Below are 72,089 nucleotides of genomic sequence, written 5' to 3'. Positions count from 1 at the left end.
TGTTTAAGGTGGCTACCTTATGCAAACCACACCCTTCAAATATTAATGTAATATACAACCTTTTATAAAATACTTTAGTGATTGTCTGTTCTTTTTAAAATGTTTTTGACACTATCTTAAAAGATCTATTAAATCTATACCGTCCATACACGAAAAATTCTGAATGCAAATAAGCATAAACGTTCCATAAAATTTTTTATGGGATTTAGTTATAGCCTCAACTTTTATGGGGTTCAAAATTGCAACACTACTTCATGGGTTCTAATCCTATATTCCTACCATTAAGATGACAAAAAAAGAAACATTAGAAATTGTAATGATACGATATGAGGGTTTCTTTTGTTTCCAGGGGTGGCAATGGACCGGGACCCAACAACCGAACCTGAGTTAGTCCGGGAATGGGTCCAAAAATTGGACCCAGCATATTGGGTCCGGGTTCAGGTATATGTGGACCCATTCGGTACTCGACCCGAATGGTGTTATTATTTAAATAATATTTAATTAAATATAATTATATATTTTTAATTATAATATTTAAATAAGGGTGTAGTTTCTAGAAGGTTGCAACTTTAAACAACCCAATTAAGGCGCACCTCCAAATTTTATCATAATGTGTAATTTTGGTGTAAAACATTTTTAGAATTATCTAAAAATATACTTTCATATCTAATTATAAAATTTTAAACTCCAAAAATGGTTAAAATAAAGTAGATCTATAAATATATGAAAATCTTGAAAATGGACGGTCTAGATAATGTGTTGCAAGATATACTATGTTTTAGACTCAAAATCTTTTTAATTTTTTTTGAACATATCAATATTGAGATGATTAATTAGGGGGGCTTTCAACATTAAAACAATATTTTTCGATGGATTTTTGAGGTGCATATGTAATTCTACATTTTTGAGGTATTACTATTTAAATAATATTTAATTAAATATAATTATATATTTTAATTATAATATTTAAATAATACACATATATAATTAACATAATATTTTAATATTTTTTATTTTTTATTTTTTTATTTTTGGGTCGGGTCCAATAGCTCTGGGTATGATAATTTTGGGTCTGGTCTTGGACTCGGACCCGACTTGATCCGTTGCCACCCCACATAATAAGCCTTATATGTAGGCACCATTTATTTTCCCCAAGGCCAAGGTAATAAGAAAGAGAAATTGAGAGGGGCAAAATTTTCCATCCTCTCTCTCTTTTCTTGTATCTTGTTTGGATCGTATTTTTTTTTGTCTCTGTTGCACTCAATCTTCTTGTCGCTCTCTTCTTTTGCTTCCCATGCACCTTCCAAATTTGTCTCGCTTTTTCTACTGTCTCTCTCTCTATTTTCTATATAGAAGTAGTGAAAAAAGATATGGAGATTTATGACTTCACTAAAGGTATGACCCTTGATAAAGTAGAATGGCAGACAAGGATCCGTGTGGTCAATCTCAAATACTTGGAAAAAAATTCTGATAATGACGAACTCTCTTATCTCTCATCTCTTTGCACTCCGTCTCAATCATTAACCATCATTTGCTCTTGGCGTTTGTGCTCCATCTCTTTTGTCTATCTCCTCTTGTGCCTCTCCTTTCTCTCTTGCACTTAATTTCTTTTCTCTTCTCTCTTCTCCCTGTACTCAATTTTCAACATTGTCTCTCCTCTCTCTTTCTCTCCTCTTGTGCTCAACTAGGAGGAATCAGTAGAGGTTTTATAAAGCTTGTCTACGTTCACTAAAACTTATACTTTCGAGATCAATAAATAAGAAGGAAACTTGAAGAAAATGACCTGATAGACTTACATATAATATTTGCATAATTACAATAAAACAATGAGTCGTTGAGGAAAAGGAGCCAATATTGCGCAAGAGATCATTCCTTTAGGCTATCAATAAAGTTGATGAATAAGTAGGTGGTGAGAAGCAAGAAAGAGGAAGCAATTTATCGACATATTCAAATTTGTTGGAGATGTCGATGGTGTTGCACCTATTAAAAGAGAGTGGGAAAGGGGTATGAGGGAAAATGAGAGAGATGATGATTATAAGGCCACTATATCCCAAAGTTTTTCACAGACTGTATCCCAACAACAAGAGGGTGGAGGCGAGCATAACAATGAAGGTGATCATGAGGGATGGACAAGCTTCGGGGATTTTGGACTAAGAGAGCAATACATCATTAACATTCAGGGATTTGGATGTAGTCAGCCAACCATTAATATGGATGATTTGTTCCTAGATCAAATCAATGAGTTGTCTCCCCAATTCAATGAGTAGAGGCAATGTGACTAAGATGAAGAATAATAACGTCTTTCATTTTAGTTTTAGATCGTATTTTTCGAATTGTATGTTTTATTGTAGTCCATGTATGATTATATATTTCATCCATTATGATTTTCTATTCTTTTTCTATAACACAAATTTAATAGTTAACAATGGTTCATATAGGAAAAGAACATCTCAATATTCAGTGTATATAAGTCGGCTATCTCCTCATCTATCATTTGCTTGGTGACTTTTTTACCCTTGAGAATTATTGTAACATGCTTTCTTACATTGCTAGAGACATTAGAGTACACAATGACCTCTCCCATAATCCCTGTCAAATAATGCTTGAACATATATACCTTATTTCTTATCACATTTTGGCAGTAATTACAAACAATTTTATTTTTTTGTTGAGATCATATATGACCTCATGTAGCCATGCATGGACTTCTTTAGATTGTGAGATGGTTCAATTATTTTAAGATACAAATAGTAAAAAATGAATCTGGCAATTCAACATGAAATTTCATAACTATGTATCTTGAGAATGTTTAGGAGGTAGTTCATGAAATTATCTTTGTTGTTTATGCAAAATGCTTCTTATTGGAAAATAGATCGGATAAGCATGAGTTAGTTCCTACTAGTAAAACTTATTTATTTAAGCAACATTATAGCTAAAAAGGGTTTGCATCAACCAAACCTAGAATCAAGAAAAAAAATGTATTTCACAACATTGAGCTTAGAATAACATAAGCATTGAGTTTACATATCAAAAGAATCCAAGAACTTTGAATTATTGGTTCATTGGAGATAAAAATTCACAAAAACTATAATTTGTGGCATTTACAATCTTCAAAATGCATTGAGTACCATGGTATTACAATCAACAAAAATCTAATATCTGCTATAATGAAACAAAACATGCAACCAAATGCATGGATAATTAAAAAGAAAGTATAGAATTGGGCCATTTACCTTTGGTACAAGGTGGTCACATTAATCTTGACCATTGGATGTGAAATTCTATTGACCAAGCTCAAACTTCAAAAAAAAAATTCTCGAACTTTGTAACATATCCAAGTTATCAAATTTCACATAAGAAGGTTGTAAGTAATTGTGACCACCTTGTATCAAATGTAAATGATCTCATTGTATACAATCCCACTAAAATAATATTAGAATGGTTAATGATAATCAAGAACTCAAGATTAAACAATTTTTACATATTTAAATCACAAAATATAGAATTTACTTCAAAAATTTCTGCCGAAAGACTTAGAAATAGATTTCATGAGCTAGTTCAGTTTCTAATTTCAAAAGTATATATCATTTAAGCCCCACATGAAAATCAAATAACAATAGATAAACTTAAAACTTAAGGAATTAACTATAAATATTTATCTAACATAAATCGACATTGTAGTAAACGACAAATCAATGGTCAAACGAATTGCTATGATAAAAATAAATTTTAAAAATGATAAATAACTAAAAATAAATTTTAAAATAAATAGTAAACAGCTAAAAATAAATTTTAAAAAATTAAATAAAATTTAAAAAATCTAAATTTTATTTATTTAACAAATTTATCTGATAATCCGTTATTTAATTACTCGTGAAAAAGTTTTTTTTTTTAGAAACTCCAAAAGCTCTAAAACTGAGCATAATTTTGGACTCAATCTGTGGGGTAATTTTTTATGTGAAATTAGAATAGTAGGAAATTAGAAATCACATTGATCGTAGATAGGTTGTCTACGATTGCTTAGAAATGAATTTGAAGAAGTTTGATGCAAAATAGTAGGAGAAATGATACAAATAGCAAATTTTACAACAAAAAAACTGTCAAATAAAAATACAAAACAAAAATTCACATTACTAGGTTTTGATGAAAGGTAAGCCCTCGAAGATCTTGAAACACCCATTGAAATTCGAAGAATCAATCCCCATCGAGATCAATTCATGCTTGAAACACCCATTGAAATTCGAAAAATCACTCCCCATCGAGATCAATTGAAGCTTTTCATGAACTACCAGCGAAACATAACATAAAATTTTCATCCAAGATCGGTGAATCCGTCTTGCAAATTTCCAGAAATTTAAGAATTTATATTGACCCTTCATCTAAAAAAGAAATTATATTGACTGGGCGATTTTTTTTGCGCTACTTTACTCCCATGAAATCTTTTCGAAAGCAGCTGCCCCTGCCCACAGTGTCGAATTACCAGATGGGGCGGCTGAGCCTATCTTGCAAATTTCAAAATCCGTGGGCGTTTCCGCCATTTTCATCGTATTTCGTGTAGAGGGGAAACCTTCAGAGCTCTAGTGTTACAGTCATGGCTTCCTTTCTGCGCCAAAGGGTGGCCTCTCGTCTCCACCCATCCTCTTTCTCTTTTAACCCTAATTGCATCTCAACCTCTTCTTTTTCTCACTCTAAAGGCTTTTCTGTCTCATCACCATCTGTAAAACCCTTGAACCCTAGCCCTGAGTTTTTCACAAACATATGCGCTTCTCTCTCTTCACCAGAGAAAATTTCAAACCGTTGTTCTCTTTCTAGCTTCGTCAAATCCTGTTCTATTCCTTCAGTTATTAGCCCTAACCAGAATGGAAGTTCTCTGGGTTCTTCAACTGATCCCCATTCTCTTGTCCTATCACTGAAAAGGAGCTCAAACCCTAATTTCTATTCTGGTTCCAGTAATGGAGCTTCTTTGGTTTCAGCAACCTATTCCATTTCACTGACCCGATTTCTGGAATTGCCTGAAAACCGTGTTCTCTATACCAGCTCCACTAGATCTTACTCCCATTCTGCTAATTCTTCCCCTAATCCTAATCAGGTCGGCAACCTTTCATCTCCTTGTTCTAATCCTAACGATTCACAGAGCGACTCAACTGAGAAACCTCAATTTGAAAAGTCTTATTCCGCTGAAACTTTAAAACACCAGGAAATCGAGGGCCCAACTGTCCAGCGGGACCTCTCTGCTCTTGCAAATGAAACCAGAGAAGTTTTAGGGAGAATGAGAAAGAGTATGTATGATCTCAGTAGGGCCATGGCTCTTCTAGGTCTTATGCAATTAACTTGTGGGGCTTGGATAGCATGGATCACCAAGGCTTCTCCTGTTACAGAGGTCTCAATCCAGAGCATAGCAGCTTTTGCTTTCCCTTTCTCGTTTGCTTTTTTACTAAGAAGAACCCTAAAGCCCGTGGTTTTCTTTAACAAGATGGAGGAACAAGGTCGGTTACAAATCCTCACCCTAGCCCTTCAGGTTGCCAAAAGCTTGGATCTTTTGTTTAGGAGGACCCATGCCACTGCAATTCTTTGTGTTGCTGGTGTCTCAATTGCATTACTGGTCACTGCTTGGTCACATTAATGGTCAATCATGTTCTTATGACCGTAGAATTGAAAGCGTGTTCCTACACTGAAATTGCACCGGAATTAGGTTTCTTTGTTTTGGTCTCTGTTTTCTTTTCTTTTCTTTTTTTTCTTTTTTCTTGTCTTTTTTTCCTTTGGAGAGTGGGAGAGGCAAGAGATTGGTATAATAGGATTTTGCATGATTTTTGGGTTGGGGTTTAGATTTTAGAGATGTGGGTTTTGCAGTGGTTTTTTGTTATGAAAACTTATGGCTTTTGGTACTGAGCAGGTTGGGTTTTAGATTTTGGGATAGGAGTTTTACAAGGGTTTTAGTTAGGACAAAAGTTGTGGTTTTTATTAGAGATTTAGGTCATTTTTATTGGTTTTTCTCTTGTAGGGAAAAGAGGGACTCAATTACCAGTAGGATATATTGCTAGATTCCTGATTAGGCTGGGTTTTGGATTTTGGAAATGTAGGTTTTATGAGAGTTTTGATTATGAAATAATTTGGGTTTTTATAATTTCCCTCTTGATTTTCTGAGGGTGAGAATGAAGGAGCTCAATACCGGAAAGGAGATAGCACTTGATTCTTTACTGAAATAACTGGGTTTGAGAAAATGCCGAGTTCTGATGTGCCTCTTAATATGTTGTTGTGAAGCATTGTAAATGGAAATTTTGGACCAAAAATGAGGCTTGTATGCTGCATTTTTATTTTGAAGAGTTGAATTTTTCAGAAATGGAAGATGCCTTGCCTTTTGATTGTAACTTTGTGTTCCTTTTCTATGCCTCCATGTGGGAGAAGAGTGGAAAGACATACTTATATGCAAATTATGTTTCCATATGAACCTTACTGCATTATCACCCTCTTATCATGTGTCACAATAAACGCTGGTCTTGAATGGTGGAACTCATTGAATTGTGCAGGTAAAGTTTTCTAGGCTCGAATTCTGCCACTATCCCTAGAGTCTATTTTAATTATTCATGAAAAAACTTTGTTTACTTTTTTGCTTTTACACTCGAAGTGGTTTGTATTACAGCATTCATGAGATCTAATTGCAGATTTCTTTATAAGTTCATAATACTTCTTTTGAATGAAAAGCTATTTGATACCACTATATGTTGTTTCTAATTGTATGATCGAAAAATTTGGTTTATACATGTTGCATTGTTCAATTAGAATCTATTGATATATTATGTAGTTTTGTCTTTGACTACGGGAAATCTTGGACTTAGACCAAAGGGGACATTATTACTAATTAATAAAAAGAGACTCAGGGGAGTTCAAGAAAACTGGATTTTGGCCAGTCTATGAGTTCCAGTGGAATTTGATATTATAACTTTGTTTATTGGACAGTTACTTCGATCATATTATAAAACTTGGCAATATAATAGAAATGATCAAAACTTAGAATAATATAAAATGCCAAGGAAAACGCTAAACTGGTGTTTCAAAAAGTGGACCGCCCAGTGCCTGGGCGATCGTCGAGGCCTAGGCGCGAAGACAAGGCGGAAAACCCTGGGCGCCCAAGAAACCGCTTAGGCGGCGACCCAATGCCCAGACTTGGGACTGCGCCCTGCCCAGAGGCGGAAAAGCCACTCGGTAGGGGCATTTTGTGTCTTTTTGTTTTTATACTAAGGGGCCAAGAAAGTGGGTTTTAGGTTCATTTGAAATCTAAAACTCATTAGAGCCCATTTTAGAGAAAGAAACACCCAAAAAACTAGTTTTTGGTAATTTCTTTAGGATCGAAGGGTTTCTCAAAGTTATGAGAAATTGATCAAACATCACCAATTGATATTAGATTTAATTTGTGATGTTTCATAAATCTATTGGAGAGATTAGAATATTTTGAGTCTTTAGAAACATCTTTGAGTTGGAAGTTTGGAGATTGAGCAATCAAAGTAAGTGATTTTTTTTATTGCTTGTATAAATTGTATTATTTTGATATGTCTTCTTCGGAATCTAACAGAAGTGGTGATCTCGGTTGGAAATATGGCGACATTCTAGATCCTAATGACAAAAATTGCATAAGATGCAAGTTTTGTGAGAATGATACAAAAAGGGGTATAAACCGGTTCAACAAACATCTTGCCGGTATCCAAGGGGATGTTGCCCCATGTAAAAAGACTCCTGATGCTGTTAAAGATAAAATTACCAATTTTTTGAGTGTAGCAAAAATGGAAAAGATGAGAAACTTGCCTCCATAGCAGAGATTAGGTCTGGGGTTCGGGTCAATTATCATGATGATGATAGTGACGAGGATGGGGAGGGATGTCAAGAGGTAGAACAATCCATTATTAGGGGAAATAGAAAGGGAGTTGTAATTGCTTCTGGTTCTGGGAGTAAGAAGCCTCAGATTAGAGTCCTTATGGATAGTTTTTTGCCCACCTTGAGGTTTCAGGAGAGAAAATAAAGAAGCAAACCACTATTGAAAATAGAATGAAGAAGGAAGAGAGAGATAGAGCTGTTTTTTTTATTGCTATATGGTTTTATGAGGCGAGCATTCCTTTCAATACCGCTCGCCTAAGCAGCTTCTTTGCCTTGGTAGAGGCAATTAGCCAATTTGGGCCTGGGATGAAACCCCCCAACCCCATATGAGCTTTTAGAGCCTCTTTTGAAAAAAGCGGTGAGTGTCACGAAAGATGCTGTAGAAGTTAAGAAAGATGCATGAGCTCTGTATGGAGTTTCAATTATGAATTTGCTTGTGAATTGTCCTTTAGGGACTGTTTTTTGAGGTCTATTGATACATCTGATTATATCTATGATTTTACCCTATTCAAATGCCCATTACATATACCCAGTTATAGAGAAGGGAATCAAGGAGGTTGGGGAGCATCTTGTTGTACAGGTTGTCAAAGACAATACTACTCCTAATGTTGCTACTACTAATTTGTTGCGCATAGCTTATCTTGAAATCTTTTGGACACCATGTGCAACACATTGTATAGACCTCATGCTTGAGGCTCTTGGCGATTTAACTGAGATATCAGGTGTAGTGAAGAAGGCAAAGTTTGTTATGAATTTCATTTATAGCCACCCTCTCACCCTCAGCATGATGTGTATATTTACATAGAAGAAAGAGATTGTGAGGCCTGGGGTCACGAGATTTGCGATCTGGTACTTATGCCTCAATAACATACATCCGAGGAGAGTGCAGTTGAGGCAGATGTTTACCTCATATGACTGGAGAGCATGCAAGTGGTCCAAGGATTAGGTTGGAAAGAAGGTGAGAGATATTATTCTTTCTAAGGCTTTTTGGCGAGGGGTGAAGGGTGCACTTAAGGTATTTTTTCCACTTGTCAAAGTCCTTCGAATGGTTGATAGTGACTAAGGCTTCTATGTGCTACATATATGAGGCTATGGAGAAATGCAAGAGAGAGATAGCCTAAAATTTTGATGATGATGAGAACCGCTATAAACCTGTTTGGGAGATTATTGATGAAAAGTGGGATAGGCACCTACATCGGTCATTGCATGCAGCTGGTTATTATTTGAACCCAATTTTTTTATGATGACAAGGATACACACACAAATGACACAATTATGACTGGATTTAATAAGTATGTAGATGTGCTACTCCTTGATCTGGATATCCAGGATATTATATGTGCTGATGAGCTGATAAATTACACGTGCTCATTGATAGTCTTTTGGGAGTCCAATGGCGATGAGGCAAATGACCAAAATTGATCCAGGAAGTAATAATATTCTTAAGTTCAAGTCAAGTTTCATTTTTATAATTCTATTATTTATTTATGATTTTATTATATATCTTTGCAACCAATTGGTGGAGCCAACATGGGTGTAGTTCTCCAAATTTACAAAAGTTGGCTATTCGGATCTTAAACCTAACTACTTCCTTATCCGGTTGTGAGCGCGATTGGAGTACTTTTGAAGGGGTGAGGGTAATTTATATAATTGTATTAGTAATTTAGTAGTTAATTAGTTATTAGTTTTGATTGTTTTATAGTATTACTATTATATATTTAATAATTTTAATTATTTAATATTTATATTAATTAGTTTCATTTGATTTTGTTAGATTCATACAAAGAAAAATAACATGTTTGAATCAAAGAGGCTCAATGACAATGACCTAGTCTATGTTAAGCATAATCGATTCTTGAAGGACAAGTTTGCTAAGAGAGATAAGAGAGACCCCCTCAGATCAAAAAATACGGACAATACTTTGGAGTGGTTGGTTGATGATGATGAGGTCAAGGGACATGAAGGATTGACATGGGACATGGTCATAGATGCTTCAGGGACATAAGCCGACCCTCCTAGGGCCCCTAGATCTTCTACACAGAGGACAAGGGTAGAGGAAGAGAAGGAAGAAGAGGCAGATATAGAAGAGACAGAGGAGGACGACCAATATGTCGAGGAGGGTGACGACTCTGATGCAAATGCAGTTGGCCCTACTTTTTTTTATGATGAATGATGAATGATGATTAAACTTTGAATATTGATTGAAGATTCTTTAGAGTCTTTAAGTATTACTTTCATTTTTGTTTTCTTCATCTTGGTTGAGTATTATGGATAGTGGATTTGTAGCTCCACTGGTTTGGTATTTAGTAACTTTGGTTTGGTAATTTGGTTGCTAAATTTTAAGTTTTAATTGGATCTGGACCTACTTATGGTTATGCTTATGGAGTGTGTGCTAATGTGTAGTATACTTTTGAATTTTGATGTGCCCTAAATACTTAATTCTTATATTTTATGCAATATATATACTATTAAAGACTATAGAGTTTTTTTTGTTTCAACTGGGCCACCTAGGTGTTGGGTGGCTTGGGCCCCCTAGGCCGCCTAGCGCTTTTTGAAACACTACGCTAAACAAACAGTAAGTCATGCTAAACTTAATGCATATGATAATCTATACAATAAATTGAGAACAAGCAAAGATGAAAAAGATGTCTTCAAAATAGCAAAATGAGAGAGAAAAAGTGTAGGGATCTAGATTAGATTAAATGCATTAAGAGTGATGGTCAGAGGGTCTCGGTGAAGAATGAAGAGGTCAATGAAAGGTGGAGAGTCATGCTAAACTTAAGGCATATGATAATCTATACAATAAACTGAGAACACGTAAAGATGAAAAAGATGTCTTCAAAATAGCAAAATGAGAGAGAAAAAGTGTAGGGATCTAGATTAGAGTAAATGCATTAAGAGTGATGGTCAAAGGGTCTCGGTGAAGGATGAAGAGGTCAATGAAAGGTGGAGAGTTTATTTAAAAAAATGTTAAATGATGAACACAATGGGAACATAGCTGTAGAAGGAATCGCTGGCAGAAATCAGGGCGGAGGTCATAGATACATTTGTAGGATTAGGATATCAGAAGTGAAAGAAGCTTTGAAGAGGATGAAGATAAGAAAGGCTTTAGGAAAGATGGTTTTCCGATAAAGGTTTGGAAGTGCATGGGGGAGATTGGCATTGACTGGCTGACCAAGTTGTTCAACAAGGTGTTGAGAATATAGAAAATGCCAGGTAAATGGAGGAAAAGTGTTGTGATACCTATTTATAAGAACAAATGAGGCATTCAGAATTGTGCGAACTATCGAAGGATAAAACATGTAAGCCACACTATGAAGTTGTGGGAGAAAATGATTGAGCAACGATTAAGGCAGAAAACGAGTATATCAGGAAACCAATTCGGTTTTATGCCAGGGAGGTCAACAATTGAGGCTATATTCCTATTTAGGCAACTGATTGAGAAGTTTAGGGTAAAAGGTAAAGACATCCACATGGTCTTTATTGATCTAGCGAAAGTTTATGATAGAGTACCTCGACATTTGATTTGGTGGGTATTGAAAAAGAAATGAGTCTTCAGACACTAATCGATTTGGTGAGAGATGCATATGAGGGAGCTGTAATTAGTGTACAAATAACTAGCGGAGAGACGAGTATGTTTTCAGTGACAATAGGTGTACATCAGGGGTTAACATTGAGCTCATACCTTTTTGTCTTAGTTATAGACGACTTAATTAGGCACTTATAAGATGAGGTATACGACATACGACATAGTTTTGATCGATGAGACATGGAACAACGTCAGCACAAAGTTAGAACTTTGGAGGGATGCTCTAGAATCTAAAGGTTTTAAGCTTAGCCGAACTAAGACAGAGTACATAGAATGCAAGTTAAGTAATGATAAGAGTAGAGACGAGGAAGTAGTTACGATTGACGGCCAAAAAATACCAAAAAGATGGCACTTTCAATATGTTGGGTCGATAATCCAAGAAAATGGAGAGATTAAGAAAGATGTCACACATAGAGTTAGAGTTGGGTGGGTAAAGTGGAGATGTGCAACTTGAGTTTTATCGATCGCTACATACCAATGAAGCTGAAGGGCAATTTCTATAGGAGATTTGTGAGACCAGCTTTGCTTTATGGGACGGAATGTTGGGCGATCATGAAACAACATACATATAGAATGAGTGTAGTTGAGATGAAGATGTTGAGATGGATGAGTGACAAGACAAGAGGGGATAGAATTTAAATGAATACATCCGGGAGTATTTAGGTTTGGCACATCAAGGGAGGTTTTCTAGCCCTACCCTCAACCAACACACACGCACCGAGCTGGGGTCTTGATACCTCTAGCAACCATCGAGCAATTCAACATATCTCATGTGCTTTTTAACATTAAAAAAAAAAGAAGCATATCTCATGCCTTTAGGAATAGGCATGCTTTAATAACAAATAATGAGGAAAGAAATTCACAGACAAAAACAAATTTTTATTGAAAACAATGATAGAACCTTACAAGGCAAGCTTCTAAGCTCTCTCAAGAAACCATGCCCTAGACAATATAATTATCAAATTCTGACTCAAAACCCCCTATTTAAAAATTAACTTTGACTTAGACTCCACAAAAACCTAAACCTAACTTAAAAAATAAAATCAAACACACAATGACATTTTTATCTCTCTACAAATAAATAATTCTATAATGATCTAATTTCTTTGCCAAACTAGCCTTAAGAATGAAATTTAAAAATTCTAAAAATAGATCCCTAAAATTAAATAAAGAAAAACAAATAATACTAGTCGGCATGTTCTACATCAATCCACCTCTTTGCATCCTTAAACAAGTCATTTCTCAAAGTGTGATTTCTCACTTCCCACTCATAATCGAAGGGACTTCCCGACAAAATTTGTGATCCTCCAATGTCAGGCCAGTCAAACCATGTCCTGCTTGATGCATAAGCATATGGATCAATTCTTACACTTGCTTCTTAAGTTCTTGAAAGTAACTTAATTGGTCAGGTGTTAGCACCACACGGTTTGAGCACCATAAGCCCCTCATACAGCCATTGTGACCCTTCATAAATGATGGAGCACAATCCTTGCTTTGATACCACTTGATGCAATGGATCGTCCAAGACATTTCAACATGTTGCAGAACATTTCAGAAACTTCTTGAGCATTCTTAAACAAATTAAAATATTCTAAAATTGTGGTAGAATCTTCCAAAAATGTAATAGAATCTTTTAGAACATAACAGATTCTAGAATACAATAAATTATTTCAAAGTAGCGTAGAATATAAGAACACAACACAATAGGTTAGAGCAATCTAGAATATATTAAAGCATCCTAGGACTTCAAGGGCTATCTCATAGAAAGAACACTCCAAAGAGTGAATATTCTAGTGGGTAAGTTTTGAACTAGGGATTCATGTCTAGTTTCCCTCTAAATGAGGGTCTTGCTGAAGAGGGAAGACATTTTCATTTTTATTCCTACCCTCTTGTACTTGATTCACCATCATCATCAGAGCCTTTTCCCAACTATTTGGGGTCGGCTATACGAATCGAGACCCGTCTTTCTACTCTATCAACCCTCTTTTAATCGATTACTTCAAGAAAATCTTTTTTGTTTTCTTCTATGATTTTCTTTGGAGTCTTCCTTACTCGATGGGTGCATGAAGGGACTAGGCAGCAACATCAAGGGTGACTCAACCCCAGAGATTATTACAAATTTCACTGACAAAATGGGGCAATTATGGAATATTTTTTCTTATCATATACGCATGTTATATTTTTATTCTCAGGGCATAAAGCAAGAGACAAAGAAAGATGAGAGAGAGGAGAAAGAGATTAGAGTGTTTCTACATTATCAATGACAGATATGGTTTTTCCTAGTGCTTCACTCTCTTTATCCCTGTGATTTTTGCAACACCCTCTTCTTATTTGTGCGAGAGAAAAAAGAAGAGAGAGAGAGAGAGGAGTGGGTTTCATCAACGTTAATGCCACTTAGGGTTTTCTTCAGAAGACTCTCTTTCTTGGACCCTGCATTCTTCTTCTTCCTCAAGAAAAAAGAGTCGAGAGAGAGGATGAGGGGGGAAGGGAGGGAGAAGAGAGAGAGAGAGGGTTTCTTCAACATAAATGGTAGTTAGAATTTTTCTTCTCCAGTTGTTTCTCTCTCTTGAACCTTGTAGTCTCCTCCTCCTCCTCTTATTCTTCTTGAAGAAAAAAGAGGAGTGAGAGGGAAGGAGAAAGAGAGAGAGAGAGGGGAGAGGTTTCTTCAATGCTACTGTGCCAATTAGGATTTTTCTTCTCCAGATCGTTTCTCTCTCAAGAATTCCTCCTCATTAATGTGGCAGTTAGGATTTTCTTTTCCATATTGTTTCTCTCTTGATAACCCCCCCAGGGTGGGGGCACCCTCCTCGTTTATGTGGCAATTAAGATTTTTTTTTTCCAATTGTTTCGCTCTCTTGAAACTGGTCAAATCTTCTGAAGCTAACTCACCAATAGGCAATAAGATAAGAGAAAGTAGATTTAAGTAGGCTGGCCATGTATGACGCAGACCCAATACAGCTTGTTAGGAAGTGCGAGTTAGTTCAAAATGGAAGGCTCAAAAAGATCAAGAGGTAGGCCCAAAGGACATGATTGGAAGTAGTGAGAAAAGATATGGGGATTTATAGCCTCACTGAGGGTATAGCCCTTAATAGAGCAGAATGGTGGACCAAGATTGGTGTCTCTGACCTCAATTCGTTGGAAAAAGGCTTTGACGATATGATGATTATTATTGGATAGTTACTTATTTGTTAACCAAAAAAAAGAAAAAAAATCTTTGTAGACTAGTTTTATTGGAATATATTGTTTGGGTTCGTGAGTAAGACTTATGTGATTAGGTTTTTTTTTCAAGCTATGGTTTTCTGCAAATTCAAATTGTCAGTATGCTGTGGTACTTTCTCCATGTCCTAACATTAATCAAGGAATTACAATTTACAGTAATTGGATTTTGAGTAATGAGATTAGAGCATGGTGAAGTTTGGTACCTTTGGGAACATTACTAAGCTAGTAAAAGTGGGAAAAATGGAGGTATTATTCATGATCTTCTGTTATACTCTTTGGGAGAATTCTTTGACCTGTGGCTCTTTTTTATGTCCCCTTTAAGGGGTGTCTCCTGACCATAGTCACCATTCCAAAATTCATTGTGGTCTCACATCTTCCCTACTCTGCTTCCAGCTAAATCTCCTTTGCTATCAAAACTGTCGGATAAAGAAATCCCCTTACCTTTTTTTTGTGACTATTCTAATGCCAAGGAATCTCCATGAAACATGAGAATAATTAGTTGTCAAGCACAATTAGAGAGGTATGAAAAATGCATGATTTGTTCTGTTTATTTGTATCATCTCCCTTGGGCCTAAAGTATTTATGCATGTTCGTTACACTCTCCATCACTAAGGTTGCTGTTCATGATTCTAAACCTGCAGTGCACAAGTTTTTTCTATTTTCTCGGGTAATATGATCAGGAAAGTAATGTATGGAGATCCCTGGAAAATACAAGGCAAAATAAACCATATGCATCCTGTGTAATGTATATGGTGTTACTTTCTCTATATACAGAAATGCAAAAATAAACTTGTCTTTTCAGAACACAAATTCTTACACCCAAGTATTGGCTCCAAGTAATAGGTGAGGAAATGGTGTCTTCCACTTAGTTAATCCTTCAAGAGCACCAGAGGATGAGAAAATCAGCACCAGAATCACAAGGCCACCAACAATTTGGTTTTACCATCTTGCTCTTTTTCATATCTTGGATGGCTAAGCTAGATTCTGGCCACAACAGAACAAGCGCCTCCCAATTGAATTGTTATTAACTCAAAAGTCTTCGAACCTGGTTATCTGAACTAACAGATCTCAGGGTCTTCGTCAACCAAATTGCAGTCTCTCTCGGAGAAACCCCAACTTTCCCAAACGGTTTAAGTACACCAGCAAGCTCTTCCAACCTGTCTTTTTCAAGGAGTTCTGCACATAGCTCAAGAAGGCTTTCTAGTGCCTCAGCCCTTTGTCGAGAAGATTTGAGATCAGTTTGGTTCCCACTTTTTGGATCCACATCAATCTTTTGTTGAGGATAGTTAAGGTCGACACCTGGCCCTAGTTTTGTGTCCGCATCGGCTTCTACCACTTTGTCATAATAGTCAATTGCTCCTTTGTTTTCCTTCTCATCTGTATCGTTTATGATCAACCTTTTCTTTGGTGATACATCATCAGCTGGCCCACTAGTGGGACCCACATCATTGTCTTCCCCTTCGCGAGTGCAATCCAAGCTGATGCACTTGGTGTGAACTTCATTGCTAGGAACAGCTCGGGGCATACCTTTTGGGTCCACATCAGCTTCCAACACTTGCTCACAAGTGCCAATGGTAGCTCTCTCAGCTTCCAACCGATCCTTATGGTGTGTGACTGGTGCATCACATGTCAACGCATCATCAGGGGAGGACCAGGTGGGTTCTGCCTCATTGCCTACCTCTTCCTGAGAGGGGTACAAGCTTAACCAATTGTTGCTAACTGTGATGGTCTCTGTTTTGTCTACAATTGACCTATCACGTGGTGGCACATCATCAGGCAATTGTTCAGTGGGCCCCACCTCATCTTCTTCACTTTCTTGAGAGATGTCAAAGCTACCCCATTTAGTTCTTGGTTCATTGGTCTTTGTCTCATTTATTTGGCACCCATTATCAGAATTTCGCTCTTCTGAGATTGCCATGGCTTCTGTGAAAGTAATAAGGCCATTATGGTTAATATTTATGTCTTTGATTGATTTCATATTAGAAAAACGAAAGTGTTTTTATAATCCAAAGCAGTATTGTAGACACCCCATTTAATTAGTTTAAGGTGTTAAAATTTGAGAGATATTCATCGGAAGATCTGTCAGATTTTTATCGTAAACAAGTATGAAACCATAGGTCATTGGGACCATCGCTTTCCCCCAAAAAAAAAAATTCATGAATTTGGGGAGGACAGCTGAAATATAACTACAATTTAAATATTTATTTACTTAATTACTCAGTAAATTTTGTACCTACTTAGAAGTAGTGGTAAACTAACTAATACTTCAATAATAGTCATTATCAGTATATGAAAAAGGACGGATGGTGTGGAGTGGGCGTGCGACCAGAGTAAGTGACCATGCCCATTGCAGGCCCCACTTTCCCTCCACCACCCATCATATTCATTGGAGGGTGGTGACAATTATGGACAATGATTTTGCATAGTCCATAGAATTATTAGTATATTTTTCCCTCATAAAATCATGTTATAGCCTTACTTACCATGCTTGTCAATTGAGTGGCGGCATGTTGCTGCTCTATTGGGTGTATCTTTAGGAGTTGAGCTTGTGCTGTTTCTTTCACTGTTACTTGAGTGACTAAGGGAAGAATGAATTGTGGATGTAGAAGTTTCGGGTGGTGGTTTTCTTATGTCCTTAGTAGGAAGACTAAGGGGAGGAAATGGGGTACAGCACTGAGCAAGGTATGGTTGCAAATGGGGGTTCCTCAACAGCTCTGCAGCCTATGATCGTAACACCATCAATATACATGAGAGAGAGAGAGAAAGAGAGAGGAAAATGATCTGTGACTTTTTGGGCTTACTGTTGGCCTGTGTTCTGGACTCTTTCTCAGCATAGTTTTGATGATACACTTCCTGCAATTGAACATTTTCAGATCAAATTCATGCTAGATTATTCTAGATTATTTAGCAATGAGTAGTCTCAGTAATTGTCTTATATTTCTTGGTGAACCTGTTGGGACAGAAATTACTGAACAAGGAACAAGCAAGAGAAATCTCCTTTGGTCGTGTGAAAATGTATTTTGAGAACCATACTAGTATGTTTGAGTTAGATATGGAAATGAGGTTTTATGTGAGGGTTCAAATTAACTTAGTCAAGCATGGGCTTTCATTGGAATAGTGATAATCAATCACGTACTAGTAGATGTAACAACAATACGACGCATCCACATGGCCACATGGGTAGAGAGGTTTATTTTCATAAGTTATCAGTTATTTGAAACTCTATGACAAAGGGCCAATAAACTTACAGAGAAGAGGAGTACATGGTAGGAAGTGGGGAAAGCGATGATCTATTTATCTTGTTCACAAGTCCTGCCATATCCTGCTTGCCATCATAAAGCATTAGACCATCTGCATTTTTGGCTCGTGTGCTTATTATATAATTAATAGTTTATTTAGCATTGAAATATCATTCTGAGGGAGTACTCTGAATGACAGTAGGTTAAGCCTTAACCTATAAACTTACACTGGCTTTGAATGCTGGTCGATGTGCTGCCATTTCGAATATACAGCAACCTGGAAACAATGAAGAGTGAGAAATAAAGTCTATTAAGGTCCCTTGAATTGCACTCTATACATGCATAGAGAGATGCATGAATCAGAATTCTATTTACCTATTGACCAAATATCTGATTTAAAGCCATAAGGAATATCAGCAAGGAGTTCCGGGCACATGTAGTTGGGAGTGCCTACCACCTAAACAAGATACAAGGATCAGTACTCTTGGCCAATTTAAGTTTTCTATAATGAAAACTTGGAAAAGTTTCAGCGTGGCCCTGAAGTGAAAGTTCAGATTGCAGGACAACTTTTGCCAGACTTTGGATAGGGGAAAATTAAATAAAGAAAAATAATGGATATTTAGCATATCTTTGTAGGGCTTGACTGAATTTTGAATTATTCAGTAAAGGGAAAGGTCCATTATGAAAATTTATAAATAAAAGGGGTTAATTCATCAGTTCTATTTAGGACACGCATTCAAACCAAATTTTTACTGAAATTCACCAAAGAATAGCCAGTTTAGCACTCTCGATGCAGCCGAATAAGATTGACATGATCACTTATCATTTTTCTGTGTTTTACTTTCTTGTAGTTTGATTTTACATACCGTTGACGTGAGATCATTGGCATCAAGCAATTTTGCGAGTCCAAAATCACCTGCATTGTTGCGCGTGTTAGGTTTCTGTGTGTTTGTGTAAATGAGTGTGTGTGTGTGTTTGTGGTCCATAACCAGATCAGTGGTTTTGGAGATGATTTGCCAACTAAATATGAGCAGAGGGGATCACAGTGGTTTATGCCAAAGGTTAATTTCTTACCGAGCTGGATGTCATTGTTCCTTGTTAGGAATATATTAGAGCACTGCATTAGACATTTCATAAATCAAAATGACTAAGAGAGCATAAAGGTATAAAATCATTAATTACTTGAGAAAATTACATTATATTTGATTACCAGAGCTCATGAATTCGATGTGCCTCTGATATTCACCACCTTGTGTTAAAAAAGAAAGGGAAGAAAATAGGAACGAAATATGTGCGATTTAAAAAGTTGCTAAGGAGCATGTTAGATGTGCATTGGGATGAAGTACACGGTACTATCAAAACTAATACTTATATTGGGCGCCAAAAAACTGTAATAGCAATTAATCAATTATTTTAACTTACTAAAAAATAATCAATTAATTTAAATAATCCTAATTGAATTATATGTCATTATTTATTGGTCCCCATCAAAAACATGGAGCAAATAAGGGCCAATATTTTTTGGGTGTCGTTTATATGATGTGCCCACTATAAACAATCAAAGTAGATGCACCTTGTCGAAAAATGTTGTTACAATGTTGGAAACTCTTGTGATCTTTGAAAATCTATTTTGATCCCTAACTATGAAATTTTGTGCAGATCTACACTTGAAAACTCTAAAATGAATTGTTCAGATATTAAATTATGATATTCACTATTTTTAAGATCTTGAAATCCTCTTTTTCTTTTCGTATCCATTTATCTCAAAATCGAGATGATCAACTGAAGCGTTTTTCAGCATCGGAACAACGGCTTTTTTATTTGCGCCTCAATTTTATAGTATAAAGTTGACATTTTATGTAATCCATTTTTCATATTTGAGTAGCACTTTTTATCCCATTTGGGGTTAGTTTCTTGACAATGTGATTTCATGGTTGCAAATGAACAATAAACATCAGTCCTAAATTTATGCATGTGCATTTGAAAATATGGGGGCACAATGCTTAGCTTACCTTGAGATCTCGATGAAGGATGTGGATGGAGTGCAGGTAGTCCACAGCTAGAAGCAATTGTGTCAACCATTTACATAGCTTCTGCTCAAAAGAAAAATAAAATTAATCAATAAAACTGAATCAAAGTTCACTTGTGCATATCTATGAGTGAATGGATTAGGGAATATGGTCAATTTTTTTTGGTAGAAAACTAAGTTAGATAGAGGGGGACTGGTGCAAAAAGAAATGTTCTTACTTCTTCCGAAAAGAATGTCCCATTCGCCTTTTTAATCATCTCAGACCTGATCATCCATGTACAAAACAAATGTATGGAATAATAATAATGAATGAGCGTTTATACTATGCTCTCGTAGGAGCACATCTACTCCCTTACTCAAAATACCTACTTAGAGAGATTTTTTCAATCTGAAATTTTGGAAACCACCTAAGAATCACTGGATGATGGTTTTCAAAAGATAAAAATCGAATATTATGTTTTTTTGGCACCTGGATCTCACCCTTCAAATTTTGGGTGGTCTTTGTAGATGTGGTTTGTATAACGTTGAGGCCCTAATCAATCAAAGTAAGACACACCTATAAATAGTGCAGTAATATGTTGTTCATTGTGATGGCCTGAAAGTTTTATGTTTATATCTAATTATAAAATTTAAAAATTAAAAAACAGGTTAGATTGATTAGATCTATGAACACTTAAAAATTTTGAAAATTGTCAGTCTAAATACATTACAAAATTTACTATTTTCTAAACTTGAAATCAATTTTTTCTTATGCCCATTCATCTTGAGGATTTTTCAGCATCGAAACAACCTCTTCTAGTGAATTTTTTAGGTGTGCCTTAATTTGATTGTTTAGGGGGCCCATCCTCATATAGACTTTCTTTTAATTTAAGGTTAGTTTATGAGTTGAAGAGGTTATCCCCAAATTTTAAATCATAAAACTACCCCTATATTAGGTAATACGCGAGGGAGTAAATGGACACTATACTCCCGTGGAAGTATAAAAACTTCTGGCATAATGAATTTCCATAGATTAATATATATATATATATATATATATATATAAATAAAAGAGAGAGAAAGAGGGGAACCAGGAGGTAAATGCTTACATATCTCCACCTTCACAATAGCCTGTGACAATGCATACATAACCCTGAAAACAGCCATACACTTTGTGATCTCGACCCATCCAATTAATATTTACATTCACTTAATCATTTTAGTCAACATTATGGTCAGTCCTGATTTTAGTAAACGATGTTCCTCATACAAATCTTAACCGTTGGAATATGATTGTGCATTGCCCGAGATTAAGGGAGGGGTTACCTTTTCTACCCAAGCTTCTTTATACTTGAGGATGTATGGATTCTTAATCCTAGACATCAAATCCATCTGAAAATGCAAATACACAAAAATAGATTAGATTGTTAGCATTGGGATACACATACACATGACATGGTGGCTACTAGGCCTTTAATATGTGACTTTTATTTTTCGCAACAATTGGTCGCAGTATATCTTTTCATACTAATTGACATTTAATTGATGTGAAAATATTCCGACATCTAACCACATGAAGAAAATTTTTCACGTGTAGTTGCATACTACCCAAATATGCCCTCAAATTGAGATCAAGGTAGGCATGTTAACATGATAATATAAATTTAATGTCATCATCATCATCATCATAGTCTTTTTCCAATTAATTGGAGTCGGCTACAAGAATACTAGTCCGTCATTTTACTCTATTAGAGGTCATACTCTCAGTGATACCATAAGTCAACATATCTTTTCGGACTACTATCAACTATGTCTTTTTGGGTCTACCTTTGTTCTTTTCAGTCTTTCTACTTGAACTAACTCATACTTTCTAACATGTATTATACTTGATCGGCGCCACACATAGTCATAATAAAATTTTAATATATATACAATAAACAGTTAATATTCATTACACTTAAAAGTGTAGTGGCACACCCTAGTGCTGTAAATACTTTCGTTTTCGTCCCTGGTGTCTGATGGTGTCGAAATATCGACAAGAAATGTGAACCAACTGCGTAACATAGGTTGCCATGTGTCTTCCAATTTACACGTTATCATCCAATTGGGTTTACACCCTCATTTGGACTCGGAGGATATAATTATTTCCATATGCATTTTAAGCTTTACGAGTTGTAACATATTGTCTGGCATGGAGGATTTCATCATTTGCACATGTACTTCAAGTTTTATATGTGTAATCTTCACATTGTTTGGCTGGCTAAGAAAAGTTTTCAATTATGTGCATGTTAATAGAGAGAAAATTTGAAATTGAAATTGAAATTTTGGTTGGAAGTAATGAGAAAAGACATGGGGATTTATGGCCTTACTAAAAGTATGACCTAGCATAATAGCGAATCAGGATTCGAGTAGCCAACCCCGATTAGTTGGAAAAAAACTCTAATGATGATGATGATGAATTTATGCCGCAAAATGTACTTTAAAACACAAAATGTAAAATGTACTTTTGTTGAAGTTTTGAATTGAAATTGGAGGTAATTTAAAACACCAAAGGTTTTTTTGTCGAAGAATTCGAAAAGGGCAAATTGATAGTACAAGGTGGAAGTGTATAATTGCTCCTATCGTCATCTTAATAACCTGGTCCCATAGGAAAAAAAAGCAATATTATTGTACTTCATTATCTCGCGGTTTTGCTCCTTTTAAGTCGACATTTTTTTCTAGAATTTTCAATTCCCAAATTTAGCTGACTTTTTAAACTCATACCTCTTGAAGTGCTGATCGTTTGCCTTTCTCACTCTGCTTGGCCAGCCTAATCTTCTTCAATACATACCTAATGTAAAAAATAATAAGAAAGTCACCACCTTATTTTTTAACAAAATAATAAGAATCAGTGTTAGAGTCCACAAACATCAATTAAGAATCTAAGTACCCATTTGTTTAGTGTATTAACAAAATATAGCATGTGGGCAGATATAATCTGTATATTTTATCCATAACCACTAAGATTCCATAGAGGACTAAAAGTTAAGAATAGGAAAATCCCCATGTGAGTGTTAGACCGGCGTTTCAAAAAATCGCCTTTCCAAGGACTTGCCCGAGTAGGACCGGATGGCGAGGCTGGCGATCCCGGGCTGTAAAACCCGGAATCAACCGACTCTCCTTGTTTTACAGTGGCTCACATTGCAATATGAACATATTTGAGTGAATGTAAGTCTAGACCACAATCATTGAGGGAAAGAATTGCATAAACAGGATAAGAAGGATAAATACTTCTTTTTCTCTGTTTTGTGGAGAACAAGGATAGCAGCTCCAAATGCTCCTCTTCCTATCTGCTCAGTGATCTCATACTCATCCATCCTCGACTCCATCTCCATTTTTCTTTTGTTTCCGGCTCAACAACTGCACTTTAAAACATGATTTCACTTTAAATTCCAAACTTAATAACTTCTAGATGTATATAGTTTAATGAAAAAGGTCATGTAAGCCAACTCATAGGCGTCGAGACGAGTTTTCAGACAAAAATTCAGTTGAAAATACAAAGATGAACAAAGACTGGGACCCAATTTATATCCATTAAAATGGTTTTCGAACTAAGTTTCCAATTCGTCCAGTTTTTAGACATTTTCCCAACTTTTTTTCTAATTTTTGTTATCAAAATAATCTCAGAAAAACGATTGGACCTCGGGGAAAAATTCAAAACTAAAAATCATTTTTGAGGCAAGAAACACCAGGAAATAAGAAACCCATACTAGAAAACCAAGACAGATAGTCCTTTTTCAATACCAATGATTCAAAATCAGACTCCAAATCATAGAAAAGAAAGCTGAGAAGAAACGATCAACCAGTAATTCTGGATCAAATAAGAATACTCACCTGCAAACTGCAAGCATGTAAACTCTTGATTATGAAGAAAGCATTCACTTGCTGAGAAATCTCATAAGGTTTTCTGCCCAAACATGCACCAATTCTTTCTCACCATCTAAATTCTATTCATTTTTTTGGCAAATTTTGAAGGAGACATTCTTCTATACATGTTTTCCGGCAAAAATTTCGGACCAATTTGATGTTTTCCGGCAAATCTCAGACAAGGAATAGTGAGCGCTTGGCTATGAATTCTCCCTCTCTTTTGTATGTGCCCAACGTTATGATTCATTTTTATTCTTAGCGGGCACTCAAGGTAGGCTTCCAAATTACTCTATGAATTATATTGAAAACAAAATGACGTGAATGACCCTTACCTTCTAAAGAATAGACAAGGGTAGACAAATCTCAATTCTTTTGTTGATCAATCTCAAGCCAGATGTAAACCCACTGTTTCATGAAGTATTGCTGTCCTACCCCTCGCACAAATTGTAAGGGCAAGCCCCCAAACTTGACCTTGCATGCTAAGGGGTGGGGATCGACCCGGACCTGACTTGGGACACGAGGCGTAGACTTGATTCAGGTCCGCATATGGGTCGGGTCGGGTCTGGGTCCAAATCTTGGACCTGAACACTATTGGAGTTCGGGTTTGAGTCCAATAATATTTTTCGGGTCCCAATGTATAGAATATATTTAAAGTTAAACACATAGACATTTTGACTTTTGAGTTGGGTCCGAGTCCAACCGGACCCTAGCCAACCCATTGCCACCCCTACATGAACAAGTGCCACAAGCGTCTAAAACCTGTTTTGCCCAACTACCTTAAATTCTCTAGTGTTAATTCCCAAGGAAAAATAGCTAATTGGGAGGATATTTTTATTCAAAATTTAGGGATTTATATAAATATCACCGGATGATTATTTTTAAAGAAGAAAATTGAATTTTGAGTCCTTAATCATCTAAAATTTTTCCTTCAAAATTTTGAGCAATTTTCCGAGGGTGAGAGCTAATTCTTTTTTAATTTCCCTTTCAAGAATTGTATACAATGAGTCTATGTACCTTTGATACAAGGTGGTCATAATTATTTATAGCCATTTGATATGAAATTTGATAGCTTAGATGTGCCATAAAGTTCGAAAAAATTTCTTTTGAAGTTTGAGCTTGATCAATGGAATAATTGTAGCCACCCAAATTCACATCCAATGCTCAAGATTAATGGACCTCTTTATATATAGGTAAATGTTCTCATTTTGTACTTTCCCTTTCAGAAATACTCCTTACATGAATTTTGTCCAAGGGTGTAGATAGATAATATACTATGCGGGAGTATGAAATCTATTGGCTTTAATTTAAAAACAAAAAAATTGCCTGTCGAGGTGCAATCATTGGTTTTCTTCACAAGGAGTGGTTGTTAAAACATTTTATATAATTTTATTTCTAATTTATAAGTGTACAAATGTATCTTGCCGCAATGGCTTTCTTAGATGAAATACTAGACACTCTTAGTACGGTTAGACACTTGTAACAATGTAGAATGTCGGTGTCTAAGTAACAATGTCTAAATATTGAAGAAGAAAAAAAAAGTACTTGCCTTAGTCGAACAAGATTGGGAGGCTAGGGGATTCTAAGGCCAGAAAACCATGAAATCAGCCGAGTCACAGTTCTTTTTTTTTTTTTTTATCTTTGAAATTTCCCAGATTTTCTTGGAGCTTAGCCCGGGTCCAAAATACACAAGGGGTAAAATTGTACGTTAGGTTCAAAGTCTTTCTTGGACTTGAACCTCTCACCTATGATCAACATGATTTTGACCCCCTAAATATTTAATAATTGCTTATAAAGGGTCTACTTAACATTAGTATCTATCCAAATAACCTTTCAATTAGAGGTGGCAATGGACCCGACAAGTAGACCCAACTTTCAGGTACAGGTATGGGTCCAGATCTAAAAACCTGGACCTGAACACTCTTTGTTTCCGGGTCTAGCTGGATCAGACCCATACCCATAAACTGTTGGCGATAAAATACTTTACTTTAAGCCCTATTGGTTTAAATATATTAAGGATCATATACAACAAGAATTTATGGTCATCTTTAACTATTAAACCACAAATCAGACAGAGTGAAATCTAATGGCAAGTGATTGTGGTCGTATTGCCAATAATACGGGCATATGATTGTAAAGAGTGTGGTTTGTATAGAGCCTAGGCTCTAAACAATCAAATTAGAGCCTACCTTCAAATAGTGTCAAAAAATATGGTTTTAATACTGGAAATCTTTGTGATAGCCTTAAAAATATATTTCCATCTTTATTTATAAAGTTTAAAGCTTCAAAAATAGTGTAGATCGAGTAGATCTATAAAAATTTTAAAATCTTGAAAATTGACGGTAAAAAAATGCATTACAAGATGCACTATTTCCAAAACTTGAAATCCATTTTCTTCTCATGTTCATGCATCTTCATGTCGAGATGATCAATTTGAGGATATTTAGGTATTAAAACAACCTCTTCTAGTGAAATTTTTGAGGTAGGCTCGAATTTGATTGTTTAGAGCTTCAACTCTATATAAACATTTCCCAATAGTAAAAGAAAGGGCAAAAACTCATAGTCGTATGGTGGAAATAGACCCGATGGGTAAACCCAGGATGTACCAAGTATGCGTCCAATTTTTTAACCTAGTAGGTCAGGTCTGGGTCCAAAACCTGGACCCAAATACTATTCGGTCTGGGTCTGGGTCCATCAAGACCCCGACCCGTTGCCACCCCTACTTTCAATTATCTAGCACATTTTAAGTTGGATGATTTTACATTTTAAGTTGGACGATTTTGATGGGGGCACACGATTTTCAAGTGTCCAAAGTGAGCATTTTTACAAGGTGCACAATCAATTGTCTCTCACTCTAATCAAATACAATTTTGTGAAAGCATAAATTGATTTCCAACTATTTGGGGTCATATTTCGTTATTATGCTGTATTTCAAAACTCATCTAAAATAAAAGGTTGGTTTGGGCCAATTTTATTGAAAGTAAAAGGACTAGCTTAAGTCTTCCCAACGCCTTACGATCATTTCCTTAATATAATTTAATTTAATTTAGATGGATAGCGACACAATAGTTGAACAGTTGACTAATAATCAACTTACAAAAAGAAATTTCTCATTAGAATTTGTATTTCTTTTAATTTCAAAGATACAAGAAATTCTTCGATTTCTTCCAGAAACAGAATTATTTATCTGCTTCTCTCATTCCGTGAATAGCCAGGACATTGGAAAATATCCTGAAAGGCATTTTGGGATTCGATTGGATTCTATCCAAACTCCAATTAGTCGATTTCTTGATTTTGAACATTTATAAAAAAAATTCTGCTCATTTGTCCTTTTTGTGTATTTCTTCCTATATGAATCATGCATAGGGCATGAATAAGCTTGCCTTCCAACTTCAAGAAGAGTTAAGCTTCTACAATTCGATTGATTAAGCTCCAATGATAACAACTTTCAATCGCATTCATTTCAGCATTCTATAGAAACACCACTTCCAAATAAGTGGAGCTCACATACATTTGTGTTTTTAGAGAGCCCTCATCCCACATATCCTACTTTATCAATGATAGTTTCTGGATCTTTATACCATTTTAAACTGCTTCTTTTGGCTCAGTACTTGTTAACTAAAGGCCAACATGCATAATCTTGATGAATGTGTATTTTTGAGGAGAAAATTTCAACATGGGCTAAAGAACACCACCGAGTTCGTTACAACGATCAAAAAATTACTTTGTAGAGCTTCCAAAGCTCGTACAGAAAGAGTCATACAACAAATTCTCTCTCAAAAAAAGAACAAAAATATATGACAATCTAATAAGGAAAAAGTTTATATAAAGCCGAGGCTCTAAATAATCTAATCAAAGCCCACCTTAAATATTTCAGTAGAAGAGGTTGTTTTGATTCCCAAATATCGTCAAATTGATCATCTCCACATCAAGATGCATGGACATGAGAAAAAAAATAGATTTCAAGTTTTAGAAATAGTGCATCTTGTAACGCATTTTTGGACCATCAATTTTCAAGATTTTGAAATTTTCATAGATATGCTGGATCTACACGAGTTTTAAAGCTTTAAATTTTATAATTAAAAATATAAATATATTTTAAAACTATCACAAAGATTTCCAGTATTGAAATCACATTTCTCGACACTATTTGAAGGTGGGCTTTTGTTTACAGCCTAGGCTCTATACAAACCGCACCCATCAAATAATCATTTAGCATAAGTAACTTTGTTACTTGCTCAGGATGTGATATGACTTTCCAAACCCTCCTCCGAAAACTGCACACTTCGATCTCAAAGCATCGCCACAACCATGGGATCCCTATCCGACCTTGCGATGTGGTCAGGGATTCATGCGATAGTTTTGGCAAATTAGAAAGGATCCGGAGGTTGTTGACCTTTCCTATATATTTGTGGGCAATCTTCCTACACGATCATTTCCAAAAACAAAAAAACAAAAAATCAAAAGAGTTACAAAAAAACCGAGTACCTTTATCAAGGGACCTTCATAACATATCCTCCACCTCCGATACTCATTTCAAGGGATTCTCAACAATTATTGCGAATGCCCTTGACATTCCAACCACGTGAGGCCCCACGACGTAGCGCACGCTTCCGCTTAGTCTTCAATGACTCAGACTCTGGCGTAAACCCATCGTCAGAAAGAGGAATTTCTGGGAGCCCCATTGCCGCAGTTTCTGATCCTCTCTCCTCTTCCTTCACCTCTTCTTCCTTGATCTCCTCTTCCCGGATTTTCCCAACGCTTGGCAAATCTTCCCCTAAAGCTGCCTGGTTTTCTATTAAAACTTCATCAAGCATCTGCAACTAAAGAGAAGGAAAGAAACAGAAACAGAGAATATGAGAATCATAAGAGGGAGAAAAAAAAAAGTGGGGTAAATGAAGCATAAAATTGGAAGCTATATGCCCAAATATCAATGGATGAAAATTGTGACACAGACTCAGAGTTCCACTTCCCATTTGAGCTTGCATTTTTCCAACTGAATTTCACCCAATTTTAGAAGAAATAAATTTAACGTAATTGACCGAAGATTGGGAATTTTCTCTTCACTTTTTGCCATTTCTCTTAGCAAATGGGGAATGCCTAGGCTTGCCTTCAGCCAACCTCATGGGAAATAAGGTTGAACTTTTATCCATTTTTCAAAATCATAGGAGTGTAATGGACTAAGAAAGTCAGTACCAATGAGCAATGGTAGATGGAGATGGCGACTGGCCCACCATTGAGTGACCTGTTCTGGTGGGTACCATTCTCGTTCCATCACCATACACTTCCTATGATTTTGGTTTTGCATGGTCCATTGATCATAGGATATACCAGAAGCAAAATGCAACTACAAAGATGAAGTAACTTACATCTTCACAAGCATCTCCAATATGAGGTGGATCAAATGGGACATCGGCATCAGAATAAATGCCGAAGAAATCAGGTATCCCTGAGTCCATATAACTTCCTGAGACCCCACTTCCTGAGACCCCACTTCCTGAAATGCCCAAATCAACCCTACCAAAGTCCAAGATATCATGGCATGGATTATACAACCCAACGATAGGAGGATCTGAATCTCCATTAACTGGCGAGACTTGGGGGCTCTGAGCTGTGCTAGCCTGCCTATCAATTGAATTCTCCATTGAGGAGAACTTATCGACATTCTTCAACATCACCTTATTTAGCTGACCCTTGAGCTTGAGTATACGAGATTGCAGGCCCTCTAGTCTCCATAGTAATTGCTCCGGTGAGGTTTCCATACTCCCCATTTCGGATGCCACCCATACATGACTAGCCCCAAAACCATCCACTCGAATATTCCTTTGCTCTTCAGTGAGGACTACAATACAGTGAATTATAATGCGTACAAGAGAGAACCCATATCATCTTTTTATACTCGTAAGAAAGCATATTTTTCACATCATCTAAGAGTGTTTTTTGTGTGGACTTTCAATGGTGAGCTTTGATACTGAACTCTACATTTTATGAGCAACACCACCCACACATGAGCTGCAAAACAATTTTTAGTAGGAGAATATTTACCATTTCTAAGAACAATGAGAAAAATACCTTATATAGTAAGGGCTCATGTTCAGCATGTAAAGATGTCTTATATACATGTAACCCTCAAAAAAAGAAAAGATATCCAATGTAGGGAAAGGTTTCTATACTTTCCCTACAGCATAGAAGATTTATGCTTCCCCTACCATCCAGCTGTCCAATTTTGATCAAGAGAGTCACTCACCGTTTGATCTTAGATCCGACGTGGCAAAGTATTTTATTTTTATTTTTTTTATACAAATTGTATGAATATGAAATTTGGTACGTGCCATATTCTCATTGGGGTGCACCTATAAAAAATATTTTTTTGATAAAATATAATGGCCAAAATACCCCTTGAAATTTCCAGGGGTATTTTGGTCATTTTATTTTATTGATAATATTTTTTTTATATTTTTCGGTAGTGCAAGTTTAATAGAGGATTGGATGTCCAAAATTTGATGTCAAAATAGTTTATAGAAAAAACTTAAGAATAAAATAGTGTAGAGACATGATATTGTGATTGGGGCAATTTTAGCCCTCCATTCAGAATAGACGGTTGGATAAGGGGAAGTATATAAGTTTTATGCTGTAGGGTAAGCATAGAAAGCTTGCCCTCCAATGTACAACGTTATTAGTACTATAATTATCCTAAAATTTGTTACATACTAAATGATTCCATAGAAAACCATGTTTCAAATACACAAATACAACTGCTAAGGACCTGCAGACAGTCAGCACATCCCATTAGGATCCATTCACAATTTAGAAGCATATATGGAAAATATGGGTGAAATTAATACCATCTAGTATAGTTAATGCATGTTAAAAACAACTGTGCTTTAATTTTGATTGGATATTTAAAAACAATTGTTGCAGAGCACATTTAGCTTCAAAGCAATTGAAGGAAAGATGCTATTTAACTAGCACTTATTGAAGTAAGTACTTGAGGAAATATTTGATCTTTTTAATAAATAGGGAAAAATTGCAGTGGGAGAAAATAAAGCATCGCAACAAATGGCCATAAACTTACTGTATAGGGGCAAATTTATCACTCTCAGCAAAAATTGGAGATGGTTGGAACAATTTTAATTTTGGGGATAATGGATAGAGAATAGGTTACAGATGAATAAAAGAGGGGAAACATTTAAGAAGAGAATATTATCAGTGTTCTTTAGTGAATACTTGACAAGAACAGCATGAGAAGCAGCAAAACGGATAACGAAATATGATTGGGAAAATATAACGAAGCATTTAATAAAGCTTTTAAAGATGTCTACGAATATTAAACAACTTTAGCAATGAAAAGTAACATAAATATAACAAAAAACTACCAGGAAGCCTTATGAGAAAATCACACATACCTTTCTAGCAAGCATGTAGTATAGACTCTAGTCCAACATATTTAACTTTCACAAAGAAACTACTCAACAACATCAAGTGTTTAAATTCCATTTTAAAGAAGGAAATTCACAAGACATTGCCCCAACCACAGATATTAGAACTGCAATACAAAGCTTACCCAAAGATAGGTACCTAAAATTTATTCAACCAAAAATTTAAGCTCTTTTATTCAATTTAGAAATTTTTGGTTGAATACAAAGCTTAACCAAAATTTAAGCTCTTTTATTATTTGCCCAAACAATCCTACTGAAGGAAATAAAAAAATTCTTCTTTTTTTTGGTTATCCAAAAATTTATTGGCCTGAAAATTTCTAGGAGAAGGAACTGGAGGAATGCTTCCTTCTTCATCAGCATACAAAATTATGATACACACGATAAAAGAGATAGAGAAGCCACTAATACCTGGCACACTATTACAGTCATCATCAACAGATACAGCATCTGCCTCTGGCTTTTTCCTCTTCTCTGCAAGACATTACTAATTCAAAATAATGGAAAATAAATGTGGGGGGGGTGAGAGAGAGAGCCCTACCATAGTAAGAGAATAATGGATGCAGAGCCATATAGTACTGCATATCAATGGTATCTTCAACTTTTTTCCTCCTCTGCCTTTTCTTCACTGGTAGTCTTGGATTGGGAGCTGAGAAAGGCAAGACCCTTGTAGAGGACGAATCTTGTGCAACCTGGCCAAACGTCAACCGTTTCCTTCTTTTGATTTCCAAAAGTAGCCGGTCATATTTTGATGCCTGGGACTGAAGCTCCTTTATCCGCAATTCTAACCAATGGCACCGCCACATGACAGGGTTGCGGTACTTTTTCCAATCAGCTGTCAATTTCTTCTTTCTAGAGAAAATTTGGCATTTTTTTAAGTCCTTTCTATAGAAATTAACACATTAATACAGATTCAGTTCTTTATGACAATCAATATGCTCAAGTAACCTGAATTCCAGACTGACTATGTACTTTGCTGTTATTTAAATGGAATTTAATTATTCATAAAAATAAATAAAAACGAAAAAGAAAAATAATCAACATATACGGTACATTCAACACCCATTGAATGGGCAAAATGTAGAAAACACCAAACATCATTTGCACTATACATAGTACAAGCACATAAACAAGCATGACGAGCGCCTGCATACCCACACCCACACATACATGGCTCTGCATACCATTATAGCATTTTGGGCTACAGACAGTTTGCTAGCACCTCCCTGACTGTTCACTGTCACCACACAGATGGTTGGTGAGTGTCATTCCTCCGCTCAGTGCATCAAAAAACATGACAGGCCTTGGACGGTAGAAAGACACAATCCCAACCATCATTGTTGATGTCTGATGGTCAATGAGATGCCCGAATACTAAGCATAGATTTGCCCCTAAACAAAAACACATACATACACACACACATGGGGGGAGAAACAGAGAGAGAGAGAGAGAGAGAGAGAGAGAGAGAGATGCCCACCATAAAAGAAAAATACACTTTTAATTTCCATCAATTTTGGCAGAAAAGTGGGGATACCACCGGCCACTAATGATTGTCGAACTTTAGCACAACTAAAAGATTTAAACAAGACCCAAGACCTTTTTTTAGAAGTATTTTTATTTATTGGAAGGAAAAACATAAGAATAGATAGACAATAAGAGAGAAATTCATAAGGGGAACAAAAGTTCCCTTGACACACTAAAATGTTCGCTAGCCCATCCATCAAAGCATTTCAGAAGACATTCACATGGATGCATAGAGTTTTGTAACTCATGCATCAGTTACTTCTTTTACGTTTTCAGAGGTAGGGAAATAGTGGCATAACAACAAAATAACTTAGATTAGAGGAATAGTTTTCCTAAAAAAATGCAACTATTGGGGTCCCTTGTGGGACTTAGTATGGTACTTATGTATCCCATGAAACTTCTTCTAAGCGTGATGCCATGGGTTGATTTCCAAAGTTGATTTTCTACGTAGTTTGACAAGATCTAGAATTACAGCTACTTAGGAGGTTATTTAAGAGCCTAGAAAGCCAATATCAATCTAAAGGTCCCATTCACTAAATTATCATGAAGTCAAAAAATTTTCCGTGTGATTTTATTCTACTGTGATCTTTCAAGAAAGCAGAGGTGACTGCCAAAGCCGACAGGGGTCCTAACTGGGGGGAGGGGGACCGGGAGAGCATATATATATATATATATATATATGGAAGACACTACGCAATGCCTATGGGAGAAAATGAACAGTATTTTCGCCCATAGGCGATTCACGGTCCGAAAAAATCGGGCGCCATGTGTTTTTCGATTGCCACAGACATAGCAACTCTGTGGCGATGGCAAAACAATGTAGCATTTCGCCTATAGGCGTTTTTAAGTTTTTCCTATATATATATATATATATATATATATATATATAACATGTGTGAGTGTGTTGTGTATGTGTGTGCATGGACTCGCATCAAATACTTGAAGTTCATCTTCTTTTTTCTTATCTTATGTATAAAGAGAGAGAGCATATGGGCCCGTGCTTGTGAGAGAGGTCTCACATCAAACCTTGGAGGACATGTTCATCTTTTTCTTCTTCTTATATGTGGGGAGAGAGAATATGAGCTCGTGAGCGAGGGGAGGGACCATCACATTGAACACTCGGAGGTCATCTTCTTTTATTTCCTATTATATGTAGAGAGAGCATATGGGCCCGTGAATGAGAGAGAGAGAAGGGCCTTAACTATATGTATAAGCCTTAACTATTTTTTTTTATTCTCTTAAGGGGACTTATATTTTTCTTTGTTTCTTTCTTTTTTTCTTTTTTAGAAGGGATGGCGCCAGGCATATATATGGCTTTGGGGGGCCCTTTTTCCCCCTTTTTAGGGAGGAAAAAGTATTTTTTTTACCTTGGTCAATGGCAGTTTTCTTCCCTCGGCCAAGTTGCATCCTAGCGCCACCTAGAAGCACGCCCGTCTAGGGGACCCCCGTAGGGCACACCTGGACATTTTTAAAACGTGGCTGGCTAGGCGGCCAAAATTTTCAACAATGTTAGTAACACGTCTGTTTTGCTCGTGTACGGAGATGTCACCTCAGCAATATTTAGGCCGTGAACACCTCAACCTCGTTTAGTATTCCCCAAGAAGGAACCCACAAATCTCGATACCGTCTCTTGAAACTCTAAAATGTTGCGACCACAAACTACAAGGCAATACCATGGTCCATTGTGCTCTAGTATTTGGTATTCAAAGTTACATCCATTGTCCCCAATGACAAATGGTTGGATTAGCTTACATAGGTAAAATCCATGTGGGCTCCACTGAAGTTAGTATTCGAACATCACTAGCAGTAACAGACAGTGGACATAGATTGGAATAACATATATCACAATCCATTGCTCCATTGGTCCACAGAACACTTCCACCTTCCAGAGTTTCTCCATCCTTTTCCTAGTATCTTTCCAAGCCCAGCAGCAATCTCAGCCACCTAGCCAAATTCTCGTCACTTGACACACATCTTATACATGACCTCCCTCAAGGCCAAACTCCTAATTGTTTGACTTCTGAATCCTTCAAAGATACAGCAGAGATCCCTCAACAAGTCGCCCACTCATAATATCCAAAATCGGTCCTAATATCCAAAAGTGCATATATCAACTATAAAAAAAATAAATACTCTCTTCTTAACCTTAGCCGGCACCAATTAATTGGGAAATGGCTATGATGATGATGATGACTCTCTCCTTAACCTAGTTACCTCGTCCCACTTAACAAAACATATTTTCTCAACAACTCCAGGGAGAATTCCTTTAAATCATATCAATTTCTTTTTTTTCAATAAAACCTGCATCTAATTCTTTCTTTATTTGTTTGTTTTCTTTTTTAGCCCTCATTATGTAAGGTAATTTTTTTAGAAGCTGATGACAGCATATACATTTGATAAGGAAATTATGTAAAGTGATGTTTTTTATTCAAATCAAATCAGCACCATTTTAGCATTTCTTCCTTTGTTTTTTGCACTTTATTAATAAGGAAGTCCCCCAACTCTCCATGGCCAATCCCAAAGCCGTTCATGCCGGTCCTAGGTCGGGATAAAGGAGGGGTTGTTTTAGGTAGGCAGCCAGCGTAAAACTTTGACACATCTTTTCGTGAATTTTGAACCTATATTAGAGGGTTATGTCAAGGCATTCTCTGTAAGCGATGCGCTGTATCAGCACCTGGGTACAGTGAGAAATGAGCCAGGGTTAGCTAGGGCGTTCCCTGGAAGCGACGCACCACAAGGACACTCGGTTGCGGCAATAAATAGGTAAGGGTTCCCATACTATTTTGGACGAGCACAGGTAAAGAAGCTAGTCCAAGAGAATGGGATTTGTCTAACCACATGGAATGTAGGAACTTTACAAGTAAGAGTATGGAGTTAGTGGATAATATGAGTCGAATGAGAGTTAACATAACTTTCTTACAAGAAACTAAGTGAAAATGGGTAAAAGCTAAGGAAATTGATGGATACAAACTTTGGTATATATGAAAACATATCAATAGAAATGGCATAGGCATAATAGTAAATAAAGATTTAAAGGATAAAGTAGTTGATGTAAAGAGGGTAGGTGATAGGCTCCCATTAATTAAACTTGTGTTAAGGGAGGAGATAATTAATGTAATTAGTTCTTATGCGCCAAAGGAAGGATAAGAGGATAAAATGAAGAGACAATTCTAGGAGGACATGGATGGACTAGTCCAAGGAATATCAAATGTGGAAAAAAGATTTTTTTAATAGGGAACTTAAATGGTCATGTAGGAAAAGATAATAGAGAATACGAAAGAGTACATGGAGGATATAATTTTGGGGAAAGAAGCACAATGAGTGATGTTATTCTAGATTTTGTTATTGATGACGACCTAGCAATGGCAAACACCTACTTTAAAAAGTGCAATGAACATTCAATAAATTTTAAAAATGGTTCATATGAAAGCCACATAGGCTTCTTTCTAGTAAAGAAAGCAAATTGACCATCATGTAAAGATTGCAAGGTTTATCCGAGGAGAGAGTTTGACCAAGCAACATAGGCTCATGGATATGGATGTCTCTACGAAGAGATGGAAGAGGAGTGAAATTAATAGGTGTCTAAAAACTAGGCTGTGGAATTTAAAAAGGGAAAAAATAGACTTATTTAGAAATAAATTTGTAAAAGAAAGAAAATGAAATTCTGAGCACGAAGTTAGTGTTATGTGGAACGAGATGGCTGATTGTATTAAGTAGCAAAAGAAGTTTTTGGAGAAAAGAAATTCCAATAAGGAAATTGGTGGTGGAGTGAAGAAGTTCAAAAAGCTATTAGCAAAAAAAAGATATGTTATAAAGCTTGGAATATAATAGAAACAATCAAAAACTTAGCAGAATATAAAAATACTGAGAAAGAAACTAAGAAACCTATGATGATTTATACAATAAATTGGGGACAACAAGATGAAAAGATGTTTTCAAACTAGCAAAAATGAGAGAGAGGAAGTGTAGGAATCTAGATCATATTAAATGAATTAAAAAGTGAGGATCATAGGTCTTCGTGAAGGATAACAAGGTCAACGAAAGGTGATGAATTTATTTTCAAAAAGTGTTAAATGATGAACACTAGGGGAGCACAGTGTTAGGAAGAACATTCAATACAAATGAGATCGGAGGTCATTGGTACATTCGCAGGATTAGGATATCAGACGTGAAAGAAGCTTTGAGAAAGATGAAGATAGGAAAGATTTTTGGACCAGATGGTATCCCGATAGAGGGTTCAAAGTGCATGGAAGATATTGGCATGTTCTAGCTCACCCAAGTTGTTAAACAAGATCTTGAGAACAAAGAAAACGTCAGATGAATGGAGAGAAAGTATTGAACTTCCTATTTACAAGAACAAAAAAGATATACAGAATCGAGGTATCAAAATTATGAGCCATACTATAAGTTGCGGAAGAAAGTAGCATGCAACAACTAAGACATGAAATGACTGTATCAGAAACTAAGTTCAGTTCTATGCCAGGAGGTAACAATTGAGGCGATTTCTTACTTAGACAACTGATTGAGAATTTTAAGGAGAATGGAAGAGACCTCCACATTGTCTTTATTGATTTAGAGAAAGCATACGAATACGATAGGGTACCTAGAGAGTTAATTTGGTGGTGGTTGAAAAAGAATGGAGTCCCTAGATATATGTACAAGAAAGCACTAAGCAGTGTGGACAATTAATTGAGAGACAAGTGATTTCTCAGTGACAATAGGCCTACATCAGGGGTCACCATTGAGCTCATATCTCTTTGTCTTACAGACGATTTAACTAGGCATCTAAAGGATGAGGTAGTGTGGTGTATGTTGGTTACAGATGACATAGTTTTGATTGATGAGACTAGAGACAGCGTCAACGCAAAGTTAGAACTTTGGATGACACTCTAGAATCCAAAGGTTTTAGAATTAGCCAGATTGAGAATATATGAAATACAAGTTTAGTAATAATAGGAGTAGAAACAAGTTAGTATTTCTTTTGGCTAAAAAATATCAAAAAGAGATTATTGATATCTTGCTTCGATAATGCAGGAGAATGGAGAGACTGAGGAAGGGGTCATGCATAGAAGTATAGTTGTGTGGGCAAAGTGGCGATGTGCATCCAGGGTTTCATGTGATCATTGCATTCCAATTAAACTAAACAGGAAGTTCTATAGGATGGCTGTACGACCAGTCATGCTTTATGGGACGGAATGTTGGGCGATCGAAAAAAATATATCCATAAGATGAGTGTAGATGAGATGAGTATGTTGAGATGGATGAGTAGCAAGACAAGAAAGGATAAAATTTGGAATGAATGCATCAAAAGGAACTTAGGGGTAGCTCCAATAGACGATAAGATAAAGGGGAGTAAACTTAGGTGGGATGGCCATGGATAGCGTAGACCTAATACAACACCGGCTAAGAGGGGCGATTTAGTTCAAGTAGAAAGCTCTAAGAGGGCAAGAGGAAGCCCCCCAAAGGACATATGGATGGAAATAGTAAGAAGAGATATGGTGACTTATTGTCTGACTAAGAGTATGACACTTTGATAGAGCAAAACGATAGAATCTGATTCGTGTAGCCAACCCTAAATAGTTGGAATAAGGCTCAGATGGTAATGATGATTAATAAGTAAATCCCTCCCTTGCATTTATCCTAAAAATTTCATATTTTTTAGCTTGACTTTCAAAATAATGCCCTTTGTAACACAACCTTCAACTAAAAGCTTGTTCTCAGTTCGCAACCAAAACAGTATTCCATTAATTGCAAATAAGTAGCCTACTACTACCACACAGCGCAAAACCTTCAATGAAGCCCATCAGACAACCTCTCCTAAAATCTTAAGAAGTCAATTTTGTGATTAAGTCACAAGGTGAATAAAGATGAGATAGGTTTCCCTAAGAATGGAATTGTCAATATACAATCGTAATCCATCCATCCAATCCCCCAACGTACAACCCCATTCTCCTATCTTATAAACATCCAAATCCAAAACAATATATTAAAAGGTGGCCTCATGCCTGTCTTAGCACCTTGAGGCTTAGCCCTAGGTAGGTTTTATGGTTTTCTATGGCTAACATCCTATGGAATCTTGTATGGTTTATTAAGAAAGGGGTGTAAACATTCAAAATTGATTTAACTTGTCCCTTCTAGTATTCGATGGCCAGAAAATGACTAAGGACATTTTTGTCATCAAAAAGAGTATTGTTGATCCTTTTTACTAAAAGACAAGGGTAACTATGGACTGAAATTCTAGGTACTCTATTATTATAAATTCCTTTGCCTTTTAGTAAAAATTTCGTAAATGTCCTTGAAATGACAAAAGATTGTTTGCCTTTTAGTGAAAATATCAATAATACCTACTCGCTAACCAAAATGCCCCCACGTTACAATAATGAAATGAAAAAGGGGAACTAAAGTAGCCATGGTGCCGCCTAGGGGCACCTTCTGCCATTTTAAACACCAATCCCTAAGATCATGCAATTTCTTTTTTCTTTTCTTTGTAGTCCTTTCTTGATAAGTTTTTATCCTGCTCCTTTCTAGAATGCAACTCAGGAATATTCCCAACATTCATAATCTATGGAATCCAACAACTCATGAGCTAACAAAGCCATAAAAAAAAAATTGAGAAAAAACAATTCTAAAGCTATGATATCATTATTTTGAGGTTAATCATTATTTTGTTTGTGAAAGGATACTTAAGCTATGATATCAAATGCAGCCACATAGCATGCAATGCGTCATGCGGCCTTTGGGCGCATTGCCTCCACCTGCATACGCAGGAATTTACAACATGCCTGCATATGTGGCCCATCAACCGCTTATGCAACGCATCGCATAAGGGGCAATGCACCCACATATCTGCCCCTGCTTGCGGGCAAAAAATTTATCCACAAGCAGGGGCAAATTTGTAATCCCCCAAACCAAATAAAAAATCCTTGAACCATAATTCCATGGTTCTAAGGGAGAGGTTCTTGAAGCGCATGATTATGGACCCAATTATATTGAATGAACCCAAGGGAATGAGTGGATAGTAAAGCCACGATCAGAGTAGACGTTCGAGTGTGAGGACCTTACTTGGTTGGATGTCGAGCAAGCTATTAGGGCTGGAGAAGAAGCAAGGCTTAGCACTAGATCACAAAGAGAGTTAGACCCACATCAACATCATTTCCAAAGATTGAGGAGGAGGAGGCTGACTCCAAGGAGACAAAGGAGGAAGTGTATGTGGCGGAGAGTGATGATACTGACGATGACAACTCTTCAACTTGGGGTTTGGATGGGAGTAATACATGTGATGGATCTTCATATGACTTATCTGATTTAAGACTTGAGAGTTGAGTGTTGGCTTATCGACTCATTAATATGTTATGAACTTTTTTTGGTCTTGAAAGTTATGTTTAAGTTGTGGTCATGAACTTGTGATTGTGAAGTATTTTTGGCCTTTGGATGTTATATTAAGTTGTTAAATGTCATTAATATTAGGACGGAAAGGATTACTTTTACGCATAAGACAACAAACTCTATTACTCTTTGTCAGACTATCAGGCTATCAGGTGACTCGGATAATTGACGTATTAGATAGAAGTAGTAAATTACAATTTCTACTATCACAAATATCACGCGTTTGTGTTTTTCTATACATTCTTATATTTTAGAGTTTCTAAAGTGTTTTTAATTTATTGACGCATGTGATGCACCTACCACGAGACCACATCAAGCCGCGTCCCGCATCGAACCTCGATTGTATCGAGTCCACATCTCACATTTGATAACATAAGTTCTTAAACTATGTATAATCTCTTGTTTGTTTGAACCGAAATGCAATTTTGTTCAAAATAACAATGAAAAACAGATTGCCACTTGCAATTTTTGAACATTCCATTGGTGGATGGGGCCCTAGACTTTGTAATATTCTATGAAATATTCCTTCTTCTTTTTTTCTTTTGGTGATAAGTTACTTGTATATGGTAGTATATAGTATATGGTATTACATGTCATGGTAGATAGAAGCATTTTGATTACCCATCATTCATGAATAAAAAAATTCCATAATTTTGCACTAACATAATTTGTTCCATTTGAACTTGTTTATATGTAGTGATCTAAGATTAACAAAGTGGTAATCCATTATAAAAGAATTGTCCCTCGGTATAACCGCATGAACAAGAAATTCAACAATTAATTTCCTCTTCAATTAGCACAGAATAATTAATATTGCCAAAAAAATGAAAAAGTAATAGAACACATCCCTAATAAGTTAAATAATTTCTCGAAGGAAGACAAATCAAATCAAAAAATAAATAGTACAACAAAGACATACCTCAATCTTAGTCCTCCATTGAACTCATCAATAACATTTGCAAACCCATTTTCACCATGAAACCGAGACTCCACCTCCTGATCACTTGCTATTCTCTTGCAATCATCATCTAAGCTTGACAAAGTGTCCCCAAATGAACTGGAACACTCAGTGGTTTCCTCAGCAAGAGACCATCTAACATCCCCATTATCCTCATTCCCTTCAATGTCAATGATCGTATCACACCCCATGTCCTTGTTCATTTCATCTTGATCTGAGGTGTCATTGATACTCAAATTAGTCTCCCTTGATTGCTTTGTGCATTCTAAATTTTCCTCACATGGTATTTTAGGTGCAGCAGAATTTAGAATTTCACAAGCCTTTGCTCCCTCTAAACCAATCGAGTTTTCGACCATGCTTTCTTGCTCTACACCGGTTATCATTTGAGCAGGAGCCATATGGAGAAGGTAAAAGCTATAAGTGTTCCAGAAAGGAAAGGTGAGAGTATATGGGCTCCTTTCCCTCTCTATACCACCTATCATGAGAAACCAGTTACCCAAGTTTTCGTTATGATTCCTTAGTTGTTTTCAATGTTTTACATAGCGAGTTAATTCCAACACTTATATAAATTATCAAAAAAAATTCCAGCACTTGTAAAACAGGTAATGAGATGCATGCTTTCCACTTTTCAGTGCCTGATTAGCAAGCGGTATCACTTCGTGCATGACAAAACTATGTTCGAAAGATAATAATTGGGCGAAAAAACACATCATCCTAAAAAAAGCAACTAAAAACATTTTCAAAAAAGTTGCCAGGAATAAGTTTCATTTAAAAATTCTAATTTTTCAATAAATACTTTGTGTGAAAATTGAGAGAAGTTCGTATGACTAAGAAAAAAGAGATTTCGTCTTTTAACCATCCAGACTCGTCTTCATACAAAGCATAAGACCATATGCACCTCAAGCTATGATAAAGAAACCCTAATTTCAGTTATTCAGCTTATCAATACTATCATAACCATTATAAGAAACATTAAAGAAGCCGTAATGAAAAGGCCATACTCCATCTTGCTGAAATGGGAAGAAACCAAGCACGAAGACAATAGCAAATGAACATGGATTGCAATTCTCAATTTACTATTAAGGAAGAAAGAGGCATAAAATGAAGATCCATAAAAAGAAGTAACAATCATTTTCAAGTTGTATAAGATTACCAAGTAATAAGAGTAGAGACGATGAAGTAGTTAAGATGGAAGGTCAGGAAGTACAAAAAAGACCGCACTTTCGATATCTTGAGTCGATAATCCAGGAAAATAGAGAGATCGAGGAAGATGTCGCACACAAAATTAGAGCAAGGCGGGCGAAGTGGAGATGTGCAACGGAAATTTTATGTGATCGTCGCATACCAATGAAGCTGAAGGGCAAGTTTTATAGGACAGCAGTAAGACCGGCTTTGCTCTATGGGGCAGAATGTTGGGCGGACAAAAAACAATAGACCCATAGAATTAGTATAACAAAGATAAGGATGTTGAGATGGATGAGTGGCAAGACAAGAAAGGATAGAATTCAAAATGAATCTATTTTAGAGAATTTAGGCGTGGCACCAATAGGCGATAAAATGAGAGATAGCAGACTTAGGAGGGCTAGCCATGAGCGACGCCAACCAATTACAGCACCTGTTAGGAGATGCGAGTTAGTTCAAGTGGAAGGACTGAAAAGGACAAGAGGTTGGCTCAAAAGAACATGGTTGGAAGTAGTCCGAAAAGATTTGGGGACTTATGGCCTCACTGATAATATGGTCTTTAATAGAGTAGAATGGAGAACCAAGATTCATGTACCCGACCTTAATTAATTAGGAAAAGGCTATGGTGATGCTGATGATGATGATAAGATTACCAAATACTCAATCAAATGGTTTGTACTAATATAGATGAATTTAATTACTCTTTTGTAATTTTCTTTCTCTTGTATTAAGTGCTTAGATGCACAAGAAAAGCCACAAACTATTACTATGCCTTACTAAAATGAAAAAAACAGCATACAATGGTAAGTTTTGAAGCTTTGTAAATCAATAGTGCCTGAAAGAAGAAACTCTAAAAAATGATGTGAAAGGAGTAAACCCTAAGAATGGAGAGAAAGCCATGCAAAAAAACCTAAGCAAAAGAAAGGTTCATAAAAATCCTATATATTTCGTGAAATTATTAAATAACCTCATAGTTTTTATTCTTTTTTCTCAAGTCCCTTTTATCATCAGATTTTAGTTTTTCCAAAATAACTACACGTTGGCACTTAAGTATCCAACCTAAAATTTTTTAGCAAAGAGTGAGTTTGCATTTGAAGTGTCGCCCCCAAATTTTTAAGTAAAAACATGGATTCACACTTGAAGCCACACTTTTTTTAAGTTAAAGACATGGGCTCGATATTTTAAGTCCCCGTCCCACTTTTTTTAAAGTAAAATATACATAAACTGCTTTTGTAGGACAATACTGCGTACTTGCTCCCTCAAGATAAAAGGCTACTTGGCAGGATTTTTGGGATCCACCAAAAAATAACCCGGCGACTATTTAAAACAAATAAGAAAATTGGATTTAGTTAGTAAACACTTAGATTATCCAAAATTTGGATGCTCTCTGCTCAATCTTAGGGCTTTATATTTTAAGGGACATAGAGAGTGTACTATTTAAAAAAAAAAATCTTCTGAGGTTTGTAGCTAGTTTAAAAACGTTACATATGCAAAATTTGAGGGCCTAAAAATGCACCTAGATTGGGTTTTAGTCAAGGGAGCAAATGTGTGGTATGCTCCCATAGAAGCATAGGCATGCTTTAATTTTAAAAAAGTGGATTTGGCGCTTCAAGAGTTGAACCCATGTTTTTTCTTTAAAAAAGCAGGTTCGGCACTTCGTGCTTTTACTTCTAAAATGTGGGTTCATTAGGTTCATTGCTGCCGACCTCATTTTGCTGAAAGAATTTGGTTTGGCACTGCATGTGCCAAACTGTCAAAAAAATACAATTCTGAGGGAAAAAATGACTTGAGCATAAAAAGTAAAAACTATCAGACTATTTTTTAATTCCAAAAACATATAGGATTTTTATGTAAATTTGCATAAAAATAACGAAAAATCAAAAGCCAACAACAAATTTAGAGAGATTAAAATAAAAGTTAATAGTGCAGTACCAATAAAGAGCTCAAAAAAATGGGGTATTTCAATTAATCCTAGAGAAAAAATTTCCACATTCGGACCAAATTCCAATGAATTGGTTAAAGATATAAAATAAGCAAAGATTTAATCTAAGTTATGAAAAAGAGATAGCCTCATTCAATGCCCTAAACTTCCATTTTAGTCTCTAGGGTTTTCTTACCAATTCAAACCTTATCACAATGAATCAATAGACCTCTAGTGATGTCAAAAATACATAACAATGTTACCTTTTAATAACAAGTAAATATAGGCAACCAATTGTAGAGAACTTCAAAAGCTACATATAAACGAGAAAGAAATAGACTAAAATGAGCAATGTCAAACAAACTTAAACCCAGTATACGATCAAATTCTCACGACATCAACAGTAGTATTATGATAAAAAGGGTTTGGAGAACAACTCAGTTTTTAAGTCTCAGAGCTCTCAGCCCATAATTTAATCCAATCCGAAAATCAGAAAAATCTAGCATAGAGAGAAACATTACCCCAAAAAAAATGGTAGTCATGGATGTTATAAATCAGAAGGGAAATTCAAAACCAAAACCAAAAAACCAAATTGAGATAATTTGAATTATATTAACGAAACCAGATGATTGACTAATGGTATTCTGGTATCGACTCCACAAGAAGTTGATTGAAGAGAGACATCTGCAAATTTAACAACGTAACATGAATAATAAAAGAGAATACGCCCATAAGTAACCTACTTACGCAAAGCTTCACTAAAGAAAATGCCACAAATAATGGTGATAGGGCTCCTCCAATTGCCACAAATTGCTTGTTCACGGCTTTTCAGCTAACTGGATCCTGAAATGAGATGTCAATTATAGTCTAAGGAGACCTTCTACAGAGCAATAATAGAGACAGAGAGAGAGAGAGAGAGAATTTTGGGTTAGGGTTTCAAATTGAAAAAGGTATTTGGGTTTGGGTTTGGGTTTGGGTTTGGGTTTGGGTTTGGGGAGAGAGAGATAGGGTTACTGAACCACATAAGCCATGCTTCAAGAAGTGACAGACAGATAGGGAGGTATTGATGGGTTGAAAAATGACTTTGTTGGCAAATAGGGGAAACCATGGCCTGTTTGATAATTGAGAAAGCCAATTTCCTGAAGAATTTCTAAGAAACTGGGAGCCTAAAAAAAAGGTAGAAGTAGAAAACTATGACCTGAGAGCTTGAATTTTGAAACCTAATTTGGTAATCTATTTGTGAAAACAGGGGAAATCTGCTGCTGGCAATTTCCCCTGATTACTAATCTGGAAATTTAAAAACTGCTGATTAAACCTTTAACTACAAAACTCATTGATTAGAGGTTGCAATTTATCATTTGATTGAGGTTTTCTAGTTATAGCCCATCCATGTCATTATGTACAAAATGGATAGTTCAGATGGTGAGTTGTTGATTTTCTCTCCCTCTACCACTCCATGTCCCTTTCATTTTCATAGCATATTAAAACAACATCAAATTCAGCACTCTATTGTCAATTCACAATAGAAGGAGCATCAATATTAATGCATGCTTGCAGTCACACTTGCCTTCATAAAAAAACAGTCAACATATGACAGTTAAATATGAATCATTTGTAAGCATTTAAGTGTATCATAAATTCCCATGTTAATTGTGGTTTGACAAGTTCTCGTTGTCGGCTTTCGGGTATTTAAATATGTTTTTCAGCTGTAATCCTCACCATATAGTCATCATTATAAGAGGTTGCATCATATAATGGCTTTCAACATAGAGATCCTAATGACGGAGAGGGTTTTCAACATAGTTTGGGCTTTTTAACTCTTTATCTTACAGAGTTTGGGTTTTGATGTCCAAAGACTAGTTTTCTCCTTCTTTTATGACTTTATTTTAGTGTGCCACGCACCCTAATCTTCACAATTGAATCAGTTAATTTGAACATGTAAAATGCATGTCACACCAAAAGAGGAGAAAGTACTCACAATTGGAGGGCAAATCTATCTTCCTCTCCCTCTCCCTCTCCCTCTCAACAACAAACATCAGACATACATTACAAATAATCTCCCATCATCCAGGTAAAATGAAGAAATCATTTAAACTAATAAAAGACCATTGGGAAGGGAGTAAAACCATACAAATTGCTAACCCAAGTGTTTATTCAAGTAAAACCAACTAAATAATCCAAGATAAGTTTGCCCACAAGTAACAAATTAAGTAAAATCATGATTAGATGAGTTTTCCTACCAGTTTCGATGGATCGAGAAGTATCTATACACAGAGGAACTAAACCCAAATGACACAGAGGAATTGAACCCAAGCACGTGATGACCATAAATTAAACTTAAATATTAGTGAATATAAAAACTTAATGAATTTACTAATTTACTGATAACTATACACAAAAACAAAGTAAATATCGTTGAATTTACTGATTTACTTATAATTAGTGACAAATATCACTAATTTTTTTGCGATAAATATCATATTTTACATTTTCATCATGGGGAATGCAAGGCATACTCGATTGTTCAGTTGTTTCAACCCTACAATAGCTTTTATACAAAAATATGCAAAAAAAAAAAAAAATTTACATGGAAATAAGGTCCAATGTTAGAAGGAGATGGCTCGCGGCAAAAATAGGCCTAATCTTGAAGAGAGAGAGAGAGAGAGAAGGACTAGGGCTTCGATAGAGAGAGAGAGAGGGTGGGGTTCCAGGGAGGGAAGAGGAAGGGGGCTCGAGCCAAGGTTTGATAAAAAGGAAGTAGAGAGAGGCTTAAGGCGGGTCACTGAGAACAAAGCTGGGGGCCACAAAGAGGGGGAGATGAAGAAAATGCGAAACTTCCTCCTGTTTTGGCAGTTGTAATGAGTAAAGAGAGAGCTTTTCTTTGGCTTTACATGGAGAGGATTTTGTTCGATCACAGTTGGTCATCCCCTAAAGTCAAAGATGTTTTACTCCTGCCGGAGTAGAATATCCATTTACTCTCTCAAGTAAAATTCTATTTAGAAATAATTTTAGGATTTCAAAATTTGGGATATAATTCATCAACCTATAGATTAACCGATAGATTAACCTCAAATTATAATTTTTTAATTATAGCCTCAAATTATAATCTCAAATTATAGCCTCAAGATTGAATAGAGACCATCCAAATTTTAGATGGTGAGATTTAAGTGTTAGAAAACTCAAATTTTAAATTTTTTTTTTTTTTTTAATAACCATCTAATAATCTCAAATTTTTATATTGAAAAATTTCTCCAAATTAGTTCTTCTGGCCGAATTAATAGAAGTAAACGAGTACGTATACTTCTACTCCCACGTACCATACTTCTACTCCCTTGGTTAGATAACTTGGGAGGATATTTTCAATTTGAAATTTTGGGAATTACTTAAAAATCACTAGATGGTTATTCTCAAAAGAAAATTTTAAAATTTGAGTGTATCCTAACACTTAGATCTCACCATCTAAAAATTTGATGATCTCCATTCAATCTTGAGACATTATTTTTTTAGCCGTACAAAAGGTTAGGAAACTTTTTTATTGAAGTTAATCTACAGGTTGAAGAAGTCACATCTCTAAATTCTTGAGTCTTAAAATTAATGCTAGGTGAAGTTTTACCTAAGGGAGTAAATAGACATTATACTCCTATTAGATTATAACATCTTTTGGAAAAATAAAAACTAACATTTTTTAATAGGAGAAGTTTGTATAAAGTGTCTTCCTTAAGGCAAATTTTAGATGTAGTTTTGGTAACGGAAAGCTTATGATGGTTTGAAATTTTATTTTCATCCTTAGTTATGAAGCATGAAACTTCAAAAATGGTATAGATGGTGGAGATATATAAATACTTGGAAATCCTGAAAACATATATAGATGATAAATTGTTACAAGATGCACTATTTTTAGGAAATCCAATTCTTTTTCCTTTATAATTGTACATCTTGAGGTCAAGATGATTGAATATGAGGGTTTCCCGAAGTTGGAACACTATCTTCTAATGGATTTTTGAGATGCACCTTACTTCAATAGTATAAGGTTGACACTTGACACCTTATATAATTTCTTTACTTTTTTATATAAGTTAGGTTTGTGCATAAGGTGTACCTCTAAATTTTAGATAGAGATGGAGTTCTAGTGTTGAAAATTTATTATCGCGTGAAAATATATTCTTATTCTTAATTCTAAAATTAAAATTTCAAAGATAGAACCAATCGAGTAAAGCTATAAACACTTGAAAATCTTAAAAATAGACAGTCCAACTAATTTGTAACAAGATATATTGTTTTTAGGATTTGAAATACCTTTTTCTCAATATTGATACATCTTGAGGTCGAGACGTTCAACTTGGAGGGCTTTCCAACATTAGAACCCTCTCTTCTAGAGGATTTTTTTAGGTGAACCTTACTTCAATAGTGTAAGTTTGATACCTTTTATAAATATAGGATTGTATACTATGAGGCTATTTATCTTTCTTACAAGGAGGTCACAATTACTCATTTCCATTAGATGTCAAATTGGATGGCTTGGGGTGTATCACAAACTCCAAAACAATTGTTTGAACTTTGAGTTTAGTTAATTACATGTTCACAATCATCCAGTTTGAAATCTAAAGGACAAAAATGATTTTAAAAGTAAATGGTCTCTTTGTATACTTTTCCTTTAAATATATACTTATATGGAAAACATACAACGAGCTTCTCTTGAACATAGTTAGCAAATTGCCGTAAAATCTGCGTTTTTATGGAAACAGTTTTAAACGGCGACTTTTTTAAAAGGTCAGGAAAAAGACGCCTAGTTTTCTTAAAAATTGTTTAAAACGCGATTTTTTCATGATACGATTTAAATCCGGCCAAAAAAATTGCGTCTTTTTTTACCTATAATTCGTTTTTGAAATATATTTTTTTTTCCTGTTTTGTGTATTGCAGCCATTGCTACTTTGATGCTTTTGAAAAAAAAAAAAACATATTTCAAAAAAAAAAACCTAAAATATAAATTTTTATCCCCACTATGTTCTTCAAAGCCACAGTTGCAGATTGAAGGTGAATTTTTTTTCCCTTTTTTTAAAAAACTGAAACAAATAGATGCAGATTTCAGTGTTATTATGGAAAATGATTGTGTAAATGAAATACTGTTTATAGCAAATCATTTTGTAAAGTAAATAACTGTGTAAAGAAAATCATATACATGCAGATTTCTGTGATTATTTATGATCATTGTTTATATGAAAATACTGTTTATGGCACAAACTAGAGCTCAAAACATAATATTTTACTGATGAATGAGAAGCAGAGAGTGTGACTACAGGACCAAGTAATCAATATTTTGATGTCGATCATGTGATAACAAAGATAAACAACATAGTGTAAATTGTAAACTTACAGGAGAAAGCAATTGTATATATAAGATTAGTTCCCCAAACCTAATCCTTCAGCTCTGCTTGCTGTTTCCCCAAAAAAATGGAAAACCCTCTTCCTTTTCTCTCTCTAAAAATCCGTTAAGGCCCCTTGACAAATCAGTATAGTTAGGGCTTTCTCTCAAACAACATCCCAAATCAGAGAGAAAAGCCCCCTTCAAACTATCCCAAATCAACATCCCATCTTCCTTTTCTCTTTTAAAAATCAGTAGGGTCTCTTCCATTAGGGTTTGTGAAGCCCATAACCTCTTCCTTCTTCCTTCTTCCTTCTTCGCTCTCTAAAAACCCTCGCTATGAGCCCAGCCCCATTTTCTTCTCTGCCTTCTTCCTCCGCCTCTCTCTAAACAGTAACCTTCTCTCTCTCCTCCTTCTTCCTCCTCTCTCGGAACCGTAAACACTGTGAAACCCAAATTTCTACGGGCCTCTTTTCATTAAAGAAATTCATGAAACTTTGATCATAGTTACGGTGTGACCACAGTCACCATACTGTAGTTCAATCCTTGTAACGAAAAAACAAAAATCGTATATTTTTTTTTTATACCTACCAAATAAGAGTGATGTTTAAGTATTTAATGAATAAATTTATATAGTATATTTATCACCATTCTATAGTTAAAATATTTAATGAATAAATTTATATAGTATATTTGTTTTTTGCATGTAATGGATAGATTTATATAGTACAATTCTTTTTTGTATATACTAGTTTATTATGTATTTAATATTAGATGATTTCAGAGTCACGAGGTATCTAAACTAATTAATTTAATTATATTAGTCTAATAAAGTTTTTATAGATGAATTAGTTATTGATATCGTTGACATAATTTTTATTTTTTAGAATTTCAAAATTTCTAATATTATAAATTTGTTCGATTTTTTTACTCCGATTTTTTTAGCTTAATCCGATATATTAATGATATTTTTATATGAAGTATTTTTATCGATCCGTATTTTTTACTAGATTTTTTTATTCAACTTTTTTAAATAAAAATTATTTGTTTTTAATTTTATTGTGAGTCGATTTATTCATAGTCCCCAATTTGCTAACTAAGCTCTCGAATCATTTTCAATAGACACTAATAATCAAGAAAATGTTTGCTTTATTGCGAGTAATTTTATAAGAGCAGTGACTCGTTAGTGACACTAGGTGCATCCATACATTTCATAAGTATATCTATGTCATCGTCTTCATGTAAGTTGTGTATACTCACTACAAACATAGAAAACCAACCCTATAGCTAAAGAGCATGTTCACTCACTTGAGGACCTCAAACTGTTTGGATGTAACCTCCTCAATCTAGAAACCAATTCTAAAAAGACAAAAATATATACACATTCTATATCGTCCTAAAAAGCATATTTTAAGTCTATATAAAAATATTTAATATTTAGGTACTTAGACATTTTTTAACATTAGTTATTTATAATTTTAAAGTGGATCCCATAATCTCATATCAAAAAAATATTCCTAAGTTATTTGCCATGGTAGTAAATATATAAAATATGCCCATGAGTAATATGTTACATATCGTCAAACGTATGACATGTTTGGTTAGGAAAAAATATTTTACATTGAAAACATTTCATCAGATGGTTAGGTGTGAGAATATTTTCACAAGTCAATTAGTGTGAAAAGATATACTAGGAATAATTTGTGTGAAAATATTTTCACATCTAACTAATTAAGTACACCGTTATAAAGCTTTTTCCCAACTAATTAACTTAAGTTCTATGTTTTAAATTATTAGCAATACACGCTAATCCAAAGATAATCGTGTGTCCCAATAAGGCTCGCAAGACATGTGCAATAACCTCTCAATACAAATGCAATAACTGCCGGGTTTATGTGGCCTTATGAGTGCATGTAAAATGAAATGATATAGTGGAATATGAACTCAGTGGGAGTGTGGTCCCTCGTGGACCATATTAAGCAAACGATGGTTTGCTGATACTGATCTGTGTTTAACGATCTAGGCCAGTCGGTTGGGAAAAACCCATGTTACCTAGGCATGAAGAACAAACCAATAAAGGTTTATGGGTTAGCCCTTGATGAGGTCGGAGAATATGCACAGATAAGTGAATTGAAAGACTGTGTGACCCTTGTGTGCGATGGTGGCCTACAGAGATAGAGGTCAAAATCTCATCCATGTACCATCACACGACATACATATCGATATATCGTTCGGGAAAGTCAGAAATCCACCTTTTAGGGTAAAGCGTATGCATTTGCGAGAGATACCTATATGCGCCAAAGAGCTGTGGTCGCATAAGGTCTTAGTGACCTTGACTTGTATCTAAGGGAGGATCTGTAATCCACAGACTGGGATTGCGATCCCTTAGTTCATCCACCAAATTTTGGTGACCCGCTAATGATCTTCTGCTTAGAGTGTGGGTCATGAGAAGCAATGGGTCTGTTCAATAAGGCAAGTTTGGGATGTAGTCCATTGTTGAAGGTGGAGTACCCATGATTGCAGATTAATTTTCTTAACCATATGGATCCATTTATCATCAAGTTAATTTAATTATGCTTGTTTTATGATAGAAATTATTTTAGACTTATTATTTGAATTTTTATGAGTCATTTGATATTTTATTTATAATTTTTTTGGACTTATAAAAATGAAGATATTGATTTTTCAAAATTATAAAATTCAAATAATGTTTTGGATTTTTTTTTTATATAATTTAAAATTAGATAAAATAACATGGAGGGGCCCATAGTGCACACCATGTGTCAAGTGGGTGGGGCTCACATGTGCCACACATGGGTGGCACGCCCTACCCAATGGATTCTTTCTTGGAGTTTAAGTTATTTCATGTTTTGATAATATTATGTTATGGCATGTGGTCAAATAAGATATAGAATATTTTGACCAAATATTGAAAGTGCATATTGACTTGATATATCTTTGGAATTTTTTGTGAAAGATTATGGAATGCATAATATTTTAATTAAGTTTAATTGATCTAATTTCTATTGATGGGAACATGGGTAAGGAAATGTGGATAATGGTTCATGCACCTTCCATAATGTTGATGGCTCATCTATAGAATTGATGGCCTACAAGTCACCCTTGATCGACAGTCTATATTTAATCTCACAAGAAGAGGCAAGTCAATGAAAACCCTAAGAAACCATAATCTTGTTCAAGCCTATAGAAAAGGGATCGTCTCTACCCAAAATCTCTATAAGTTATCTTTTTATCTCTCTCTTAAGAAAATGTCTCTCTCTCATGTTTGATCTCTCTTTCCCACATTGTAAAAGAACTCAAGGGTTTAGGTTATGGAGTTCTTCTCTCTTCTATCTCTCAAATATGGATTTATGGCTAAGGGTTTTAGGGTTTAGCAAAAAGATAATTCATCTAGTTCAAACTAGGTTGCTAAGAGAATTCACCTAGGGTTTGAGTTTGCGATCAAAAGGGTTCATGTTCCATTGGTGTGGCTTGGCCGAAATTTGCTTTTCTGGTTCGAGATTGAAGCTAGACCGTTGATCCCCCGCCATCGGATGGTGGTGACTCGGTATGGGGTGTAATAAGCCCGATTGAGGTAATCTCCTGCACTCTTCCTTTTGTTTCTTGCAATATTATATTTTATTCTCAAGCATAGTGCATAGTTGTTCTCATGACATCAAGTTGTTAAGATCTTGGTTTTATTGTTATGTTGATTTTATTTTGAAATTTATCTTATTATAATAAAGACCACATGTAAGTGATATTTTGCCAAAAAAAAAAGTGAAAAAAATAAAAAAATAAATGTATTCCCCTATAAAAAATCACATAGGCCTTTCTGATCACATAAGCCTCTCTTTCAATAACATTACGCAATGGTGCCTAGCATGCTTCTTGCAAGGAATAACATGTTAAGGTAACATGCTTCATGCACAACATGAAGCACCTCATGCTTTGGTTATGATTTCTTATTTCTCTTTTTTTGAAATAAATATAAAATTACTAATATTACGAGGAAGGACCTGGTTTCTTACAGGTTCGACCCGGTTTTACAGGTTTGCGGGTCTACACCATTCAATGTAATTAACCGGTATATATTGTATCTGATAATCAACATATAAAATTTTCAGTTTTAATTTACACATCTGCTTACACTAAACAGTACAGATGTTATGACCTTCTCAATAATATGTGTGGATCTTTTATGCAAAAGTAATCCTCCTATTATAAATACATACAATCCCATCTTTTCATGCTGGGGTATAAGACATTGAGGGGGTGTAAGATATTGTTTAAGAGGAAGGGTGCCCATTGTACTATAGAATATCGGAAGAGACTTTAGATCATCCGAAGAGACTTTTATACAAAGGGATAAGAGAATACTTTTGTAAAAATGAAAAGTTTGGTTTAGCTAATCATCTCTTTGTAAAAATCAAAGTTTGGCTTTGCATAATCTATCTATTTTCTTTGTAAAAATAAAGATTGCTTATGTTGTTTAACCGGTAATCCATTGAGAATATCTTGTATTCTCAGCATTTAGATAGTAAGATGGCATCATAAAAATGACATTAAACACCCAAATTATTTATATAGCAAGATGCCGCAACCAAATTATAAAGATGGCATCTAAAAAGGGAATGAAAAAAAGTTTGGTTTAGCTAATCATCTCTTTGTAAAAATCAAATGTTTGGTTTACGTAATCTATCTCTTTGTAAAAATCAAAAGCGTCTTTGTAAAAATAAAAAACGCTTATATTGTTTAACCGATAATCCATTGAGAATAAATACCTTGTATTCTCATTATTTAGATAGCAAGATGGCATGAAGCAACCAAGTTATAAACTATAAAGAAGGCATCAAGCAACCAAATTAATCAAATTATAAAGATGGCATCTAAAAAGAAAGAATAAAAGAAAGTTTGGTTTAGCTAATTATCTCTTTGTAAAAATCAAAAGTTTGATCGAGTAACCATCTCTTTGTAAAAATCAAAAGGGTCCTTGTAAAAATCAAAAGCGCCTATGTTGTTTGACCGATTATCCATTGAAAACACCTTATATTCTCTTTGTAAAAATCGAAATCGCATTGTTTGACCTATAATCCATTGAGAATACCTTGTATTCACTTGAGAATACCTTGTATCTTTTGTAAAAATCGAAAGGGTCTATGTTGTTGCACCCATGATCTTCTAGAATACCTTTTACATGGGGAAATTCTCACTTTAGAAACATGGATAAATTTTGTTGGGTGAGGTATCAGTTTTACATGGGGAAATTCTCATTTTTAATCATCTTTTACGTTAACCATCTTTTACATAATCGATGTGACGTTAATTTTAAACGTTGTTTTTTATATATATCATCCAATGGTTTAAAAAACGGATCGGTGACCCGAATCGGGCTTCTAAAAAACCGATCCGGATCGGCGAATTGGCGATCCGGAACGGGAATCGGTCAGAATAAAGCTTAAAAAAAATCCGAAAAAATTATTAAAATTCATTATAAATATTGTTTTTTAGGAATTCAATAAGAAATGAGGGTACTCCATTAAGAATTTTAATGTTTTTGAATGAATATTGATATGTTCTTTCCCTGCATGAACCGCCATTCAGCATTTAATTTACATCACACAAAAGGATAAACATATAATTATCATGGAATAAGTATATCAACATACATGGACTACAATAAAGCATAAAATTAGTAACATATGATCTAAAAATAAAATGATAGACGACGTTATTGTTCTTCTTGGTCACGCTGGTGCCATTGATTGAATTCGTTTAACAATTCATTGATTCGATCTAAAAACGAATCATCGATATTAACAGGCGTCTAACTATTCCCAAATCCCTGAGTGTTAGTGTTTTGTTGTGTTACCAATCTAAAATCCCCGAAGATTGTTCATCCTTCATGCTCACCTGCACTATCGTACTCATCCCTACACTGTTGCTGTTGGGACTCGATATGTTAATAATATGGCTGGGATAGGGTGGCCTCTGAATCATCATCTCTCTCATTTTCTCTTTGAATAATATGGATTAAAAAAAAAAAAAAAACAAATTTTCAAAAAAATCGATCATGGATTAAAAAAAAAAAATCACAAATTTTCAAAAAATTCTATCATGGATTACAAAAAAAAATTCGATCATGGAATAAAAAAAAAAAATCATAAATTTTCAAAAAATTCTATCATGGATTACAAAAAAAAATTCGATCATGGATTAAAAAAAAAAAATCACAAACTTTCAAAAAATTCAATCATGGATTACCAAAAATTCGATCATGGATTACATAAAATTCGATCATGGATTACATAAAATTCGATCATGGATTACAAAAAAAAACAAAAAAAAAAAACAAAAAATTCAATCGTGCATTACAAAAAAAGAAAAAAACAATTCGAGCATGGATTACAAAAAATTCAATCATGGATTACAAAAAACTCTATCATGGGTTACAAAAAAACCAAAAAACATAAAATTCGATCATGGATTACAAAAAAAAAACAAACATTTCGATCATGGATTACAAAAAAAAAACAAACATTTCGATCATGTATTACAAAACATTCGATCATGGATTACAAAAAAAAAACAAACATTTCGATCATGGATTACAAAAAAAAAACAAACATTTCGATCATGTATTACAAAACATTCGATCATGGATTACAAAATATTCTATCATGGGTTACAAGAAAAAAAAAAAAACAAAAAATTCGATCATGGATTACAAGAAAAAAAAACAAACATTTCGATCATGGATTACAAAAAATTCGATCATGGATTAAAAAAAATTCTATCATGGGTTACAAAAAAAAAAATTCGATCATGGATTACAAAAAAAAAAAAAACAATTCAATCAAGTATTACAAAAAAAAAAATAATAATAATAATCGTCCGGTTCTCTCTAGAACCGGACGATTTCCGTTTTTTTCGTCGATTCGATCCGTCCATGGCGATTCCCGAGTCGAACCGGGCGAGTCCGGTTCGACTCGACGTTTTTTTAAACACTGATATCATCTATAATCAATTGATAACATTGTTGGTCTTAACAATCGATAATATTGTTGGTCTCAATTATACATAACTAAAATTTCATTTTTAACTATCTTTTACGTAATCCATGTGACGTTAATAAGATATTTTTTATATATATTATCATCTATAATCAATCGATAACATTTATTGATAATATTGTTGGTCTCAATTTTACATGGCGAAATTTTCATTTTTAAGTATCTTTTACGTAAACTATCTTTTACGTAATCCATGTCACGTTAATTTTACTCTATAAGATATTTTTTTTTATATATCATCTATATCCGTTTCTAAAATATAGATGGTTCTATTTTTTTATATATATATCATCTATATCCGTTTCTAAAATATAGATGGTTCAAATAATATATTCTTGGTCGCATATAATATTGTTGGTCTCAATTTTACATAGCTAAATTTTCATTTTTAACCCTCTTTTACGTAATTTTTTTATTTATAGACGTTCAGTATCTTATACGTAATTTTACATCGTGAAATTTTCATTTTTAACCCTCTTTTACGTAATCCATGTGATGTTAATTTTTACTCTCTAAATAATTTTTATATATATCATATATATCCTTTTCTAAAATATAACTCGTTCAAATAATATATTCTTGGTCACTTGATGGGCCTTTTCTTTCTATAAAACTTTTTTTTTTTTTTCTTTGTATAATTTATACTCTTTTTTATATATAAAATAAATAAATTGTACTGCTAACGTTACATATGGTAGGCACTTATTGAAAGTGATAATTTTTTTTTTCCTTTGTATAAATCATATTCTTTTTTTATACATAGAAATACAAATTATATTGCCAAAATTACATATAATAGGCTTTATAATAGGCTCTTATGGAAAGAGATATAAAATATATTGCTAAATATAGGCTCTATTGAAAGAGGAGTCTTTATTATTGAGAGGGAGAGATTAGGGAGAGAGAAAGGCACGATTGGAAGACGGAGTGAGGATTATATATGGAGAGAGAGAGAGTGGAAGAGGGAGAGAGATTTACACATGTAGCATCTTATTCAAAGAGCGAAAAAGTTTAGGAGAGAGAAAGATACGCTTTGTGGAGGGAGGGATCGGATTCGATACATATAGAGGACAAGCTGCTTCCCCTACTTGTATACTTCCCCCTATCCAACCGTCCATTATGAATGGACGGCTGAGATGATCCCAATCATAATGTCACATTTTTATATTATTTTATTTTAATTATTTTTTTACAAAATATTTTGACACCAAATTTTAAGTATCTACTCTTCTTTAAAACTAATATTTAAAAAATAAAAATAAAAAATATTTTGAATAAAACAAAATACTTTAGAAATTTTCAAGGGGTATTTTAGTTATTATATTTTATAAAAAATTTCTTTTTAATATTTTGTTTTAGGTACGCCTCATTGAGAAGATGACATATACCAAATATCATATTCATACAATTTGTAAAAAAAAATTAAATTCTAAAAACATCGGATTTAGATCAAACAGTCAGTAGCTCACTAGATCAAAATTAGACGGCTTGATAAGAAAGTATATATCTGGCACATTGTAGGGAAAGTATAGAAACATATCTCTTTGTTTTTTTTCCTCATTCGAGCCCCTAGTCTTTCCATATCTCCTCCCATACGCCGTCCAATTTTGATTTTAGATTCAATGTCTCAAAGTATTTTATTTTTAGTTTTTTTTTATTATAAATTGTATGAATAAAAATTTGGTACATGCCATCTTCTCATTGGGGCACACCTATAAAAAATAATTTTTTGATAAAATATAATGACCAAAATACCCCTCAAAACTTTCAAGGGTATTTTGGTCAGTTTATTTTATTGAAAATATATTTTTATATATTTTTCGCTAGTGCGAGTTTAGTAAAGGATTGGACGTAAAAATTGATGTTAAAATAGTTTGTACAAAAAAAAAAAAAAAAAATAGTGTAGAGATGTGATATTGTGATTGAGGCAATCTTAGGCCTCAATTATGAATGGGCGGTTGGATAAAAAGAAGTAATCCAATGCAATGACACTTCTAGAAATCATGTTTGTGGTATTTGTATGACCCCAAATTTTACACACACACACTCTCTTCATCTCAATAATCAATCCCTCAAAAAAACAAAAAGTTCAATTTGAACCCTAGATATGGTTAAAATGAGTTCCCTCCAAAAACGAATCTAGACCATTCATTTTGTGAATTTCAAGATCTTAGCATTTATAAATTCAAAATCATTTTTCCTTTTTAACATTGTCTATCTAAATGATAATAAAGCCATCCAAAAAAATTGGAAATGAAAAAATCCTTCTAAGGCCTAGATCTAAGCATCTCACCAAAATAAACGGCCTATGTTAATTGGGCTAAAAAAAGGGAAAAACTTATATAAAGCCAATGCTCTAAACCAATGGTTTAAAAAACGGATCGGTGACCCGGATTGGGCTTCCAAAAAATCGATCCGGATCGGCGAATCGGCGATCCGGATCGGGAATCGGGTGAATCGATCAGAATAAAGCTTAAAAAAAATTCGAAAAAATTATTAATATTCATTATAAATATTGTTTTTTAGGAATTCAATAAAAAATGAGGGTACTCCATTAAGAATTTTCATGTTTTTGAATGAATATGCGAATATTGATATGTTTTTTCCCTGCATGAACCGCCATTCAGCATTTAATTTACAGTATTTCGTGCTCATCCCTACACTGTTGATGTTGGGACTCGATATGTGAATAATATGGCTGGGATAGGGTGGCATCAGAATCATCATCTCTCTCATTTTCTATTTGAATAATATGGATTAAAAAAAAAAATAACAAATTTTCAAAAAAATCGATCATGGATTAAAAAAAAAATCACAAATTTTCAAAAAATTCTATCATGGATTACAAAAAAAAATTCGATCATGGATTAAAAAAAAAAAATCACAAATTTTCAAAAAATTCAATAATGGATTACATAAAATTAGATCATGGATTACATAAAATTCGATCATGGATTACATAAAATTCGATCATGGATTACATAAAATTCGATCATGGATTACAAAAAAAAACAAACAAAAAAAAACAAAAAATTCAATCGTGGATTACAAAAAAAGAAAAAAACAGTTCGATCATGGATTACAAAAAATTCAATCATGGATTACAAAAAACTCTATCATGGGTTACAAAAAAAGCAAAAAACAAAAAATTCAATCATGGATTAGAAAAAAAAAAACAAACATTTCGATCATGGATTACAAAAAAAAAACAAACATTTCGATCATGTATTACAAAACATTCGATCATGGATTACAAAAAATTCTATCATGGGTTACAAAAAAAAAAAAAAAAATCGATCATGGATTACAAGAAAAGAAAACAAACATTTCGATCATGGATTACAAAAATTTCTATTATGGGTTACAAAAAACCAAAAAATTCGATCATGGATTACAAAAAAACAAAAAAAATTCGATCATGGATTACAAAAAAAAAAAAAAAAAATCCGTACGGACTCGCCGATTCACTGTTCGGACTCGCCAATTCCGTACAGTGAATCGGTGATTTCACTGTACAGAATCGTCCGGTTCTCTCTAGAACCGGACGATTTCCGATTTTTTAGGCGATCCGGTCCCCTTTCACGATTTCCGAGTCGAACCGGGCGAGTCCGGTTCGACTCGGCATTTTTAAAACGCTGCTCTAAACAATCAAATTCGAGCCTACCTCAAAAATTTCACTAGAAGATATTGTTTTGATGCCCAAATATCCTCAAATTCATCATCTCGACATCAAGATGCATGGACATGAGAAAAAAAATGGATTTTAAGTTTTGGAAATAGTGTATTTTGTAACGCACTTTTGGACTGTCAATTTTCAAGATTTTCAAGTTTTCATAGATATATCGATCTACACTATTTTTTAAGCTTTAAACTTTATAAATAAAGATGAAAATATATTTTAAGGCTATAAAAAATATTTACAGTATTGAAACCATATTTCTCTACACCATTTGAAGGTAGGTTTTAATTTGATTGTTTAGAGCCTGGGCTCTATATAAACCGCACCCCTAAAAAAATACTTTTTGTGTTTCAAATTTTTTTTTTGTGAGTGTTCATTAGAATAAAAAATATATATATTATAAAATTTAGACCAAACAAATGACCATGATTTTTTAAGGTTATCGCATTGCATTGCTGCACAACAGTCCCATGAAATCATTGCTTTAAACAACCGTTCCATAAAATCACTGCTTTTTGTTGCAGGGCAAGAATAGAAAGCTTGCCCATATAAATATCCGCCCTAATTATCGATTATACTAATATGATATTTATCTCCGTGAAAAGGTATGTGATGATAAGCATCTATCACCATTCACCACACGATGGACTGCGATGGGGACAACATTGACTACGACTTCGGTCGTGCCACGTGGTAGTGGTCACTTCACTTCGTCTCATTATCGTCCATCGTCTTCTTGGACAGTGATAGACACCTGAAAGCTCTGATTTCATATGATCAAAATAAGGACCATAGTTCATTTTCCCTAAACTCTGAAGTCTTCTTCCGGCGGCAAAGACCGGGAAGAGTTTCCTCCTAGAGCTCAGAGGTTAGAGACCAGGTTCTGTTCTCTCCTGTAGTGACCCCAGGAGAGGGAGAGATCTTCCCCACTGCAACAAGAGAGACAAGGCCTTCCCTACTGTAACATAAGATAAAATCTAGAGAGAGAGAGAGAGAGAGAGAGAGAGAGAGAGAGAGGCATGGTGAAATCATACACCCAGGAGCACATCTACAAGCACCCATGGGAGCGCGTCACCTCCGCCTGCTGGCGGAAATTCACCGACCCAGAAAACACTCCTTATCTCTCTCACATCCTCGAGGTCGACACTCTCAATCGCTCTCTGGATCACGAAACCGGCAGACTGCACACCACCCGCGCCATCACTGTCCACGCCCCGGGACCACGGTGGATCCAACGGCTCATAGGACAGGAAATTTGCAGGTGCGTCGAAACCTCCACTGTAGACCCCAAATCTAAATTCATGGAGTCCACTGCAAAAAACGTGAGTCTTAGGAGATTCATAGAGGTAGAAGAGAAGTGCATGTATAGGCCTCACCCTGAAAACCCTAATTGGACATTGTTTGAGCAAAAAACCAGTATCAAGTGTTCTCCTCTCTCTACTTTGGCTTCAATGGCTGAGAGGATTGAGCATCGATGTGCAGAGAGGTTTTTGCAGAATAGTGTGAAGGGGAGAGAGGTTATGGAGAGGATCTGCAAGTATTTGGAAGCTGATTCGACAAGTATTGGGATTTGATCATGGTTTTTTCGAGGTCTTCGAATATATATTTTCCTTTGTTTTGAGGTTTTGGGAGATGCATAGCTTTTATTTAGGGTTTTTTGTTTTTTGTTTTTATTGTTGCCCTTTCTCTTTTTTCTTTTTTTTCTTTTTTTTAAGGTTTTGGGATTTTTAGATCGGTTGGTGATGAATTTCTCTGAGTTGATATCTGTGAGAAGAAGAATTCATATGAGTTGAGAATGAGAATGATAGGGTATTAGGGCTCTGGGGAATAAGGATGCTCGGGTTTTCAAAGGAGGTTATTAATTGATTTTTTATCAGAGAGATTTTAGGGTTTGGTGATGGTGGGATACTGTAATTTTAGGGTTCGGAATCTTTGATATCCAAGATTAGGGTTCCTTATTTCTGTAATTGTTGATGAATGTAGGGTTATTGGAGAGTGGAGACAGTTTTGTAAGCTAACTGTTTGATGAAGAAAAAAGTAGTTTTACCCAGCTATTAATAGTTCCATGGGTTGTCTTTTGTATGGAAAAACAGTGAATTATTGATCTGAAGGTGTTGGTATCGAGGAATTTTGTTTTTTTTGCTTTGAATTTTGATCTATTGCAGAAAACTGTTGATTAATTTAATAGAGATGCGAGCGTAAAAAATGCCAAACTGTAAAATTAGGTTCTGAATTAAATACATGTATCCGCATCCATTACAGAGATGGTGCCCGAAATGCCAACTTCAAAAATTGAACTTTAATATACTTGACATTTCCGAACTTCATTTAGATAAATGGAGACTGGGATTTAGGTAAAATTTAAGAACTTCTATAACAAAATTTCAACAAGAACAATTAACAATAAACACAATTTCAACAAAAAAGGCTTACTAGTGTTTAATTTTGAAAGTGTCAAACAACACCGCAGCTTCGGCCATAGCAGCCCGAAGCGGCAGGATCACGCTTCTCTTCGCTTCGGTTTATACTTAAATTCCGAAGGCTTAGGCCACAGCGAAGCAAATTTGATAACATTGCTAAATTCCGAAGGCTTCGGCCAAAGCGAAGCAAAATTGATAACATTGCTATAGACTCGAGTGTCTATATTAATAGGAGGCAGGCATATTAAGGCAAAGACAAGGGCTCCAAAGACTACTTCTTTAAAGTTTCAATTATTGTGTGATAGAAGAGGAATGGTCTTGCCTAGTTCAATGATTGATAGGAGCTTAGTGTTGTGGAGGTGGGTTTTGTGAGGAATAGACATAATCATCAATAAGCCTTGTTAATATTAGGATTTGGAAATTTAAATTAGTTGTAATTTGGAGTCTTGGTTCTGAAGTCTCAACTGGTTTGCTTTGATGGTTTTCTTTTCCTTGTGAACCAATTAGTACATGAGATCGTTTCTTTTATTGGCCTCATACTATGCTCTTTTCATCTTGTGTTCATTGAGCTGCAATTTTGGCAACATATGTTGCATTATTAGAAAATAGGACGTTCAAGTGAAGTGAAAAACAGCTCCTTCCTTTTCCTTCATCAGAGTAAATCAGTGTAGACTTCGGTTCGAGATGAAATGTGGTGGAACATGTAAAATGTTACAGGGGTGTATTAAAGATATGCTATAAATGTTTGAGGAAGTCTGAGAAGTTACAATAGATCATGAACTAGTGCACAGCAGAAAATGAAATGGCAATCACCCAAATTTCTGAGCTGCCTCAGAATTTCAATAACTTCCTATGGTAATTCCTCTTCATTTTGTGTACTCTATGGCGAAGTACAAAAATCAGATGAAATCATGAAATCCATTTCTAGTAGCCAAAAGTGGCCAAATTTTCAGCAGAATGTTTTAGTCCTTGAGGATATTTCTTGATAAATTCAAGACGACAATAGAAAGTTTTAATTTATTTTTGCTATGGCAAATTTGTCAGCAAAATAATAACTTCCAGAAGGAAAATCTTTTAGCCGCACCATAACCCCCTGTCGCCCCTCCCCACCCACCAATCCTCTTCACAGATGGAGGACTCAAAACCCTTATTGAATCCTTGCAATTACATTCCATGATACACAATGGTTAGAAGCCTCTGAATGTTGCGATAACAATTACGATGGAGAGCTTTTACAGCTCAAAAATTCTTTCTTTTCAGAAATCGTAGAGGTCGTCAAGTTGACCAATCTGCAAATATTTGAGCTCCCAATCTATCAAATAGGTATTTTTTTAGGGGGGTTGAGGGGTTGGGATCTCAACCAATGTTATTAGATTCTCCTGTTCCTTTTCTTCCAAACAAAGATCGCTCTGAAGCGAATCTGGTATCACTGTTCTGCCCTGTCCTTTACTATAATAGGAGGAAGAGCACTCGTGTTTGCTATACAATCTATACTACCTGTTAATTACCGTAAGTGTGAGTTTGTGGGGTTATTGAGGCAATCTCAGCTCTTCCTATGCTTCCTAGAAACCTCCTACAATCTTTACATTAAAGCCCACTCCAATAATACCTCTACACTTAAATGAGAAAATCGCTTTATACAATGACATGTCTCTCTTCTGCCTTGCAAACTTTAACACTTTCTATAATTTGTGCGTGCATGAATTCCTTTCCCAGAGTTATGTTTGTATTTCACTCTCGAAACCTCCTAGAATTTCGGTATATGAGTCACCGACTCATATATCAGCCCTGGTTATCAAGGGCTTGGAACCCATCATACATCCCAAATCACTGTACATCTAGTTCTGTGGCTTCTGCGTCATAGAAAACGGAGTTCAAAAAAGAATGGTACGAGATGGATCCTCTTTAAGGCTTGAAACTCTTTTATATTAATATTCATTATTGTGGTGGTGTAGATGATAATGGATTCAAAATCAATTTATGGAAGGGTCAAAAGAGTAAGTGATTTCCTAGATAAACCTTAGCCTTTTCTATAACTACTCTCTTGTATCATCTTTCGCATTTGTTATACTTTCTTCCCAAAATGTAGAAGTAGATGAAAGAAGTTTAGACATTAGTATTTGTTTCCTTTTTTTTTTTATGGCATTAGTATTTGGAATCATGATGATAGAGTAATAATAGAGCTTGATTCGATGTTTGTTTTATGATAATCGATCTTACTTAATTCCTTGTAAGGTACCTCATCTATTTACTCAAATCTTATTACTCTCCATGATTATGAAACCATATTCTTGGTGGTTGCCTATGGATGTAGCCCAAATTGGGTGAAATAAGTAGAATCATAGATATCCATATTAGTGGTGTTTAAATTGTAATTTGCAGAATGCAGTCATGGTTTTGGTGTTTCTCATTTCTCTTTTCTTTGTTAGTTTCTATTTTCCTAAATTCTATTGCCCCAAATGTTGTTCTTGGATGTTGAAGTTTTATAAAAAAGTTGACTTTGATATTAAAAGAAAGAGATATATACTATAAGATCATTTACTTTTGGTACAAAGAAGACAATCATTTTTAGCTACTAAATCTGAAATTAAACACAGAAGTGTATCACAATATTCAAAAAAATTTATTTGGGATTTTGTCCCCCTATCAATGAAAGATACATCCCCAACCATCCAATTTTACATCTAATGATCAATAATGACTCTGATTTCTTTATACCGAAAGTGAAAGCTCTCACTGGAGAAACCATTTATCTTTTGTACATGGAGGTCACAATCATTCTTGTTTCTTGATTTTCAAAATGGGTGGTAGTAGGAGCATAATTTATTAGAAAATTCCAAAAAAAAGTTATCGGACTTCGTGACTCGCTCCAAGCTATCCAATCTGGCAGTTAATAAATGGGAATAATTGTGATATTTATGTACAAAAGATGCATGGTTTCTTTGTAGAGGATCCCATAACTTAAGGTGAAAAGCAAATGAATGTACTGCTCTCTTTGTGGAGAATCCCATAACTTATGGTCTCTTTGTGGAGAATCCCATAACTTATAAGGTGGAAAACAAATGAATAATTTAAACTTTCTTTGAAGAAATTATTGAATCAAATTGATACTCCACAGCTTTTGAAAACTCTAGCATCAATTTCCATTGGAACCTAATGGCGACTTCTATATAACAATCTAAACTTAAGGAAAGGCTTTAAAGCTCACAATTTACAGGTTACCAAGTGATACCCCGATGCACACAAGTCGGTGCCTAAATCTCCATTTAGAGAATCCATCGATGTCGTAGGTTTCATGTGTTCAGATTCTAGCAATATCTTTTTTTTTTCTTTTTTTTTTTGACCAATATTATTAATTTTATTAGAAACTAATCAAAAGAGATTACATAATCAGAAACAACAGAGAGATGAGAGATCATATCAGATTACATAATCACAATCAAAGAGAAAAGGCAAAGAGATCCCCTTTTAGCCAGATAGTCAGCCACATGGTTTGCCTCTCTATAAACATATGGTTTGCCTCTCTATAAACATGCAAAAAGGACAAAGTATCCATAGCTGCCAGCCACATGGTTTGCCTCTCTATAAACATGCAAAAAGGAAAAAGTATCCATAGCTGTCAAATCTACGACATGCAACTACATAGACTGTAACTCCCAAGGGATTTTTTGTTCCAAATGATACCATTTGATCATGGTTTGCCTCTCTATAAACATGCGAAAAGGACAAAGTACCCATGGCTGCCAAATCCACGACCTGCAACCACATAGACCGTAACTCCCAAGGGACTTTTTGTTCCAAATGATACCATTTGATCACATTTAATGAGTTCCCCTCAACTGTGCAGCTAGAATTCAAATCTTTCTCAAAGAAGATTTTCAGTCCATATAATAGAGCACTTAGAATTCAAATATTTTTCAAAGAAGATCTTCAATCCATATAATAGAGCACTTAATTTTGCAAAATTATTAGTATTGCTTCCAATTGGTCTGGCAAATGAGAAAACGACATTACTATAGCAATCACACAGAATCCCACCAATCCCAGCCCGCCTTGGGTTAACAAAAGAGCTTTCATCAAAATTTAACTTGTAACTTCCAAGGCATGGAGCAATCCACACACTTCTTGGTTTAGATTTTCTAAGATCGAGAAAGAACAAAATGTTCAGATCGGCCATCACATCTACCTTACTAATACCACAACCTTCTTTATGCACAAATAACCAAGCCCATATTGTAGATTTACAAACATGGATCAAGTGTTCAAAGGAGCAAACAATTCCATCAAAAGTTCTTCTATTCCTTTCTTTCCATACTTCCCAAAGAATAGCCCCTATCGAAATTTTCCAAATTATACGCCTTGTTTTAGGAAGAAAAAGAACTTTAAGTGAAGAAACAATTTCTCCTACGGACTGTGGAAGTGGAATGGAAACACCAATATCTTATAATAAAAAAGTTCATATAAGGATGCTACCTTATTATGTAGAACTACGGATGCCCCTCAAAAATCCATTGGAAAAGGTAGTTTTAATGTTGAAAAACCGTTTGATTGACCATCTTGACATCGAGATGTATGACTATGAAAAATAAAAAGATTTTTAGTCTAAAAAATAGTGCATTTTACAGCATATTATCTACATTGTCCATTTTCAAGATTTTCATATGTTTATCGATGTACTTGATTTTAACCATTTTTGAAATTTTAAAATTTTTAATTAGATATACAAATAGATTTTGAGATAATTCTAAGAACATTTTACGTCAAAATTATATACCATGATAAAATTTGAAGGTGCACCTTACCTCTACACCTACGGATGCGTCCATATGCCAACTCCTTAGGGACTTCTTCAAAGGTATCCTATAAACCCATCTTATAAACCCTGATTTTATCTATCCCTAAGGAATTCAGAAACTCCTCAGGGGCTTCTTCAAAGGTATCCTATAACAATTTATCGAATATCTTTCAACTTATTTAAAATAACTCTATTTTGATGTTATCAGATTTGTTTCATAAGGCTCTTTATTTTAATGGGGAAAAGGAAGTTGTTTGATCCTTTTGGCCGACTCAGGGGAAGTCTAAAGGTATATTTAAAAATAAAATAAATGACAAAATATATGTTACTAGATACTTTTTAAAATATATAAATAAAGAAAATAAATTAATCCAATTTCAAATATCAAAGAGATGGTCTAATATTATAGAGGTTGTTCTTTTCTTTTTTTTTCAAGTTCTCAATATATATGGAGCATTTTTTAAGCAGCAATATGTAGAAATAGATCATGGTATGATTAATTTCCCTTCAATTTGGATACAAAAACAGAAGAATTCGGCAAAAGGGCCAAAGCAATGGGAATTTGATAATGGTGCATAACTGCTTTGAAAATTATCAAAAGGGTGTTGTTTATATAAGATGTCAACCTTAAACAAGTAAGGCACATCTTTAAACCCCGAATAGATGCAATTTCAGTGTTGGAAATTCTTAAGATGGCACAAAATCTTATTTTGCCATCAATTATAAAACTTTAAGCTCTAAAGATGGTGCAAATTAGATTTATAAATAATTAAAGTTTTTTTAACATGGACGGTCTAAATAGTGAGTTACAAAATACACTAATTTTAATACTTGATATTGTTGTTTTTTTCATATCCGTACGTATTAAAGTTTGGATTTATCAATATGACGGCTTTCAACATCAAAACAACGATTTTTAAGTGGATTTTTATGTGCACCTTACTTTTATATTACAAAGTTGTCGGAACTTTGTCCTTTTTCCAAAAAAACCCAGTAAAAAAAACCCATATTCTAGTGAACATTTTAGCTATTGCTTCGAAAACCATGATTTCTGCTTTAGTGCTTAGGCATATCTAAGTACGCTATAGATTCAATTACCATATAAAGGGAACCAAAATATTTAGTTTTGCTAACGTAATGCCATTCCCACGAGTTTAATGGATTGCAACATATTTCAATTGAGCAACCATTAAATTAGTGTTTTATCCCGCCTACTTCAAGATTAAGAATGGACGAAGATTTATTTATCTAAAAACGTCCTTTTCAAAAGGTCATATCACTCCATTTAAAGGTGTCATATTTTCTTTGTTCATTCAACTAGATATTTTTTTAACAATAAAAATTTAAAAATATATAAATCGGATCTCATTTAGTAGATATTTTTTTAATAATTTTTTTTAAAAATATATAAATCAGATCTCATTTGGTATTTGGAATGCAAAACAATTATAGCCATTTTTTGTAATTTGAGCCAATCATAGCTTTTTTTGTAATTTGAGCCTTAAGAGAGTTCAACATAATGAAAAAAAATATCTCTATTTGTTTTGCATTATAAATAAAAAAAGAGAAAATTACATACATATCCGTTATAGTTTGCGTTATTACGGATGTATCGAATAGTTTATGTTATTATCACCATGTCTGTTTTTTCATGTCAAAATAAATTTTTTTTTAAAAAATACAAAATTACCCTTTTTCGGTTGTTGAACAATGTATTTTTGACTGTAACAACCGAAAAAATACACCAATTTCAGTTCTAAGCTTTTCGGTTTTTGAATAACCGAAATTTACTGCTCCTATCCCTACAGTTCTGTAATGCCAGTCTATGGTTATTGGCAGGCCGGCGGTGGCGGCGGTCATTTGGCAAGGGAAGGAGCGACACACACCCTGTTGCTTAGTATGCGGGAGCGGGGTGGGAAGGGGGCGGAGGGGGGAGAATCAGGGGCCGCTGGGAGTGTTCAATTTGGTGGAGGAGGTCACCATGGGGAAACTCAATGACATTTTCGAGGCTTTTGGTAAGAGAGAGAGAGAGAGGATTGGTTTTGTGTTTGTTTAGAGAGAGAGAATTGGTTTTGTGATGGTTTAGAAAGATAGATATGGGGCAATTAGTTTAGAGAGAGAGAGAGCCACTTTAACTTTCTTACTTAATTATGTGGCTCAGTGGTTGTTTTGGCTTTTGTTGCTTTATGATGCCAATTGGCATTACTGAGAGTGTTTTGCTTGCAGGTTGTGTGTTCGAGAGAGAGAAAAATGGAGAATCCATTGAGGTTGGGAGAAGGATTCATATATCATATTTCTTGTGAAATTGATTACACGAACTCCACGGATTGATTGGTTTCTTATTTCTTCTTTGTCATCCTAGATTGGCCTCGTGTTCTAGGCGATGTTTGGTTTAGAGAGAGAAAAAAATTGACTTTGTAACTTGTGTGGTCTCAGTGAGTGGGGTGGGGGAGAGAGAAGAGAGAGGGTGAGGTTGCCTGCTATTCTAAGTTAGTTGTGCGTGTGTTAGAGAGAGAGAGAGCGCCTCCAAAATTGAAAAGCGTAAATTTTTGGTTTTTGAGCAACTGAAAATACATTGAATTCGGTTGTTCAATAACCGGAAAAAGGTAAAGTCATATTTTTTAAAAATTTTCGTTTTGACGTGAAAAAAACAAACACAGTGATAATAATGAAAACTATTCGATACATTCGTAATAATGCAAACTATAATAGATATATAGGTAATTTTTCCAATAAAAAACACATTAAGAATACAAAACTAAAAGTATTTTTATCAGTTTGCACTTAAGTACTTTACATATATTAAATTACAAAAATACGTTAGTTGTTTCGCATCTCTAATATTGAACAGTGTGTTTGTTATTTTACATGTAGAACAATTATGCGTATTTTTTGTTGTTCAGTTGAGGGAACAATGTGTTTCTTATTTTACATGCAGAACAATTAGGGGTATTTTTTATCTTTCGATTGAGATTCCCCTAATAGTTCATTGTTCTAAATACACTATACAAGGAATATGTTGGTATTTTAAAAAATTGAAAGAGATATATAAGTAAAAGAAGAAAGAAAAGTATAACCCAAATGTTAACCGGAAGAATTGGGTCCGTTTTACTGATTTTTTAAGGGATTTCATGTCCTTTCGATTATAGTTTCCCCAAAAAATAACGGGACTGTATAAAATAGAATAGGGAGGTCACAATTACTTACAACCATCCAATATGAAATGTGATACCTCGAATGTGTCACAAAGTTCGAAAAAAAAAAAATTGAACTTTGAGTTTGATTAATGAAATAAATGCAACCACCTAATTTCACATCCAATAATCAAGATTAATTATGACAACCTTTCAGAAAAGGTAAATGCTCTCATTACATACTTTTATCCTCTTTGAGAATAAAATGCTACTAATGAAGAGAGAGACGGATATCTCTTTGCAAGTTCACTTCGATTTGGATTCACCGACAAAAATATCTATTCACATTTCCTCATATCTATTATTATTTATTAAGCGAGATGAATACCCTCGCTATTATCACACCATGTATGTTTTTTTTCAAAATTGCTCTCTTTAAAGGTAAGATCTATCCATCTCTCTATAACACAGACTCTCTATGTATCTCTCTCCCTTTCTCTACCCAAAGATTAACATGGTTCTCAATTTTATCTTAGATATTCTTTCTCATTATCTCCTCTCTCCTACTCCACCAAATTTCTCTCTCCCTCTCCACGGTTTTTTTAAGTTCTCCCTCCATCTTTTCTAAAATCTCTCTCCCCCTCTCTCTCTCTAACTCTCCCTTCACGCATCAATCTCTCCCTCCACGCATCAATTCTCTTTTTCAAATTCTGGATAAGATGATTTTCCTTTTACTATTTATATAGGATTTTATTTCTTCCAGTCTATTTCATACATTAAATATTCTTTTCTATAATCATCTCTCTCCCACTTTTTCTCACGAAATTTCTTTGTCTCCCACTTTCTTAAAATCTCTCCTACTTTTTTTTTTTTTACTCTCCCTACTTCTTTTCTAAAATCTCTCGCTTTTTTTTTACTCTCCCTGCTTCTTTTCTAAAATCTCTCTCTCTCATGTTTTCCTAAACTCGACTCAGGTATCTTTCTATCATAGTAGTAAATCAGATCTCACAATTAGAAAGGATCACAATATTATTAACGGATGCTCTCTATAACTCTCTCTCCCTCTTTTCTAAAGTATCTCTCCCTCTTAAAATGTCTCACCCACACTCTCTCTCTTATATGTATCGTCTTAAATTTCTCTATTCTTTTAGAAAGAGTTGTTCTCTTTATCTGGCTCCTCTAATTTAAAGTTCCAATTGTGCAATATTTGAAGTTAAGAAATCTGTGTTATGAGGTTTCTGTATTATATTTCTAAAATAATTGTAAAAAGTAGGTATTAGTAAGAATAATTTATTTTATTAAAATGATACCATTATAATTAGATTCCATAATTGTAATTACAAATTATATTATTTTAAAAATTTTAATTTATTATTTGTCATGTAGACTCTC

At 34.7% G+C, this 72,089-nt stretch overlaps 4 protein-coding genes and 1 long non-coding RNA gene across 26 annotated transcripts; 3 read left to right on the top strand and 2 right to left on the bottom strand.

Annotated features, from left to right (window-relative positions):
- The first annotated feature begins 4,103 nt into the window (after window positions 1-4,103).
- Window positions 4,104-6,442, top strand: LOC18439946 (uncharacterized). The gene has a single exon (XM_006850101.4). It carries the CDS (start codon window positions 4,592-4,594, stop codon window positions 5,621-5,623), a length of 1,032 nt encoding a protein of 343 aa, XP_006850164.1. The 5' UTR covers window positions 4,104-4,591; the 3' UTR covers window positions 5,624-6,442.
- Window positions 6,443-15,388: 8,946 nt separating this feature from the next.
- On the bottom strand, window positions 15,389-24,103 carry LOC18439945 (serine/threonine-protein kinase Nek6). 4 transcript variants are annotated; one of them, XM_006850100.4, is made up of 15 exons: window positions 23,798-24,103; window positions 23,195-23,323; window positions 22,688-22,754; window positions 21,251-21,316; window positions 21,034-21,077; window positions 20,164-20,209; window positions 19,929-20,009; window positions 18,991-19,033; window positions 18,783-18,832; window positions 18,292-18,373; window positions 18,144-18,193; window positions 17,926-17,999; window positions 17,479-17,530; window positions 17,161-17,398; window positions 15,389-16,600 (listed from the first exon to the last, which is right to left on the bottom strand). In XM_006850100.4, the coding sequence occupies exons 2-15, from the start codon at window positions 23,296-23,298 to the stop codon at window positions 15,702-15,704; spliced, it is 1,896 nt and encodes a 631-aa protein (XP_006850163.3). In that variant the 5' UTR covers window positions 23,299-23,323; window positions 23,798-24,103; the 3' UTR covers window positions 15,389-15,701. The 4 variants fall into 4 exon arrangements, with proteins under 4 accessions (XP_006850163.3, XP_020526469.1, XP_088719184.1 ...); XM_020670810.2 differs by having other exon boundaries at window positions 23,195-23,328; window positions 23,798-24,079; XM_088863058.1 differs by lacking the exons at window positions 18,783-18,832; window positions 18,991-19,033 and having other exon boundaries at window positions 23,798-24,065.
- A 4,084-nt stretch (window positions 24,104-28,187) lies between these two features.
- On the bottom strand, window positions 28,188-50,050 carry LOC18439944 (uncharacterized). Of its 19 annotated transcripts, none has more exons than XM_020670626.2 (7): window positions 49,609-50,050; window positions 44,978-45,077; window positions 41,093-41,606; window positions 31,805-32,148; window positions 31,675-31,737; window positions 29,197-29,669; window positions 28,188-28,650 (listed from the first exon to the last, which is right to left on the bottom strand). In XM_020670626.2, exons 3-7 carry the CDS (start codon window positions 41,527-41,529, stop codon window positions 28,375-28,377), a joined length of 1,593 nt encoding a protein of 530 aa, XP_020526285.1. In that variant the 5' UTR covers window positions 41,530-41,606; window positions 44,978-45,077; window positions 49,609-50,050; the 3' UTR covers window positions 28,188-28,374. The 19 variants fall into 19 exon arrangements, with proteins under 19 accessions (XP_020526285.1, XP_088719173.1, XP_088719176.1 ...); XM_088863047.1 differs by having other exon boundaries at window positions 31,805-32,115; XM_088863050.1 differs by having other exon boundaries at window positions 28,188-28,644; window positions 31,805-32,115.
- Window positions 50,051-60,783: 10,733 nt separating this feature from the next.
- Window positions 60,784-62,402, top strand: LOC18439943 (MSF1-like family protein). The gene has a single exon (XM_088863044.1). It carries the CDS (start codon window positions 61,368-61,370, stop codon window positions 61,920-61,922), a length of 555 nt encoding a protein of 184 aa, XP_088719170.1. The 5' UTR covers window positions 60,784-61,367; the 3' UTR covers window positions 61,923-62,402.
- A 7,000-nt stretch (window positions 62,403-69,402) lies between these two features.
- Window positions 69,403-69,981, top strand: LOC148782702 (uncharacterized). The gene is made up of 2 exons (XR_016052835.1): window positions 69,403-69,578; window positions 69,790-69,981. It is a non-coding gene; the product is annotated as an uncharacterized LOC148782702 (long non-coding RNA).
- The last annotated feature ends 2,108 nt before the right edge of the window (window positions 69,982-72,089 follow it).

Source organism: Amborella trichopoda, chromosome 3 (genome assembly GCF_054954075.1).
Source record: "Amborella trichopoda isolate Santa Cruz 75 chromosome 3, AtrichopodaSantaCruz75HAP2 v2.0, whole genome shotgun sequence".
In the NCBI taxonomy this organism is placed as follows: Eukaryota; Viridiplantae; Streptophyta; class Magnoliopsida; order Amborellales; family Amborellaceae; genus Amborella; species Amborella trichopoda.
This window is presented reverse-complemented; position numbering and strand designations above follow the sequence as displayed.

Coding starts and splice junctions, on each gene's coding strand:
- LOC18439943 (XM_088863044.1), top strand. CDS start 61,368: ATGGTGAAATCATACACCCAGGAGCACATCTACAAGCACCCATGGGAG.
- LOC18439944 (XM_020670626.2), bottom strand. CDS start 41,529: ATGGCTCCTGCTCAAATGATAACCGGTGTAGAGCAAGAAAGCATGGTC. Junction 29,670..31,674: donor TGACTGTAATAGTGTGCCAG/GTATTAGTGGCT, acceptor ACTGTATTGTAG/TCCTCACTGAAGAGCAAAGG. Junction 28,651..29,196: donor TTGGAGATGCTTGTGAAGAT/GTAAGTTACTTC, acceptor CCTTCTCTTTAG/TTGCAGATGCTTGATGAAGT.
- LOC18439945 (XM_006850100.4), bottom strand. CDS start 23,298: ATGGAGATGGAGTCGAGGATGGATGAGTATGAGATCACTGAGCAGATA. Junction 18,833..18,990: donor GAACAATGACATCCAGCTCG/GTAAGAAATTAA, acceptor GCAACAATGCAG/GTGATTTTGGACTCGCAAAA. Junction 16,601..17,160: donor CCACTCAATTGACAAGCATG/GTAAGTAAGGCT, acceptor TTACTTTCACAG/AAGCCATGGCAATCTCAGAA.
- LOC18439946 (XM_006850101.4), top strand. CDS start 4,592: ATGGCTTCCTTTCTGCGCCAAAGGGTGGCCTCTCGTCTCCACCCATCC.